At 40.9% G+C, this 72,089-nt stretch overlaps 2 protein-coding genes across 4 annotated transcripts in view; both read right to left on the bottom strand.

The window, feature by feature from the left end:
- LOC308378346 (inositol monophosphatase 1-like) overlaps nucleotides 1-7,172 on the bottom strand; it is a 9,516-nt gene extending 2,344 nt beyond the window's left edge. Inside the window, exons 1-4 of the mRNA XM_080855222.1 lie at nucleotides 7,104-7,172; nucleotides 6,021-6,089; nucleotides 5,761-5,894; nucleotides 3,489-3,593 (exon numbers count right to left, since the gene is read on the bottom strand). Coding sequence (XP_080711348.1) covers nucleotides 3,489-3,593; nucleotides 5,761-5,894; nucleotides 6,021-6,083 — 302 coding nt within the window. The 5' untranslated portion in view covers nucleotides 6,084-6,089; nucleotides 7,104-7,172. The remainder of the gene's footprint in view (nucleotides 1-3,488; nucleotides 3,594-5,760; nucleotides 5,895-6,020; nucleotides 6,090-7,103) is intronic.
- Nucleotides 7,173-11,798: 4,626 nt separating this feature from the next.
- LOC308378347 (inositol monophosphatase 1-like) lies at nucleotides 11,799-51,371 on the bottom strand. 3 transcript variants are annotated; one of them, XM_080855223.1, is made up of 9 exons: nucleotides 51,316-51,371; nucleotides 34,450-34,541; nucleotides 32,784-32,917; nucleotides 30,157-30,261; nucleotides 27,337-27,382; nucleotides 27,012-27,120; nucleotides 23,209-23,317; nucleotides 22,881-23,032; nucleotides 11,799-12,550 (listed from the first exon to the last, which is right to left on the bottom strand). In XM_080855223.1, the coding sequence occupies exons 2-9, from the start codon at nucleotides 34,510-34,512 to the stop codon at nucleotides 12,432-12,434; spliced, it is 837 nt and encodes a 278-aa protein (XP_080711349.1). In that variant the 5' UTR covers nucleotides 34,513-34,541; nucleotides 51,316-51,371; the 3' UTR covers nucleotides 11,799-12,431. The 3 variants fall into 3 exon arrangements, with proteins under 3 accessions (XP_080711349.1, XP_080711350.1, XP_080711351.1); XM_080855225.1 differs by lacking the exon at nucleotides 11,799-12,550 and adding an exon at nucleotides 21,281-21,835; XM_080855224.1 differs by lacking the exon at nucleotides 51,316-51,371 and having other exon boundaries at nucleotides 32,784-32,920; nucleotides 34,450-34,540.
- Nucleotides 51,372-72,089: the final 20,718 nt, after the last annotated feature.

Genomic DNA, 72,089 nt, shown 5'->3' with positions numbered 1-72,089 from the left:
ACTACATGTGGACACTTGACTGTACATTACTACATGACTACATGTGGACACTTGACTGTACATTACTACATGTGGACACTTGACTGTACATTACTACATGACCACATGTGGACACTTGACTGTACATTACTACATGACCACATGTGGACACTTGACTGTACATTACTACATGTGGACACTTGACTGTACATTACTACATGACCACATGTGGACACTTGACTGTACATTACTACATGTGGACACTTGACTGTACATTACTACATGACCACATGTGGACACTTGACTGTACATTACTACATTACTACGTGTGGACACTTGACTACATTACTACATTACCACATGTGGACACTTGACTGTACATTACTACATGACCACATGTGGACACTTGACTGTACATTACTACATGTGGACACTTGACTGTACATCACTACACGACCACATGTGGACACTTGACTGTACATTACTACATGTGGACACTTGACTACATTACATGACCACATTTGGACACTTGACTGTACATTACTACATGTGGACACTTGACTGTACATTACTACATGACCACATGTGGACACTTGACTGTACATTACTACATGTGGACACTTGACTGTACATTACATGACCACATGTGGACACTTGACTGAACATTACTACATGTGGACACTTGACTGAACATTACTACATGACCACATGTGGACACTTGACTGTACATTACTACATGTGGACACTTGACTGTACATTACTACATGACCACATGTGGACACTTGACTGTACATTACATGACCACATGTGGACACTTGACTGTACATTACTACATGACCACATGTGGACACTTGACTGTACATTACTACATGTGGACACTTGACTGAACATTACTACATGTGGACACTTGACTGTACATTACATGACCACATGTGGACACTTGACTGAACATTACTACATGTGGACACTTGACTGTACATTACTACATGTGGACACTTGACTGAACATTACTACATGTGGACACTTGACTGAACATTACTGCGTGACCACATGTGGACACTTGACTGTACATTACTACATGTGGACACTTGACTGAACATTACTGCGTGACCACATGTGGACACTTGACTGTACATTACTACATGTGGACACTTGACTGTACATTACTACATGACCACATGTGGACACTTGACTGTACATTACTACATGTGGACACTTGACTACATTACATGACCACATGTAGACACTTGACTGTACATTACTACACGACCACATGTGGACACTTGACTGTACATTACTACATGACCACATGTGGACACTTGACTGTACATTACTACATGTGGACACTTGACTGTACATTACATGACCACATGTGGACACTTGACTGTACATTACTACATGTGGACACTTGACTGTACATTACTACATGTGGACACTTGACTGTACATTACTACATGACCACATGTGGACACTTGACTGTACATTACTACATGTGGACACTTGACTGTACATTACTACATGACCACATGTGGACACTTGACTGTACATTACTACATGTGGACACTTGACTGTACATCACTACACGGCCACATGTGGACACTTGACTGTACATTACTACATGTGGACACTTGACTGTACATTACTACATGTGGACACTTGACTGTACATTACTACATGTGGACACTTGACTGTACATTACTACATGACCACATGTGGACACTTGACTCTACATTACTACATGTGGACACTTGACTGTACATCACTACACGACCACATGTGGACACTTGACTGTCCATTACTACATGTGGACACTTGACTACATTACATGACCACATGTGGACACTTGACTGTACATTACTACACGACCACATGTGGACACTTGACTGTACATTACTACATGTGGACACTTGACTGTACATTACTACATGACCACATGTGGACACTTGACTGTACATTACTACATGTGGACACTTGACTGTACATTACTACATGACCACATGTGGACACTTGACTGTCCATTACTAGTCACCCAGATATATCCGAAACAAATAATGTTATAATAAAAAAATAAAAAATATTTCATATATGTGTGTGCAGGTTGCAAGTTGCAGGCAGTGTATGTTGCACTGTGAAAGAGTGCTATAGCAGATCTCGGGGGGGACATGCAGCTGTCCTCACTCACCAGAACTAAAAAAGAAAACTTACGACTGATACCTCCATAAGTACACTACCAAACTAAATAACAAATGCCAGTATTACTAAACATATCTTCTCCCTTTCTCTCTCTCTCTCTCTCTCTCTCTCTCTCTCTCTCTCTCTCTCCTGCCATACCATATTGCTTATGCCCATAATAACACTGATAAAATAGCCATATTGCCTAATGTTAAATCTACTACCCAAATGTATCTCCCTATCTGTTTCTGAAATTGATGTCTACTAACATAAATGTTCTCTCTCCCTTATAGCATGTTCCAATCGCTGATGGAAGTCGAACTATTGCTCTTCACCCCCACCACTCCGCATCTATGCACATGGACAGCTGAACTCTACCCACTCACTTTCTTCCTTTTCTTTCCCTTTTCTCTCCCTACTAATCAGGACTATCTCCGCTATGGGACGCTGCTGTAGTCTCTCCACCTGGTCTACCTGGAGAAACCCTCGGCCAATCGCACCCACCGCCACTGCATTGCCGAACACCTACTCTACCCAATACCCTATGCTAGCATTTATATACAATATACATTTTTGCCACCACTGAAATGTTTCTCTGTCCCTACATCCCTTACCCCTGTAACAGTAACCCTATTGGCACAGTAATCTGGTCTTGCCTGTATCATGTATTTACCACATATGTCTGTATACTTATTATGTCCAGTGACCAAATGCTGGCTGTGTATAACCCCTGTTGCTTCCTTTCCCTTTCTGCCACACAACCCTCCCCCTCCCCCTTCCCCCCGTCCCACCTTCCTGTCTCCACCCGGCCGACCTCAAGCAGATGGGGCCCCCCTTATGCGCCGTGGTTCTGCCTAAGGTTTCTTCCTGCCTAACAGGGAGTTTTTTCTTGCCCCTGTTGCCGTTGTGCATGCACTAAGGGGGTTCAGGCTCTGGGCTCTGTTAAGCGCCTAGAGGCAATTGTATTGTTATGGCGCTATACAAATAAAATGTAATTGAATTTAATTGAATTACTATGTGACTACATGTGGAATGCTCATTTGTTCAAGCAGCTTGGTGACCTGTTACAGACTTCTGATCTGCAAGTGTGTACCTGGCTAAAGTGTTCTAACTTACACACACCAGTAGTAACATCAGTGGAGGAAACACATAAATAGCCAGTTGGCAATCCGTTGTCCCACACATATATTTAACTTTAATTCAAACTGTATCAATGCAAATTGTGCATGAAAAATGAAAATGAATCTTGAATCAATGCCCACAAAATAACACCATTGAAATCCAACACTTCTGGCTGAAAAGATTCTCCATGAATATGGAGTAACAGAATGACCTACCCATGTACAAAGTTTGTGGTTCCATCCACAGGGTCTACGATCCATGTGGGGTTGTCCGTGAGAATGCAGGGTTCTCCTGCGGCTACTGACTCCTCTCCAATGAAGCTGAGGACATACACAGGCATTATAGCATAGAGAGGTCAGTATGAAGTGAGGGTTTGGCAAAGGTTCTGTCAACAACTGTTATTAATCATATTATTATCACCTTATGCAAGAGCATATCATAATAATAGTGAGAGAGAGAGAACGTTTGTATGTTTGTGTGAGTGAGAGAGAGAGAATGTGTGTGTGTGTGTGTGTGTGTGTCTATTTTTGCAACTTACACTCTTGCTCTCTCTTTCTCTCTCAAACACACACTCATGTTTGCATGATTATGTGTATAATAACACCTATGGTGTGTGTGTTCATAACCTCTGTACAGTGCACCTACCTCTAGTCAGTTTACAATCAAGGTTTACAGCTATCATGAGTTACGCTAAAACTATTTTATTAAAGTGCAAGCACTGTTACTTTTGTGACCTCATGTAGAAACACATGAGCGTGTGTGTTTCTTTTAATCAATACCATTTATATTTCTTGCACAACTTTTAAACGATTGTCTTTATTTTTGAATGATTCTATGACTTACATCTTAAAGAGACTGTGTGCGTGACTTAAATTCCTTCCAATAGCAGTTGTAGCTCAAACCGGACTGACTTGAGACGGTGTGCTAGTACTGGCCAATCCCACAAGGGGGAGCTCCAGGGCCTGTTCTGTGACCGGTTAATGTCTCTGTCCTTGCACTAACTGCTGAGGGCCCTGGCACACAGAACATCTAAGTTGGTCTGTTGAAACATTTTCAGAACACTAAATGCTGTGACAAACCAATGTGATTGTGCAACAGATCATTAAAAACTTAGAAAAACTACTGGTGGAAATAAAATATTGACCTAACCCATTTTTCCTTTCAGGACTCAATCAACTTTTATGCATTTCAATTGATGTAATCTTTAGATGAAGTCTACTTAATGTGTAGGCTATGATGTAAGCTTGATGTAGTAGGCTAGACTAAATCAGATCACAAATCAGCATATACAACCAACTTAGGTTTCAATTGCAGCGTTTGGCCATCTGGTAGTTACTGGCAAGTGTAGGATAGCCTGTCGGCAAGCCCAAAAGCTTAAATGAAGAAATGACTTGACTAAGCTAATGCAACATAGAAACAACAATCAGTGTTGGTGAAGACACTAATGGTCGGCAAGTCATTTTTTGTTTTCATGCTATAGCCTTAGCATCCGCCATCTTGGCCAGACCTTTTTGTTAGTCCCGCCTATCTAGAGGATATTACCAATCACAAACGTCACACAGATATAATTTGCACCAGGGGGGCGCTCCAGGGGTATGACAACTTCTGGGCAGGGCCTCTGATCGCTTGCACTAAGCATTGACTAGCATCGGTCACAACGACCATCAACTTATCACTAATAATGATCATTTCAGCTGGAGGACCTCTAGAAACCTGTCTGTAACCAGATATGGACACACTGGCACTTTTCATGAAACAACTTATGTCTGTTTAGAAAGCCAATGCAATAATGAAACATATATTGCAAAGCACAGATACTACATACATCACACTGTTTAAAGTAAAATATTGTAGCTATTGCACATGAGTCAGGCTTCTTTTTGGCTCTGGCAAAAAAATATAGAAAAAAATTCAAGTACATTGATTGATAAAGGATATAATTGATAATGCCTAAACAACAGGGACCGAGCGTGTCTGTTTTTCTATGGCAAGTGCCAATGCCCCCGTTTGGTAAATGACTAGTTCCAAGAGTTCCTCCTGACATGAGTAGTTGATGGCGGCACTGACCTATGACTGGCACTGAGCTCCACCTAGTGGCACTGAGCTCCACCTAGTGGCACAGGCATTGACCGGCCAGTCCCAGAAAACAGACTCTGGAGCTCCCCCTAGTGGCACTCTAGCATTGACCATTGACGGAACAGATTCTGGAGCTCCTCCTACTTAGTGGTACTAGCCAGTAGCACATGGCCTCAAGAATGACCAGTTCGAGCTACAACCTCCTCTTTTTCCTTATGTACCCTTACAATTGCTTATCTTTCACATTCTTTCTCTCTCCCTCTCTCTCTCTCTCTCTCTCTCACTCACACACACACACACACACACACACACACACACACACACACACACACACACACACACACACACACACACACACACACAAACACACATTACATTGGTAGCACACATTGTTAAGGGTATATGTCTCACCTATGCTTTGGAAATTTTTCTTTGACAGAGTCAATTATGATCCTCTCCACTCTTTGGTCAGTTTTGGTTACCAGGTCAACAGAGGAGCTCTTTGTCATGATCTTAACCTCATTCTGAAGTGCATCTCGAATAACCTAGAGAAATTACATGGAGACACATTCAAGATGTTAAAAACAACTAGGCTAAACTAAAGTTATCAACGTTTACTTTCTTCTCTAATTCCACATGAGAATATGCACTGGTAGATGACAAACACGTACTACTCCTGCTTTCCTGGCCACAACAATTGCATGGTCCATCGATTCTTGCCAAGGATCTCCCATTTTTTTCTTCAAAAAAGGTGAATGGGGGGGGGGGGGGGGGGATTAAAACATATCGAAGGATGGTTAGTAAGTTTTAGTATAAGACATATTATGCAAAGGTTTTACATAATGACATAATAAAATAAATAAAATGTTTTTAAACAAAGGATATTAAACCCTAAAACATGAGCCTTTTAAAACTGTGTATAGTGCACGCAATCAGCCTTTCCTGTTTTGCAAGAGAACACATATTTTAAAATTGTTTTTGAGGTCAATAATGAGTCATTTTAATGTGGTTCAACAATTGGAAAAGACAGCTCAAAGAAACGGAAGCATGCGTCGCAAACAGGATTGCAGACTAACGGATTACGTAACATTTCCTCTGCCTCTGGCATCTGTTTGCCCCATGAGACTTTATTTGATTGTTGGGGGAAAAACAGCTCTGGAACAAACTTTATGATTCTTTTGAGGATTATTTCCCCTCTCTCTCCCAAGAGCAAAGCAATGTCAGATAATACTTTGCCTTTAAACATTTCCTATCTCCCAGTACACTACCATATCATTACACATTTGTCAGTCAGAAGGCATAGCCTGTAGACTTTATAAAAATTACCCAAGACATGGTATTGTCCAGTTCCAATAGATGACTAGAGAACAATACCTAAACAGATGCAATAAGATACGTATGAACCAACACCATTTCAGAAGACTGCAATTCCTTTGCCTCTAGCAAGTGCTCCCCTAAAAAAATACCTAATGGCAAAATTGCATTGCATGAAACTGCTTCAACAAGTTTATTTACGCGTCTCCGTGCATTACGCAATCCACGTGTTTTATCTAGGGCATTCAGAGCTCTATTAATGCAATGTGTCCTTTATGACAATTACTCATCTTTCAGTAAGATACATTAATCTATTCAGACAAATATTTTACTTCCAAAATTGTTAGGGTATACCATCACACTGCAGGACTTCATCGCTGAACACAATCTCCAAAGAGGGCCATCACAAGAATGTATTCCATTTATTTTCATCCACGTACCTGCGTTAACGTTAAGAGTTGTCCGGACGTCGTGCTTCAAGGACCTTCTAGATGCAATGCAACTTCACGATGAGGGCAGGAAATAAATAGCTGGCACGAAACGATGAAAAGGAAAAGTACCAGTTACCGCCCTAAATATTTCAACACCATACCCATCTAACAACATGCACTTGTGCTTGAAAAAAACTAGGATCTGAACCAACATGTTACGTGGAAAAGTACTCTTGAGGGAAGTAGTCACAATCTGTTCCATGCTAAGATCCTCGTAAACGGTTTTCTATTTTGTTAGCATTTGTTAAGATACTGATTCATGATGTGTGCCTAACTTGGTTTTCACAGTATTCAGGTGCTCATACCTCGACATTTTAAACGCCAATTTAATGATAAGCAAGTAACTCAGGGGGACACTTACTATGTAACTTTTTAAGCCTATCATCTAATGTAATTCATAATACACTAGAAAATAGGTATATTTATTAAAGTCTTTATTTTACCTTTATTAAAGTCTTTATTTCGTCTTTATTATTTTATCTATGTTACCTTTATTAATGGTGAAATAGGTCTTAATGAAGCAAAGTACATGAAAAGGCACATCACAATTAACCAACATTATAAACTAAAATGAAACGACAGGCATTACACATTTTTAGTCAATTTAGCATGGGAGTGTTTGCACAAATCAAAGACTTTCAAGACATAAGCACACTACATTTTCATGGTCCTACTTAGGCAGTCTGGCTTGCCTACCCACAATGCATTCAGGGGAAACTAAGGCTCTTAATAGTCAGACCCTTTCCCTTGAAGAAAACCTAGCAGATTGCATCTTTGAAAAGAGTATTGGACCAAGAGAAACTGTGCAACTATGAAATCTGAACAAAATGGTTTGAATAACTTCAACTTCAGTATTTGTGCGCCAGTGTCTATGGGAAGTGAGTTTGGGTAACATGGTATGCATGGGACATATGTTTCTTAAGAAGACTGACCACTTCCTTACAGTGGTTTTGTGTAATGTAACATTTAGAAATCTTTCAGCTGTTTGGTTAAACACATTACAGGATCTTCAGCCTCTTCTACAAAGGTACCACTTGACACTGGTTGCAAGCATTACATCTCTTTCATTATGCATTAGGCAGGGCAATAATCAGAATACAGTCCTTTATGAAAATATGACAGCACATACCTTAGCAACACATTGTAAAATACAGGAAGGCGTTGGTGGACAGGTTCAGGCATAGCCTAGTGTGTCACCACACCTTGTAAAACTCTGCTCTTAGCATGCTGCAACACCTAGACCAGGGGTGCTCAAACTTACGCAAGCCGGGCTTCCTGTAATAACTGTTCTTATTCTTCTTAAAAGTGTAATAGTTGGTTTTGTTATTATTATTATTATTCCTACAAAGCTAACATTTATGTTACATTTAAGTCTAAGCTCAATGTGTAACATGAGGCTGCTTTGTTCTGCAAAGTCTGTTAAATTCTCAGCTCAATTGTGGATAAACATAGCCTGGTCGTCCTCAATTTGTATATCCCAGTCTGTCTGCCTAGCCCTTTAGCAAGTAGCTGGCAGAGGTTCAATAACGTATCATACACATAAGGAGTTGGTTGCCACCACAAGTCATCCTTTGCCTCAAGGGACACAGGTAAGCTAATTGAGTGGATCAGGGGAACTTCCTACATGGACAGAAACATTGGACTCATTGATCGCCGACCTGTCTCTGCCCTTATCCTGACAGTGAATTTGCAGAACTTCCTAAGTGTAGTGTTTAGTGCATGTCTCTCCCCAAGTCATCACCCCTTGCATCCAGACTGGGACTCATGAGACTCGAGCCTTACGGAAAAATGAAACTGAGACTACAACTGAGACCCGGCAATGCCCACTCACTCACCTGCAGCCAGGAGGATGTGTTCCTAGTCAAACGAGTTATGGGAGTCAGTGAGCTTTGGTTCACCTGTCATGTGAGTGTCTGGGAGTCAGTAAGCTTTGGGCACCTGTCAGGTGAGTGTCTGGGAGTCAGTGAGCTTTGGTTCACCTGTCAGGTGAGTGTCTGGGAGTCAGTGAGCTTTGGCTTGTATTTGTGTAGCTGTTTAGCTCGCTAAATATAAATATTACAGCCTTATAGATGAAAATGCAAGGATTTCAGTTTTTTTTCAATCGTTTTAGTCAATTTACCTAAACCATGTTCACATTCCCAAAACACTTTACACATTGAGCATACCAGTAGACCATGTGAACCAAACTGTGGATACTTGCCCCTATGCTTAGATACAAATGCTGGCAATGACACCTTCTTCCAAAATTCATGGATACCTGTCCCAGTCAATGTTCATTCCCGGCAAAACGCTGTGCAACTACAGCATATTTTACCAATGTTTAGATACTCTGATACTCAGTTAAAAACCTAACTTATCAGTAATTTAGATCACTGTAGATCAGTGGTCCCCAAATGGCGGCCCGTGGGCCAGATCCGGCCCGGGTACGGCACATTTTTGGCCCGCGACGTCGTAAAAAAAAAAAAAAAAAAAAGATTTTTTTTTTTTTTTTAAGATTAACGTTCTTTTTGGCCTCGCAAACTGTGTAGTAGGCTAACGTTACGGTTTGAGTGATGGTGAGCGCGATACGGCGAAATGTTTGATAAAAAGCTTCTGAATAGAACGTTTACCTTTTAAAAGTTGTGCAAAAGAAGCGAGCTTCACTTTTGTCTGAAAATGTCAACGGGCAGCTTTTCAGCAGAGTCTGAAATGTGCACTTTATAATTTTATTTTGTACACCCCTGTTTGGCAATGTTGTTTTTCAATAAAATAAAACATTGCATAAAGCAAGCCAATCCACTTTTCCATGATAAGAGCATTAAAATAAAATAATTGCGATTAATTAATTTGCGATTAATCGTGATTAAATAGTTTAATCGTTTGACAGCAGTAATAAAAACTGTTATTGTTTTTAACCGCTGTCATTTTTTTTTTGGGGGGGGGGGGGGGTTTGTTGGCCCTCAGCCTCACTTGCTTTACATAATTTGGCCCTTGGGGAAAAATAATTGGGGACCACTGCTGTAGATGGAAAGATGCTGCATTTGGACAGACAAATTAAGTTATATGTTTGAATAAGAAAAATTATTCTTATTTTAGCAGATAGTTTATTTATTTTATGTGAATTATTATTATTTTTGTTTTCCTGTGCACCATAGTTCTTGGTGATTGGCATGGAATTCCTTTTTTATAAAATGCAGCTAGACAGGGATAATTTAGCAACTTTAGTGATTGTATGGGATATTGTGGCCTTTCACAACTCCCGCCAAGTCACAGGGTAGTTTGCAGTGCATCCTAGGATGGTGTCCCTATTCCTGCCGCCGTACTCTCATTTCCTCAACCCCATTGAGATTTTTACGCATGGAGATGGAAGGTCTATGACCAATGCCCACAGGACCAGATGTCACTTTTAGAGGCAATGGCTGCTGGGTGTATGTACATAGCCCCCGAAGACATCCAGGCCTGGATAAGGCATGCACAAAGATGTTATCCACAGTGAATGGCAAGAGAAACCATATGTTACGATGTTGACGAAAATCTGTTGTGTTTGTGATTACGTAGTTTCTTGATCAAATATTACGTAAAAAATTTCCCCCAAAAAATGTTTCTGATAAAACACTCATTTACTGTATTTGCAATTACAGTAAAGTAAATTTACAACACTTGTCAATTGTGACAGCTATTGTGAGAGGGAAACCGACATATGAACACTGTCAGCAGATTCTTGTCTTGGATTGACATATTTCAGCATTTTAGAATTATTTGTTTACTGTCATATTGCAAACTTTATTACTGTAGTCCAAAGAAGTGTTTGTCTTTGTTTTTTCAATGCAACACTTCAGGAAATCTATGCCAAACTGGAGGACACAGCAACATTTTATATATGCAATTGGCAATGCTTCAAGATGTTAGTGTTTTTTAGGTCATTGTGTTCTGAGAGGAAACATGTGTTAAGTTATGGCAGAATTGGTTGTGGTGTGGTTGTTGTAGTGCATTTTGCACCAAAGGTTAACAGCAATGCAGAGGTGTGTGTCTCTAAAGCCCACTGTGTTAAGTGATAGGGAAAAGTGACCATGGTATGGGTACATAACCTAAAACGATAGGAAAAAACTGTAATTTCCTAAATGAAAGTGACAGATACGTAAACAGTTAGCTGCCCCCCTCACTGTAGTAAAGCTCTCAAGTTTAAATGATTTTATTTGTAGTTGGAGACGGTGAGCTTGTGTTTCATCAGTAGGATTTCTATGCGGTTGGTGATACTGCCTCAAGTGACTCAAAGGACTGATTGACCTGGGTCAGTTTAGTGAGTGACTCTGGAACTGGATGTCTGCTGAAGTTCAGTTTTGAGATGTCAAATGATAACCTCCAGTTTTCACTGGCCAGGCTGAAGACAAAGATGTGTGAATTGCTGGAGCAACTGCGCATTTTGGAAGTCAGAGGCCCGTGGCCACACGCAACCACACTGGCTCTTTAACACAATTATTGTGACACATTTAGTTTTGTCTTTTTGTACAAGATAAGACCAAATGTTAACACGTATTCCATTCCCATAACAGTATGAAAAAAGAACAGAAGTAGTTTGAACCCTTTCCTTTGCACTATGGTTTAAGTTAGAAACAGCAAGAGAAGGAAACAGACATGAAATAAAGCAAGGCGCCTTCAAGGGACTTTAATGTAACTTTAGCAACCTGACACAGGGCATGGTAAACAATAATCAAATGGTCATATATAATACAATATTACATCCTCTATGCAAGATATAGTGCAATACAATTTCATTTATACAAACTAGTACATGGAGATCAACATTTGGAGTGTACATTTTTGATAATATAATGAAAAACACACAGTTTAATCGACAAACACTTCCCACTCTGTCTTTCATTGTCAATTCTTGCCAATACAGAAAAAAAGAACGATTCTTAAAGCAAACCATATCTTGACATGTATGTGAGCATTTCTAACCATCAGGTGGCGCTTGTCAACATTTTGTATCTACTCACCAACACTATAGCTAGAGTCAAAATGTATTAAATATATTTAGGGTCAGGTCTCCCACTTGTCCCAACATATTATTAATATCTTCAGAAACTGGACCTGGATTTGGTGTGACTCCTAGAAATACTCTTAAAAATGTCTAAGGGAGTTGATAAAGTGATAAAAACCGCCATATACAGTCATATTACCTACTAGTGTTTAGTTAAAGTTAAGAAAAACATGGCTTTATTAAGGATAATTAATAATTCTTTGCACCAAAAGAGATTGTGTGCGTGTGTGTGTGTGTGGTTGGAGGTGGGTGTTCTAGTTTTCCATGTCATCTCTCCCACATGGGAATGGCTGTATCTTCTGAGCAATGTGCTCTGCTATGGCCTTACTGCTGGCTGTGATCAACCTCCGTGACATCAGGTCAAATGGTCCTCCTGAAAAATTAGAAGGAATAAAATCAACCCTGAAGCCATTTCAATACATATACATACAAAAAAAAAGATATACTGTATATATAAATATATATATATATATATATATATATATATATATATATATATATATATATATATATATATACACACACTCACACACACATATACAGTATATACTGTAGGTAAAACCGGGGTTGTTACAATAGTTTAATTAAATCAGTCTCATAAAATGTAATAATCATTAATTTTAGTAATTAATATTTAATAATTAATTTACTATAATGATGAAAACTCTAGCTGTACCACTATGCTACAGTCTTAGTATAATATTACAACACTAACGTATTACAATTAAAATACAAGTCTATAACACTTCATGGGTAACTAGACAAGTGAAGGCAATCAAGAGTATCTGGTTGGCGTAAAATGTCTTTCAGTGGAATATTGGAACAATAACAGGCAAGACAATTGTTTAAGTAAAAGTAAACAATTTATTAAAAGTAACAAAAGGTAATTAATGGTCAGTAATGAATCAGGTATAATCACTTAAACACTGGAGTAAAACAATTGAGTAAGGCACAAAGTGGAATTGGGGATGAGGTAGATTGTCTCCGGAATGCAGAGGAGGAGGCGTTAGCTTCCCGTCTCTGTCTGTGTGTGTGTGTGTGTGTGTGTGTGTGTGAGTGTGAGAGAGAGAGGGTGCGTGCGTGTGTGAGCGGGTGCGTGTGTGGGTATGCGCAGTTGCGAGTTAACGCGGTCGCGCGCTCAATGGAGAGATGGGGGAAAGTGAGAGGGAGACTATGCGCATGCGCACAGGTGATAAGCAGCTAAAGAGCGTGATATGAAGGATGCGCAGACACAAATTAACTTTGGCTGCGGGACCGAAATCTGAGCTCTTTGTTTCTTACGCGCCAACTTCGTTGGGGGAAGGGGCGCAGAGTAAATAATGTTTAACAAAGGAATTTCTTGTCTTAAGGACTAAATCTAAGCTAGGCCTTAATTTAACACAAGATATTCCACAACACTGAAATCACGATGTGCGTGTGTATATGTCCAGGTGGTGATGCAAAAGGGAGTTAGGGAGAGAGAGAGAGAGAGATAGACGTGCATGCACTATCTAATTAAAAGCAATAGAACCAAGCAAGATTATAAACGGTCAAAGACCGTGTAGATTGTGAATTTAAGATTGCATTTAAATCTCAATGAAACAAAATAACAATACTTCTCACATAGATTAAAACATACATATAAAACTAAATTCTGCCCAGATATTTAGCCTTACTTCGATCGCTCTTGCGTAGCGACCAAGATGTTTTCTGCCGGGTTTCCGTTGAGCAGCGCGGAGCACAGGCTTCGGGGAATGTCACAGGGCCTTCTGCTTCTTCTCGTCAGATGAAGCCCTCGGACGGCCTTGAGGTCGTCAGTGGAGAAGGAGGATGAATGGTCGTCGACGTTGAATGGATGAGAAGGGAGCCGGTCGCCTCGCTCGTATTCAAACAAAACTGCTGGGCTGCAGTATATAGTACTATCGATATAAACTCAGGTTGCAACTAAACGATTTCAAATAGTTTGGAACTTTGATCAGAAGTTCTGAAGGCTATGATTCGTCGTGTCGTCCTTTGTCCTGAAGAAGAATTCTTTAGAGGGTTCGGTATCTCTATTTTGAATGGTAGTTACGATGAAAGACCAAACGAGAGAGAGTGAATTTGAGGCTTGCCGCTGTTTATATGGGGAAAACGCGTCATTCTTTTTATCACCTTTGCCGTGACCATACAGAGCATGAGAAGAGTAGATAAGGGAATTGAAGAGATAAGGGAACTCTGGGTAATGAAGTCTGTGGTGTAATGTAGTCTATAGTGTGACCACCTACATCCCCCTTTTTGGTCTCATGGCTGGGATTCCTTCATAGCCCATGAGAGCAACAGAAAGCTGCAGAGTCCGTTAATCCATCAGAGCACGGAAATGTGCATGGTCCATTACTCCATAGTTCATCAGAGTCTCTTATTCCTGGAGGCATAAACAGTTCGTAAACAGGCTTTTGATATCTGGGCAGCACAAAGGCTTCAACATCTGGGCAGATGGCATTTCTAACTTAGGTTGCTAAGACATTTCTAACACTACATTCAAACATTTCAAACTTAAAACACACTTGGAAAAACGCATGGAAAGGAAAGAAGGGTGTTAGCTTTGAGGGTTAACAAGCCTATTCCTTTGGAAAGTTAGTGGCGGCTTTCGGTAGGAGGGAGGTCTGAGCCCCACCGCGCTGGAAACTGGTTGGAATGTTGACTACGGAGTCAAGTTTTGCGTGTAGTGTTTGGATATGTTTGTGTAGCATGTATGCAATGCCTGCCGTGATGATCCAGCCACTGAGGAGGAGTACCAAGGCCACCAGACTAATGGGGTGTCCTAAATCAGGTGACTGTCCGACTACATGGTGAGAAAATATGGCTTTCAGTCCAGTTGGTTCTAGACTGAACTTTACCATTTTGGTCCCTTCAGCCAGAAGCTGCTGTTGAAGGGCGTCACCAATGCTGAAGTTATGACCTCGAAATGCATCAATCATTTCGATCTCAGTGTCATATCTATCGGGGTTGAGATAATGTAGGGCAATGTCGTTTATGTGTATAGTGGCTTCCTGTGGGACAGTGATGAACACAGTTTGATTGGGGATTTTCATCCTAGTGACTGTGTCATGCCGATCAAAACACATCAGGATCTCAGTGCTGGGAGTGTTAACGACCCATCGATTGCCTGCTCTTTCTATCCTAGTTTCAGTGCCCTCATCTTTGACAGACATACTACCTACACATTTTTGTTCAGGCGAGTTAGCTCTCAGCCCACAAAGGTGATCGGTTGTGTCTCTAATGAATGGGTTGCTTGGGCAGACCCAGTGAATGTCTTTGGTAGAGGTGCACATATTTAGGTCAGGGATAAGGTTGAAAGAGGGGTTGTCATCGTGGTAAGCTAACATGGGTGGTGTTTTGATGTGTATGTGTATATGTTATCCTTCCAGAAACCTACGTTCAGGACTGTTTTCAGCCTGAAAATGTTTTGATTTTCAATGATGGGTAGGTTAAGGATGAATCCTATTTCCAGCTTCTGAGGATTTACAAAAATAGGAATAGCACTGCCAAGACTATATGCCAAATGTACTTGTGAGATATACACGTTAGTAGTGGTAGTGGATTTTAGTATGTTTTCGACCATGTCAAGGGGAATGAGGTAAGGAGGGATTTTCCCACCACTCAAGCTATTCACCGAGCTGCTAACCTCTCTTAACAGGTCTTGCATTAGATCTCTAACTACACGTACGTAGGTGATATCTGATTGCACAATTGCTGACAGTTTATCTAAGGCATGCAGGGTTAATGGGGGACTTAGACGGTTCCGGTCTATCCACCCCCCTTTGGAGTGAGAATGGCTCAAAGGCTTGATCTGGTTGATATGGACCCATACTGGTGTGCTGTGTACGCTAACATCCTCTGGCTCGTTCGTTTAGCTGCCTGTAATCGATAGTCAGGCGGCATTTGCCATTTGGCTTCAACACTGGCCACAAGGGTGAGTTATACGTGGAGTTGCATTCTCTGATGCTCTGTTTCTCCAGTAAGATGTCCAGAGTTTCCTGAATGGACTCATAAGCTCCTAGGGGAATCTTATATTGACACACAAACGTGGGTGGCGTACTTGGATCTGTAGGGATACACATAGTGTGGAGTTCTGTTACACCACAGTCATTGGCGTCCCGGGACCAGATGTGTTGGAAGTCATAGAAGAGCTTGCGGAGCTGTTTTCTTTGTGCATCCAAAGTTAGAGCATCAGCCTTATTCAGCTGTTGCTGGACTTCACTTTCAAACCCAGGATATGGCTCACCTAGTGAGGGGTCTATGTCATCTTGTGATGACGCTGAACTTTCAGGATGGACAGCAAGGGCATAGACAATCATATCTCTTTCAGTATCTGGGTTGGCACTGCAGATTTGCTCATTGCACAGTGTCTCTTGTGGAGCCATGAGGATCATTTTGTCAGGGAATGTGAACAATGATTGTTCAAATCTTCCTGGTTTAACCAAGGAAGGTGGCAGTTCGCCGATCACAGGAATGGTCAATTCAAAGTCATGGAAAGATATGGCGCAGACACCATCAGCCTTGATTGTGTTCTGTGGTTGGTTGACAGAAAGAAAGCGGTGGCTTTCCTGCACAAAGGGAAGACAGGGGTGGCTTTTGATCGGAGCCTTGTTCTGAGTGAAGCTTACAATGTTGAGGTCACAGGTTCTAGTTGCAAGTTGTTTGCCTAGAGGAAGCATTGCTCGGGTGACTTCAGCAAAAGTATCTTCACTCATGAGGCTAATCTCAGACCCAGTGTCGAGTAGAGCTTGGATGTTTAAACTACCCTCAACAAGTACTAGAGTGTAAATGCGCTTGGCATTACCTTTCCGGATCAGATCACCCAAAAACTGCAAGAGAGGCGGCCTATAGGTGTTAGTCCCCACCGCCTGAGGAGGCTCAGGTCTCTGGTGGGCGTTCAACGCCTTCTCTGGGTTTTCTCCCCAGCCCACTAGGTAAACCGGTGCTGGCGGGGGAGAGGGATCACGGTCTAGTCATTTCCATGGGGAACTCTCTTCAGCCCTGTTAGCTTGGCTAGTCTCCATTGTGGCTCTGGGTAAAGACACGTCTATTTGCTTTTGCATGCTTGCCAGGGCTGCTCTTAAAGACTTGATTTCTGACTTCATATGTTCCTCTGCCAGTTTTCCTGATTCAGGTTCCATATCCCGGCGGCCATGCTGAGGTCCATGGTTGAACCTGTCATGGGATTTCTTAGGGAAACGGCCCTGTTTAGAATCACGAGGATAACGGCCCTGTTGGCGGTTACCCTTGCCTTGGAAAGGCTGTTCTTGGCGTTGATAGTGGCCATTCGATGAGTTAAAGTCATTTCTTGGTTGGCCATTAAACTTTTGGAAGTTGCTATTCTGCCAGCTCTTTTTCCCACCCTGGTGGTGGTTTTGGGGAAGGCGGTTTCGAGTGGCACCTTTTTGGTTTGGCCACTCAGATGGCACTTCACTACCCTCAAGCTCTAGAGTGTCACCCGCTGTGGGTTGAATGCTGAGCACTCTGGACTCCTTATCTGGCTTGTCTGTCGGGCGCACGACAGTCTCCCATGTCATATGTGCCTTTTTCCTGATTTCCCTCATTTTAGGCTTACCCTGTTGGAATGTTAGTGCAACATGGGTGCGCACACATGGGTGGAGGTTATGAATGAAAAGGGATCTGAAACCCTTATCGTCTTCCAGGCCTGGGGCGCTACTGCCTTGGAAGTACGCGTGTCTTAAACGTGTGTAGTATTCCCGTGGGGGTTCATTCCTTCGCTGTTTAATCTGATGCGCACTGATTGTTGCCAGTGTCTCGTCAGTATAAGAGGAGTACTCCTCACACAAAACCTTGCACAGCTTAGAATATTTGTTGCGAGTACGAGAGGTCTGTGTCTCAATAAAAGCATGAACAGTTCTGCTGGTTGTTTTCCAGATTAACTTCAGCTTCTCGCGGGATGTGGCATGGGGTAAGTCAGCTAGAGAGTGCTTAATCTCTCTAAGGTAGTCCTCTATGTTAGAGTTACTGCTGCTAGGGTCAAAGCGCTCGATATCTTTAGCGAGAGAGTCAAGCTGACGCATGCGGGGACCTGGGGACCTCTCTCTCTGTGATTTCTTTGACTTCCTTGACTTCCTGGGCCGATCACTCTCTGAGCTACTTGACGAATACTTCCCTAAGGAGAAGCTGCTCTCGTCAGAGTCATCAGAGGATGAGGATGAGGATGAGGATGAGGAGGGGGGTTTACGGCGAGAAGACTTAACTAATTTGTGACCTTTCCCTTTTCCCTTTTCCTTCTTGACAGCCTGATGCTTTAGGAGCACTTCAGGTGTCGGTGGGCGTGAGCTAGCTCCACCTGAGTGGTGAGAGGAGGCTACAGCAGTGCGCCTAGTTTTGGCTGAGAGGGCAGCTTGGTGTGAGGCCAAGTAATGCGATGTGTCAGAATCTGACTCTCTTCCTCTCCTATTTGCCGGCTCTGCTTCTACCTCTGTCTCTCTGGGGGATGCTCTCACCCCCTTTAGGGCAATGGCGCGCATTTCGCGGGTTGCCTTCAGGACCTGGTCGTTAGCAGCATCTCTGCTGGCCCGTTCCTCTTCCTTAATTCTGGCGAGGCCTTCCGCCAGTGCCTGATTGGTGAGATCTTGCTCCTCCTGCAATCTCAGGCTGTTCAGGCAGGCAAGTTTGTCACGACTAGAACTCAGAGCCTGGTCGTTAGCAGCTTCTCTGCTGACCCGTTCATCTGTCTGGATTCTGCCTTGGCATTCCTCCAGAGTCTGATTGGTGATAATAAGCTCCTCCTGCAGTGTCACGTTGACTGCATCTAGTCTGTCACGACTAAAACTCAGGGCCTGGTTCTCCTTGCGGAGAATTCCTGTTTCAAGGCAGTACATTTGGTTCTGGAGCAGGAACAGTTCGCCTATCGCGTCTTTAATGGTCAGGGCACCCCTCTCGGGGTCCTGGATGTGTTTGACTAGTTTTTCAATCTTAGCCTGACACAACTCTAGACCCATATGCGTATAAAGCGTCCTATCCCCAGGGGTGACTTTGAGGAGGTCCGCAACCACATCAAACAGTTGGTTGGGGCTCACAGACGAGGAGTTACCCTCGGCTGCTGTCGCGTGTAGGTTGTCCTGGCTCATCCTGTCTGCCTAGTCTGGGGCACGGAACTACACCTGGCAAGCTAGTGACGTGGTCACTGACGCTTAAACAAACCCTTTTAATGCAAGTTAATGCACGTAGTTACAACGCAAACTACAACAATGTTATGCTTGATAACATACAAGGAGGTGCACAGGAGAGGGCCTCTGACCTGTGACTTACACCAACGGCTAAACAACTACCGTGTTATTTTTACAGTTCTTTGAAAATTGCTAGTTTCTCTCTAGTTACAACTATTACAACTGATGTCTCCAACTGGTTGCTGGTAACACAAGTATGGACTCCCACTAATTAATTTACCGTATGGAACAGGGACTGTTAAGATAATTAGTTTGTATTAGAACAATTAGTATCACGACACTGTTATAATTCAAAACCACATTTGATTTAAGCCTTAGCAGTTTCAATGGACCTGTTAGGGTCCTGGAGTTACTCAGGGGTTGGATTCTTATCTGTTATTGCAACAATATCACTGAAGCCAACAATACCAATCCTCACACGGGCTGCACCATATTATGTAGGTAAAACCGGGGTTGTTACAATAGTTTAATTAAATCAGTCTCATAAAATGTAATAATCATTAATTTTAGTAATTAATATTTAATAATTAATTTACTATAATGATGAAAACTCTAGCTGTACCACTATGCTACAGTCTTAGTATAATATTACAACACTAACGTATTACAATTAAAATACAAGTCTATAACACTTCATGGGTAACTAGACAAGTGAAGGCAATCAAGAGTATCTGGTTTGCGTAAAATGTCTTTCAGTGGAATATTGGAACAATAACAGGCAAGACAATTGTTTAGTAAAAGTAAACAATTTATTAAAAGTAACAAAAGGTAATTAATGGTCAGTAATGAATCAGGTATAATCACTTAAACACTGGAGTAAAACAATTGAGTAAGGCACAAAGTGGAATTGGGGATGAGGTAGATTGTCTCCGGAATGCAGAGGAGGAGGCGTTAGCTTCCCGTCTCTGTCTGTGTGTGTGTGTGTGTGTGTGTGTGTGTGTGAGTGTGAGAGAGAGAGGGTGCGTGCGTGTGTGAGCGGGTGCGTGTGTGGGTATGCGCAGTTGCGAGTTAACGCGGTCGCGCGCTCAATGGAGAGATGGGGGAAAGTGAGAGGGAGACTATGCGCATGCGCACAGGTGATAAGCAGCTAAAGAGCGTGATATGAAGGATGCGCAGACACAAATTAACTTTGGCTGCGGGACCGAAATCTGAGCTCTTTGTTTCTTACGCGCCAACTTCGTTGGGGGAAGGGGCGCAGAGTAAATAATGTTTAACAAAGGAATTTCTTGTCTTAAGGACTAAATCTAAGCTAGGCCTTAATTTAACACAAGATATTCCACAACACTGAAATCACGACGTGCGTGTGTATATGTCCAGGTGGTGATGCAAAAGGGAGTTAGGGAGAGAGAGAGAGAGAGATAGACGTGCATGCACTATCTAATTAAAAGCAATAGAACCAAGCAAGATTATAAACGGTCAAAGACCGTGTAGATTGTGAATTTAAGATTGCATTTAAATCTCAATGAAACAAAATAACAATACTTCTCACATAGATTAAAACATACATATAAAACTAAATTCTGCCCAGATATTTAGCCTTACTTCGATCGCTCTTGCGTAGCGACCAAGATGTTTTCTGCCGGGTTTCCGTTGAGCAGCGCGGAGCACAGGCTTCGGGGAATGTCCCGGGGCCTTCTGCTTCTTCTCGTCAGATGAAGCCCTCGGACGGCCTTGAGGTCGTCAGTGGAGAAGGAGGATGAATGGTCGTCGACGTTGAATGGATGAGAAGGGAGCCGGTCGCCTCGCTCGTATTCAAACAAAACTGCTGGGCTGCAGTATATAGTACTATCGATATAAACTCAGGTTGCAACTAAACGATTTCAAATAGTTTGGAACTTTGATCAGAAGTTCTGAAGGCTATGATTCGTCGTGTCGTCCTTTGTCCTGAAGAAGAATTCTTTAGAGGGTTTGGTATCTCTATTTTGAATGGTAGTTACGATGAAAGACCAAACGAGAGAGAGTGAATTTGAGGCTTGCCGCTGTTTATATGGGGAAAACGCGTCATTCTTTTTATCACCTTTGCCGTGACCATACAGAGCATGAGAAGAGTAGATAAGGGAATTGAAGAGATAAGGGAACTCTGGGTAATGAAGTCTGTGGTGTAATGTAGTCTATAGTGTGACCACCTACAATACTATATACAGTGCCTTGCATAAGTATTCACCCCCTTGGATGTTTTACCCTTTTATTGCTTTTATTAATCAGTCATGGTCAATATAAATTGGCTTTTTGGACAACAAAATTCTCAAAATAGCCCTTTTTAATGTCAAAGTGGAAACAGATTTCTACACAGTTATGTAAATTACAGTTTTTCACTATTGTTAACAAGTAAAAAGCGAAAATTCGGCACAATCTGCACAACTTTCACGTCATGTATCAATCGCTCGCCCCAAGTGGGAAATACTTAAGACTCCCTTATCTGCATTAGACTCTGATGTATTTTGCAGGACTGAAAGAGAACCACACTGTGGAGGAAGAAAACACACTTTCAATAGTAAGCAATGCAAAGTAGCATTTTCCAGGAGATATATAGGGTTTTGCATTTTTTGTTAGTTGTTTTGGGATTTGTGTTTAGAGTTTTGAGAAAACGAGGCATGCTTTCAAAAAATGTGTGTAAGCAATTGAGAAAAACTGTAAGCATTTTGTATACAATAATATGTCAATGAAATTGTAAATATGGTTTGTAAGAACAACGGTATTGCTGTTTTATGTTTGACTATGAAAAATGTAGGCCTACACTGATACATTTTACAAAAGGAGAAATGGCTCAATGAGTCATTGTCATTCATATGGTGTGATTCGATGATTGTGTTTTCAATTTTGCACTTCTGTGTGCTGTAAATGCTTGGTAGTGTGCAGCAAATGCTTAGTTGTGTGTACTAAATGAATGCATGTGTGTGTGTTTGGAAAATATGGCTGTGTGTACCAAATGAAAACACAAGTTCCATTTTGTGAACAGTTAAGAGATTTGATAGCAAAGAGTCATCTTGCAAAGGGAGTGTCAGGTTTAGCATTTTGTGTGTGAGGTTTTCAGTTGTCTGTGTGCAGTTTTGAGAAAGCCGTTATTGTTTTGAAAAACGTGTTTTAGCAATAGTGAAAAACTAAATAAAAATATGTAATGAAAATAAGTGATTGCATAAGTATTCACCCCCTTTAAATAGACTGACCTAATTCAACAGAGGTCCAGCCCATTGATGCTAGAAGTCTCACAATTAGTGAAATGGGGATCAGTGTGCAGTGAATGTGTCTCAAATGATTGTAGTACAAGTAGAATTTTTTTGTCCAAAAAGCCAACCTATATTGACCATGACTGATTTATAAAAGCAATAAAAGGGTAAAACATCCAAGGGGGTGAATACTTATGCAAGGCACTGTAGCCCATTACTCATAGACTTGACCACTTACTGCTGCGTACAACCATTTCTACATAAATACGATGTCCACTGCCAAAACACATGCAGGCCACAACTTTACCAAGCGCCTCCAGAGTGCTTCTGCTCCGTGCCTCACCTGTGATATCCATGATTACTCCCCCTGCCTCTCTGACGATGGCTGCTCCTCCTGCCATGTCCCAGCAGTGGATGCCTATGTGGTAGTATGCGTCCGCCGCTCCACACGCCACTAAACACATGTTCACAGCAGCACTTCCTGGGGCCCGGATCCTACCGGGAGGTTTTACAATCAACAACATTAACTTCACCAGTAGTAACGTAGTATCTTTTTATTGACCTCTTTTTCTGGGTTCTCTTCTGCATATCAAAACACATTATTCTCAAAACATATACTGTATGTTGTTAAGGATTTGATGTACAATATTGTGCCTACTGTTTGCACTCACCCATGCACAGGGATTGTGAGGATGGACTCCATGTTGGCCATCATGGTTCTAAAGTGTTGTAGGTCTGATTTGAAGCCCATCTCTGTCAGTACCAGGGACTTGGTAATATCTAAGTATTGATAAGGGAACAAGAGAATTAGTGTAATTAGTGTGCTTGCCCAAAGGGAAGCACAGTATTGTTGTTGTCAAGTTTTCTTTATTTATTTATTCTCCCCGTTTTTCTTGCAGCTAACTACTCCTCGCCCGATTGAGATAGAGACGCCATTCAAACACTGAAACGTCCGGCCCGATCCGGTGCAACCTGCTATGACTTTTCGTGGCGGTACTCCTCGCCACTCCTTTTTTATTCCTCTTTTTCATCACCTTTTTCTCTCATTGACTAACATGGTGGAAGGTTGAGCCATTGTGACGTCACCCACTCTAGCCAACTGAAATTAGATCAGTTGAGATTGGAGAAGGCGAAGCTCTCTTAAATGCCATAAAAATCATGCTAATCGAAAACCACCATCAAGCTTTATATCTCTTAAATGCCATAAAAATCATGTAAATCGAAAACCACCATCAAGCTTTATATCATGATACAGTAGTAGTAATAGCTAGCGAGTTGTTTACGTTCACAACCCACAGACAGTTCAAAAGGCCCGACAACAGTCACCAAAGAAAACCTAGATATACAATTGATACAACCGTGAATAGAGTGATGATAGCTAGCAAGCTATTTAGCCTTCACCCAGGCTCAGGTTTATTTTGCTAGGTATCTCCGATATCGACGCAGGGACACAGTGTGAAAAAGGATGGAAAACTTAACGAGGAAAAGTGGTTCGGGAACTACGTGTGCAGTAGTTGGCTGTACCAACTCAAGAAAACACCTGAACGAGTGGTTAGATAGAGAGTGCAAAATATTAAACCGAATGTAGTGGCAATTACAGGTGTAGCTATTTAATTCCGTTTGTTAACCTTTCCGGCTGTCTGTATTTTCTAACCAGCAGCAGACGTAAAGGAAAGGGAATTAACGGTTATTAACCCCGAAGTTAAAAACATGTTATCTATTTTGCCAGCGGAGCATTTTACTCCCCTGCCATCTCGGAATGAAATAGCTACACAATACACACGCTATGCTTTAATAAAACTCACGTTCTATGAGACACCAACAGAGGCACAACAGACAAGTCTTACCATTGAAGATCTTTTTGCACACCGGTTTATCCATGTTGTTGTGGAGAACGAGAGTTGAATCAATCAGATTTCAATAAAACTTCACACTCCTTATATATCCAACAGCCTAATTAGAATCTGCATTGTCTACTAAGCAGAAATATTCCGTACAGTAGATTTCCCCTCGTTTAGTATCCACCATCAAGCTTTATATCACAGGCATATTCAACAGAAATTAAAGAATGCTCTGAGTCAACAAATGATGTTCCAAACTCTTTACTGCTTATGGTGTCCACCACGGAGGGAGCCGGAGTTCGCCTGAAGTCACTGGCTATCTTATATCTACCTACCCAATAAAAGTAATTTGTTCCAGCTAATTCTTTGAAACACGAGCTATATTATTTGTTACATATGACTCACTTTCCCGCTGCAAAGAATGTAACTTTGTAGCCTCTGATATCATTACCTCAGCTCAAGACTTCATCACATAATAAGTAATTTCGTCAATATGTCAGCACCAATAAGATCGGCAATTTTCAGCCTTGAAGAAACTATAATGATGTGTACCAACGATAACTCACATGAGTTAGAACATGGATTTTACATGTTGGATGACATAGATGTAAGTGCCTGGTAAACTAATAATTTTCAATTAATACACACTGAACAAATACATCGCTGTTCTCATCAGTGGCTGTCAACGAAAGTTGATAGGTTTAGTTATTTGTGCTAACTTTCTAGCACAGCTTACACATTTCAAGCAGTACAATGGGGTGGGCTAGCTAGCGGTGTACCTGCTTGCAATTGATGACTCAAAGATAACTTGTGAACTGTCTTTATACTGTAATCACATCCTCTGTTATCCATATACGATATTGGAATGAGTGTAGGGGCATTTGTCTAGGTGTATAGCCAACTTCGTCAGTAGCACTGGGTTATTCAGTTGGGGCGACTAGCTCAGAAAAAAATGCGACGGTCTGACAATAACTCGGATTTGTTTAATCTTTTATTGGTCAACCGATGGGTACAGAAAGATAAACTTTACATTTTTGGTCAACAACCTGACAGTCATACAGGCCTTGGCTAGATTATCAACAGGTTACGTGATATCCTACATCCGTCTTCCAGAATCACTGCGAGTGAACTAATTAGGGGTGAGGGAGGGACCTGACGTTTTTTAGCTAACGTCACGTGATCCCACGGGCACATTATATTGGATGCGTGGATGGACGAATAGATATGAATACATCTATAAGTATATAGATAGATTCATGCTCCCTGTTATTGAAGGCCTACACATTATGTGATTTACAAGACTACAGGCCCATGTTGGATGCCACACCTTTTTTTGTTTTGTTTACTAAGTGTTGTAAATTATCATTAAGAAAATCTAAGCAATTATCACTGACATCTGCCCCTAGATTTAACAATAAAGGTTGTTTCTAGTTACACCTCAGACTGTTAATACTTTTCTTCCCATATCTGATCCTTTGTGTGATGTTATGGCTATATACTTGATGTTATCACAATAAAGGTTATTTCTAGTTACACCTCAGACAGTTAATACTTTTCTTCCCATGTCTGATCCTTTGTGTGATGTTATGGCTGCAATGTCAAAGGTCATGGCCGCAACAGAGCAAGCACACTCTCGCAGTTCGTTCACCAAACGCATTCTAGTTGTATCCTGCCACCCTTACTATGGTTGTCCCATGCACCAAGCCAGCCAACAGAACTAAACATAAATAACCACAACTCCTTGCCCCTCATGTCATCTTTGCCTGGGTCAAAAAGCTGCACTTGGAGACAACACAAAGACTACAGCCAACACCCAACTAGAGATATTTATTTACAGCAGAGTTTCAGTGCACTTCATTCACAAACGTGAAACATGGAAACTGACACAGGACTTCAACATGGACATAACATTGAAAACTATGAAAATTATGAAAATGTTTACAATGAGCATAAATCTTCATCTGAGGGATATAATATGATGTTCCTACAATATTTCTCCATCACACTCATTGAATTGCCAAACTCTCTACCCGGTGGGCTCCATCACTGTCACAACATGCTCAATGGGCTGAAAAGCTAGTGCTGACGGTACGTGATAGGTGAAAATTCACCCTAGTTACCTCAGGACCTCAGCACAAGGCTGAAAGTGAAGCCATGATAAACCCTTCGCACAAGGTTTATATAGTCAGAAGTTTAGCTTTTAAGCAGGGTTAACCACATGGTTGATTTCTCACGTCCGGAGCTCCCCGTCTTGCAAGGATGGCAGTTTTGCACAAGGTCGGAAGAAGCACAGTTCCCTTCTTATCTCCTCTGGTCTAAACATGCTCTTGTTCATATGCAGACTAAGTGGCACATAATATTCTAGTTACACACACAGAGAAAAGCCATGCTCCTGCTTTCATAAGCACATGATTCATACAAGGAATATATTAATACAAGGCACTTGATTATTATATTCTTAAGTCATTAACAGTGTTTGGAAATAATCTCTATCAGTACGGGACACACTGCAAGAACTAGAGCCACAGACACTCATCAATGGCCCCACATTGGCCGACACCTGGTGTGTCACAGGCTTAAGCAGTAGGACAGCCCCCTGCGAGATTGAAATCAGTCTGTGTAGATGGACTGACCTTCTTGGATAGACACGTTGATGGGGACACCATTGCAGAAGGCTCCTTTCCCTTTGCGAGCTGTGTACATCTTTTCCTCAATACAGCTGTAGACCACCCCAAACTCTATCTGTGGAGTGAAGAAAGGCTATAAACATAAAAACACTGTCTCTTATTTAAATGTTCACATTAAATATTTTATGTTTTTTTCAAACCCTTATGTTTAATCAGAACTGATATAAATTGCATAATACATACTCTATTAAGCAATCTTTATCTCCCCATCTATCAAGAAGTGTACACTGCAAACTTAAGAAATGAATAGGTAGTAACGAAAGAAGTGTACCTCTTTGTTCACTGTAAAACCAATTGACACAGAGACGAAAGGAAACCTTGGTGGGTTTGGGGAAAAAAGACAAAAAATGTCACATGTCTGTAATGCTGGAGTAATCTAACACAGTGACTTCTTGTTGAATTACAGCTAAACGTCAGCTTTCCTTTTCTAATGAAAGCCATCTAGGTTCAGGAAAGGATTTTTTTTTTTACAAACAGGCCAAGTGCAAAATCTATGACAAATTTCTTACGAACACTAAACATCAACCATGTGTGATTTGAGTCTTTGATAAGAAACCACATTAGCAAAAACATGCCACATTTGATAAGAAGCCACATTAGCAGAAACATAAAAGGCTACTTTTAGTATGAGTGTGTCAGTGGGCAAAACAGAGCTTTGGCTATATATGCACAACATTGCCAGTAGCCAACTAGAGTTTTCAATCTTGTCATGGCTGTCAGATTTAAGACTTTTAAAGGGAATTGCTGATTTTCCCACTTGTTGTAGTTTATATCCCTTCCCACAGCTTAGTGGGTAAACAGTGTCCTCATACGTTTACTATTATAAGTACTGGTTGTAAAACAGCTTAGTGGGTATTAAGTGTCCTCATAAGTTTACTATTATAAGTACTGGTTGTAAAACAGCTTAGTGGGTATTTAGTGTCCTCATAAGTTTACTATTATAAGTACTGGTTGTAGACCAGCTTAGTGGGTATACAGTGCCCTCATAAGGTTACATTTATAAGGATAAGCAGAGTAAGCAGATTTGAAAAATGTGTCAATGATGGAATTTGTTTATATTATGGGTCAATAGGGTGGCATGTACTAGGTATGATATGTAGAGTAGAATAAATGCATAATGTTTTGGTGGGAATGGGCAGCTGTAAGCAGAGGCTTTCTGCAGGTAGATCAGGTGGAAAGACTGCACACACATTCCACAGTACAATAGCAACTTGGCTTTTAACAACCACGCCAAGTCAAAGTTGTCAGGACTTTGGGCGGCGATTGCCATAAGTTGGCACATTGGCGGCATCTGGTGGCCAAAAGACAAAAGAACCCCTGTTTTCGCACACATGTGCCTCTGTTGTGATTTTGTGTTCTCACCTGTGTCTCGTTATGTGCCCTCACCTGTTTCCCGTTGTGTGCCCTCACTTGTAGCCAATTGTCTGCCCTCACCTCTTGTCACACTGTATGTTTGCCTCCTGACTCCCAATGGACCCTTCCGCAAACTCCGCCCCCCTTAGCAACGGTTGCTATATCAGTCAAGCACTCAAGTTTCCCAGGTTCTCAGCATTGGAATGAATGGCGTGGCAACATGTTTTCAACCGTGTCAATTTCAGCTCTACCCAAAGAAATCACAAGCATTTTTTGGAAAAACGGCAAGAACTCAGATCGAAGCAGGCAAAAGGGTCTGCAATATGCTTATATAGGCTACAACCACGACATTACATGCCGTGTTTGTAGACAGACAAATGCTAAGGCTAACAGGTTCATTCCAGCTATGTTTATATGTTCTATTATCTACACAGTCGCCGCTACGCAAACATGTAAGGTGGTAAAACTGAATCGTATTTTAAGCAAGGGTTTTCTCACGTTTTCGATGCAGTGGGCAGATTTTAGCGACATAGCTTCTTGGAACAAACGTAGGTGCTTCTGTTTACGTTGCTGACATTCAGCTGATGGGGTGGTCGTCCACATTGTTTGATACACAGCAGGCATTTCTCTCTCTGGGTCTTGGGTTTCGGGAAGGGATAAAATGTTACCCCTCCCTCCAGCCTTTTTGGATATCGGCTGTCAGAATTACACACTCCATAAGCGCAACGTTTCATTTTCTCTTCTCGAGCAGACATCTCTCTCATTGACTTCCATTCATCAAAATGGCTCGCTTGACTGAGGTCCCGAGCTTAGTAACCGTTGCTATGCCATGATTGATCAGTTACCGTTTTGGGGAGTGGTCGTGGAAGGGTCAATTAGCCAGGAGTTAAATACCTGGCTAGTTTCCCTGCTCTTTCTCTGGTCGTTGGATTGTTTTTTGTCCCCATGTGTTTGTGGTCGTGCTCTCAAGCACGTAGTCTTGCTGCAGCTCTCAATCTGCTTCTTGTCTTTGTGACATTGTCTACATTTAGTATATTATTTAGTTGATGCCTTTTGCCCTTTTTGCTGTTCTTTTGTGTTTTTGGAGTTTCTCCTGTGGAGGTATCTTTTGTGTTTTTGAAAATAAAAAGAAACTAAACTCCAAACGACATCCTTCAACTGGGTCCTCTCAATAGCTCACCTGGCTAAAACGCGGGTTCAATCCCCGAGAGAAGCCTGACAAAAGTACTGTAAAACACATTAGTACTGTGTTAATTTGCTGCAAAGGTTTTACTGCAGAATTACACTTGGGATTATGTTCAATTGCTGTGATACCTATTCAGTCATTATTTGTGTTATGGTCCCAATGCAGACAGCATTGTGTTCTTAGCAGGAAATTAGCCCTTAAACCAGAGGTAGAATCTTTGAGAGAATTACTGCAATGGTGAACAATACATTTTCTCAGTCATTAGGCTACATGAGACAGGTAGTGCTTTTGAACATGGTCTTAATAACCTGAGTAGGTATCCTTTTTGTTCAGTCTTAAAACCCTGCCACAACCTCTCCCAGGTGGAGTTGGGATAGCGGTGAGTGAGCATCACTTTAACTTTACAGTAATGAGGTCTTTCCAAAAGGAAAAAACTTCCTTAAGTGTCCTTCCTTACTTAGATGACCCGTTTGGAAACTACGTTCTACAGAGGCATTCTGCAATATTTTACTAACAGAACTGAGTGACATTTTAAAATCATCCCATCCCCACCTGTGAACAAAATTGGTTGTTCCATCGATGGGGTCAATGATCCAAGTAGGACTGTCTGTTAGAACACTGGGGGCCCCTGCAGCTACAGACTCCTCTCCTATGAAGCTGAAGTAGAAATCATAGAATAGAATAGAAAATCCTTTATTATCATTGTTGCATACAAAAAGAGTGCTGCTCCTATTGGTGCAACGAGAGACATCATATAACACAACAACAACATATACACAACAATAGTACAAATACCTAAAACAATATATTAAGAGTTTAAGTGCAGTGTTATAATACAAATACTTCCCTGAGGTGCGTTGCAATTAATACAGTTACATTAACAGTAACAGTAACAAGGTGACTGAGATGGCAAGTAACAGTTACAGTTGAATAAAGTGATTTTTGTATTAATATTGCTGAATGAAATTCCACGTTTAGTGCATGTATGTATTTCATGTTCTCATAGTCGTCTGGAATAAACTGTCCTTTCGACGCGTGGTAACCAAATCATGCAAATAAGACGAAGAAAGTTAGGGTGTTTCAATGGGAAATGGAGCATTTTGTCAAATATAGTAGCGGTTCAAAGTTTGGAACCACCCAGAAATGTTTCCTTTTTTTGAAAGGAAATTATGGTTTTACTCACTATGATGACTTAAGATAATTTGAAATCATGACTCTCTTTTTGTTTCGAATCACTATTATATGCAGGGTGCGATTTGCCGGGGGGGATGGTGGGGATTTACCCCCCCTCTGTTTTTTTTTTGTTCACTGAATTAGCGAGTCCTGTCCAAAACAGTTGCGTTTCAGTTTCAAAGTTTCAGTTTCGGTTTCAGTATTTCAACGTGAATGAGAGGGAGCACAAGAACTGAGCGTCTAGCAGCGATTATCATATCATAGACATATATGATGCATGTATATGAAGAGAATTAGGCCTATGTATTGCTTGTTTTTTTTTTTCATGATAAAAAAAAAAAAAAAAACATCCCCCCTCTGGTTTTTGGACAAATCGCACACTGATTATATGAATACATTTTAAAGTCTGATCCACCATTATGTTCATAATATTAATAATACAAAATGTTAGCCTGGATACCAGCCCGAACCCCGTCAGGGAGATTCGGTCTGGCTTTGTGCAGTTGGGGAGAGAGTATCAGAAGTCAGGATTCTGTCGTACCAATGAAATTGTCAGGGCGGGCTTTATACGATGATGGACAGATGACCAACCAACGCTTGAGTTGATTAGATAGATAGATTAGAAATCGAACCAAGATGGCGGCGTCTCGGGAGCTTAGTGGGACATATTTTATGCGATTTAAGCTATCTACACGACTTCTTTATGTCTACATTGACTCGGTTAGTTGTGTATGTGCAACACGAATGTCGCCGAGGATTGTAGGTCTTAACTGAAGCGCTCTAGACCATTATTGATAGGTTATTGCTAACGCTTAGACAAAAAATACATTGAAAAACATAGCAGCTAGATAGCCTTGCTGCTAATTAGTACGTGAGCAGGCATATCTCACAGATATTGACAAAGCATTCATTTTGAAAGAGGAACAGAGAAACGCGATCAAGGCATTCGTCCTTCCTACGGGATCCGGTAAAAGTTTTAATGTATCAGATGGTCATACTATGTTGCTCTGATTGGTTGTAGGTATCCAATTGAGCGAAGTTCGTCCTGGTTCGTTGAAACACACCCCATAATCACAGCCCAATGGGTCAGTATCAGACTCATATTCTGACTAGAATTATGAGTATGACATCGTCAGGCTAACAAAATGTATTAATTAATTTGTAATTATTATTATTATTATTGTGTTCATGACAGAATCCTCTATTTGGCAAAATTGCAGCTCTTGCAGACTTTTTGCATTCTGTCATTTTCTGAAGATATTGATGGAAAATCTCAACCCACAGCCCGGGTAGCTCTAGCTCCTAGAGGTGCGACAGGTTTGTAGGGCATTTCCTCTGACCTTTCACTGAAGCTAAAGTGGGACGTGTGGTCAGGCATGAACAGGATCAAATACTTCAAAGAGAGGGGGAATCAGACAGATGGAAACCTGAACAATGACAATACACATAACTAGTTCAGCACACGACCCCTCAGGTGAACACCTCTCTGGACCCCCTGCTGTTTGCTTATCGCCCTCAGGTGATCACCTCTCTGGATCCCCTGCCTGCTGTTTGCCTATCTCCCCGACGTGAGAACCTCTCTGGACCCCCTTCTGTTTGCCTATCTCCCTGAGGTGAAGTTGAAGAGGCCATAATTAACCTATGTCAACAAGCACATTTTTACTTGGACAAAGCAGACAGCACACACTGGGAGGATCATGTTCTTTCACTTCTTCTGCCCTTTTCACACAGTCCAGCCTAAACTGCCACAAGAGATGCTCCAAGAGACTCTGACAGACTCCTTCACATAATAATAGACTGCCTGACAGACAGACAACATGTTGAATCTGCATTTGTGGAACTTCCAACACACACATTCATCACAGCTTCCACTGACGATCTTTCAGTTTCTCACAGTCCACACACAAATAGGTCTTGATCAACACAATTGTGACCCCATTTGTTTTGTGCTTATTGGGCCATCTGCCTCATTTATTTTTAAAAGGTATCACATCAAGGTTGCCTACCTGTGGGTTGGGTATTTCTTTTTAATGGAAGATATGATCAGGGTCTCCACCTTCTGGTCTGTCTCTGTGACTAGGTCGACAGGAGAACTCTTCTGCATGATGGAGATGTCCTTTTGCAATGCCTCACGGATCATCTACTTGTGTAAGAGTAAGAGACAATGGCCATTCGATTAGACATGTAGGCTTATAGGTACAGACAGCCTCTGTTGCTTCAGAAACTGACTCAGAAGAGGGTTTTAAGTTGGATACTAGAAGTGGAGACACATGGCAACACCCGACCAGGTGAGAGAGTAGGAGAAAGAAGATTAGTGCGGGAGAGAAAGGTACATTTGACTAATTGAATCAGGCTGGCTAGACAAGCATTAGCACAAACATGTTGTGAAGTTGTGTTTGCATAGAGCAGTATGCATTTTATTTAAATTTTTTAAACAGTATCATGATTCCAATGATGGTATTTGATTTTTTTTTTTGGGGGGGGGGGATATTTAAGTACCATTGCTGAATGCCCTACTGTAGCTATACTAAACCAGCATTTGGTATTTGTATTGAGATTGCTAGCAGCAAGCCAAAGTAAACAATGCATAGCTTGCAAAAATGGTTTGAATGTACCATGACTGTCACTTGATCGGATAGCACTAGGTAGGTAATTCCACCACTGTGGTACCATTACTGAAAAGAGTCTTCATTGCCATCTTGTGGTGTGGAGAGAAAGCAAGACAACAGACGTTTTTCAGAAAGAAAAAAAAAATCTCCCTAGATATCAATAAGGTGCATTGCACACAATGAAAGGAGACCATCAACTCATTTAGAACATTGACTGATTTATGTTTTAATAGCAGACAGTATGATTCATTGGTTTGGATTTGCATTTTTAAGTGGAAATGCATCTCTAGTTACCTGTGGACCTGTGTACCATGTATGGAACGTGAAATGGCCCAAAAGCATTATTTTTTTTTATATTATCTGCCTCAGTCCTCTCTGACTCTCTGTTTGAAACCTCTTACATTCACTGCGACCTCAGGCCTGTGCGTGCGTGTGTGTTTGTCCTGATATATGCACGCGTGTGTTACTGTGTGACGTTTGTGCGAATAAAAACTGACTGAAGTCAGCCTTGTTTGTTCGTTGTTGTTTGTCTTGTCAGACATACAATATCAAAATAGGCTTACATAAAAGGGTGTCTGCATTCTTATTAATAATCAGTTATTTAATTTCCTTGTTTCCTTTTCTTTGTCTTTTGCAGTGGTCATGTCACATTAACCCTTCACCTTATCGAGCCCACCTCTTAACACAATTGTCTAGGTTGTTTGTTAATTGATTTCTTGTCTTAAAACAGTCGCAGAGAAAACGAAGACTGTTTTTTGCTTTTATGAAATGTAGGTTCCATTCAAACATGCAGTTGAAGAACACATAGGCGTTAATATACATAGGCTCCAAAATCATCTGAATAAAGATAACGTTGAAATTTGGAAAGGAATATTATGAAGCCAATTTCAAGCGTCAGAGATTTTCAGGTCACAGTTGCAATAAATTACTTCTTGAACTATTTGCTTTCACACATCAAGTTGTGCTTCTCGCTTATGTTCTGTGTATGCGATTAGCCCCCAGGCACAAGTAAATCCTTCCCCCCAGCTACTGAAAACAATCCTAGAGGAGAGAGATAACTTACCTTGCCAGCCTCTATTGTCACAGCAATGCAGTGGTCCATGCATTCCATCCACGGATCATCCATGATTTTCGATTTTAGGCCTACTTTATGCCCTGAACACATATATAAAAAATATATATTAGGCACACACTACGACAACAGAACCAAAACTATAGTTAGTGCACTTTTGTTACAGTATTAGATTCCCTATTATTGGTCAGACAGTAATCAGACAGACAGATACCAGACTGAGTTTAGATATTTTCGGTCCCATTTCATTCAGATTCCATTCTATGCGCAACACAAACTAATAAATATTCAAGCTAAACTCTGCCCATGGAAACACAGAAACTCTGTTGTAACGTTGTATGTCATCACAGGACATCTAAGTTACTCAAACAGCGATTATCAACCGATTTATTTTAGTGGTGGTTAAGAGTGCCAATGTGGGCTAGCTAGGTGTAGCTACAGCCTTTAGTAAAGTTCGCTAGCAGTTCGCTAACTATTAGCGCTCTAGCTTAGTCAGGAGAGTTTAGCTCTGATAAGGCACAGCAATTGTGGCAATAAATGGCATCTGAAGGCAAAACACATGTATGTCATCACAGGACATATGCGTTACTCAAACAGCGGTTATCAACCGATTTATTTTAGTGGTGGTTAAGAGTGCCAATGTGGGCTAGCTAGGTGTAGCTAAAGTCTTTAGTAAAGTTCACTAGCAGCTTGCTAACTATTAGCACACTAGCTTAGTCAGGAGAGTTTAGCTCTGATAAGGCACAGCAATTGTTCAAGATTGTAGTAACGTGCTGCATTTCACTGAACATGTCAGTCATTCCCAGGCTCTATACACAAAATCAACATCTCCATGGATAATGGTGCAGGAAAATACAAAGTGTTGACTGTACAATCGGGAGTTAGCTGTTAGCTGCTAGTTGTCTCTTCTAATTTGCAGCCAACCATTTTTAGCTAACCTTTTATTCCGCCGATCTAAATCTTTTGCTATACAATTATATACAGCTTTGATAGATCAGCGTGGACATTTACAAAAGGTTACTGACGGTAACATCAGCATTGCTAGCTAGGAAAGTCACCATACATACCTCCAGAGTCTCTCGCCAGAGACGGAATAAATAATAAGAATAATCTTTAGAGGTTATTAGCTAGCTTGAAATATTTTATACAGATCTTACCCAGTGGTGAAATAGCATGATTAGTCTACAAGGTTGTGCTGGTTGCATTTCAATGAAGAGGTCGTAGGGTTTCTATTTTTTTTTTTTATTGAGACCTGTATGCCTTTGCTTCAATTATTGTTGTGTCCACTTCGATTGCGAACGCCAGCAGCATACATACAAAGTGTTCGTTAAAAGTTCTGTTCAATGTTGCATCAAGCATAAATACAAACTACAAAGTGTTTGTTAAAAGTTTTGTTCAAGCTGGTGTTTGCTGTCGATAGCATCAACAGCTTCAACAGCTATTTTGAGTTGGGTGTGGGGTGACCACACTGTTTAATACACAGCTGGCACTTTTGCGCCTGTGTTTTGGGCTTTGGGGAAGCGAAAACAAACAACATATCCCTCTAATCTCTCAGGGTACCTCATGTCATACCTACAAGTCCCGTAGGCACACTGTTTAACCACACTGCTCAGACCTCAAAGTTGTCGGACCTTCTTCTCTTAGTGGTGGTTGCTAAGGTATGATTGGACAACAGCCGTTCTAGGGAGGAGTTTCGCGATCGGTCAATAGGCTGTTCTGCCCTCTGCTTATTTAGGTCAGAAAATGTCTATTGTTTGTATTGTTGTAATGGAAACAAACACATGACTTTTACTTTGACATCATTCAAATGTTCGTCTCGTGGGAATGGCAACAGCTGTTAGACAGTTATCTAGAAACATAGCTAGTTATGCTACGTTATGCTAAACACGTAGGGGGAACAGTACATAGGATTTACTTATCTACAACGAAGTGCACCTGTTGGAATTACACCACAAGTAAGATTGAATAAAATGTGACAGCCTACACATAAAACTGCATTTAATTTCCATGCCTCTCATTGTTTACAACGGATTAGAACTCTGCTAGTGCCTGCACCGTGTCTGCAGGGCAGGAGAAAGTTGTGGGAGACGACAATGATTTGTCAAATGTGCGAAAATTGCGGTGATGTGTTAAAATTGCTACATGCGCTGAGTTCGCGGGTAATCGTTGAATTTGCGCGATCGCGACATCACGAAATCCTGGAGGGTCTGTACCTGTCCTGGTTTTACCGGGATTGTCCTTCTTTTTTGTAGCGTGTCCCGGAAAAATGTCTAAATTCTCCCGGGTCACGGAATTAGTGATGGCAGCCTGACACTGAAGCTCCGGAACGTGCTTCAAACCATTAACTACACCAACCATTGAACCACTGCTTCGAAGGTTGCTTTGGTACAAAAAAATCACGTGACATATTACGTATGAAACAGCAATCGCTTCTTTCTCCGAATGAACCACCTGAGTGGTTCACAGCGCCACACTCGCACCAGCCAGTTGCCTTGTCTCGAGACTGAATTGTAGCGCTGTCAGAGCATAAAAACTTCAGCGGCCAACATTGTATTTGGTTCTTCTTTTACTGTGACAGTAATTACGTTCGTATTGATTTATCATCATTATTGAAGAATCTAGGAAGAGGGGTCTGTTCTGACATGTGGGAACACTTTATTCTGATCGCTCATGATAAGGTGTGCTGGCTGTTAACTAACTAGGCTATATGAAAAGTAGACTGAATCAACAGGCTCACTCAAACGTGTAGAAAAAAAATATGTTTTTAAATCAAAATCTTCGACTGTTCCCTATCCAACATAACTGGGTACACAAGCACACCGAACTCAGGGCTTGCCAGTGCGACTGATCTGGTCGCACATGCGACCGGAATTTTGTCCGTGCGACTTGATTTGAAATCACGGTCGCCCGCGTGCGCCTATAGAAAAAGGGCAAAAATGTAAGGCTTGCGCCTAGATAATGGGCTGCAGAACCAAGTCATAGGCTGGCATGAGCGCTAAAAATAAACAAGATCCACGCCCCGCTGGCGAAAACTAGTCCCCTGCAATGTCCCCTCTAAGCTGCGCGCGCGGCCGTGCAGGCCAGTCGAAGTGGTAGCGCAATACATTTTTCAGACGGCACAAACTTTTTTTTTAGGGGTTAAAAATCTGAGTATCAGAGGGGATGTAGGCTAATAAACATTTAAAATACTGACATGTCTGACAACCAAGCTGGATGTGCATTAGAATGTTTACAAAGAAAGTATCCGTTAGCTTTCTTGGCGGGCTCTGCTCCAGCAGTTATAGGCTATCATGGCGAAAAGAAAGGCAGAGCAGATGCTCCAGAAAAAAATCTGCCTAATGTTTAAACATGAGTGTCTAGATGAAATAGTCCAAACTGACACAGGTAGGATAAAACTTTCAGACATATTTACATATGAAGAAAGGAGTGGCGTGATCTGCAGATTCCGCTCGGAGGCAAACGCGAAAAGAGAGTACTCTCGTGGGAAAACATGCAGTGAACACAAGTGACATTTTTCTGTTAATCCGTAAAGTTTGTGAGCACTTGAATGCCCGTTTTCCTGAAAATCTAGGGTTAGGGTTAGGGTCGGACACGTTGGATCGTGAAGTTAGTGAATTTGATCATGGGCTGAATGACGTGACCAATCTGGCGAAAAGGTTTGAAGCGCTTCTGGATGAAGCATTATATGCGGTCCTGAGACGCATTTGTCAACAACAAATTCAAGTTCATGGTTAATGAAAAAAGGAAAAGCTGACTCCTTAAGTAATTATCTGAGATTGTAACCTAGTCGCTGAAAAGTGAGCATTTTCCAGATCTGGTACAACTTCTTGACATTTATGGAACATTCCAAGCATCTAGCGCCGACTGTGAACGCGGTTTCAGTCTAATGAATGAAGACAAAATCGTGAGGCGAGAGAAGATTTGAGGTAGAAATGTCCAATATTTTCAATTAGACCTATTAGGCCAAAGGCAAAGTGATCTTGATTACTGCAACAACATTTTGACATATGTTTAGTCAGAAAGATGTGTCTTCCAAAGGCCTGCATACAAGATGAGCCACACAGCCAAATAGGCCTATCTCCCTCAATGAAATTCAAATGACATGTTTTGTAGCCTAGTTTGTTGCAAACCACTCCAGTTATTAAATTATTTATAAAGGCTACCTTTTTTTACACCAAAATTACTATATTTATTGTAAAGCACTGCATTAGAATTTTTCTATCAATGAAGTTCCACTTAAATGTTGTTCCTTCTGAGCAATGACTAAACACCTTTTATTTTGTAGGCTATATATATATCGTTAGGAACAGTGGAGGTTCTTCCATTGAGGAAATGGAGGAAGAACCTCCCCAAACTTTTTGAGAAATGTATTTTTGTAATTGAGCTGACTAAACTCCTTTAAAAATGCAGTTTGATATCAGTATTTAATACTATGCATATTATAATTTGTTTCCCTGAGTTAAAATAACATTAGCATCCCCTATCGTAACAAGAAATTACTGCACGGAGGACGTCCTCCCTTTGGCTCCCATTGAGATCAATGTAATCTGTCTCTGATACTGGCGGTTCTTGGGGCTCATTCACTTACATTGCCCTGGGGAGGAAAGACCTCCCTAGCGTCTGAGTCTGCGCCAACATCGCTTAACCAATAAACAACGGATTTTGCGTTGGAGGGAGGGGATTAGACATTAATACCGAAAGAAGTTTCCGTCTTCAACCATTCTGCAGAATGATATCGATAACTCGTCACCTTTAAAGAGTGTTGTAGAAAGACTGCAAATAAAGAGGATGTGCAATGGAGAACGAAGATATTGTTCATGTTTTATTGAACAAACAGTTTCATTCATTGAGCTACAGAGAGAAGGTTAGTATCATAACAACAGGGAAACCTGTTCCAAAAATCCAAGTCACTAAACCCAATGGTAAAACCGCTGCCGTATAATGCTAACTGGTATGCGAAATACTTATAGCTCACTGGTACCTTAAAAAAACAATCGGCTGTAATGTTTTGTTTTTAAATCGTTCATACGCCTATTGTTAGTCTGTCTGGCTGTTCACGTTCAGCTGACATTCTGAATGGAAATTGTTAATGAATGTTTCAGAGCGCGATGTGTTTCGTATCTATTCTCATTAGCCTACACATTGACCAACATTCTGAAACATCCATTAACATCCACATTTGCCACAAACAATGTTAGGCTAACAGCCCATGTTAATAGTTCTGAAAAAATGTTCTCTTACTTGTTGCCTTTGTAACTTGTTGTTTAATATTGTGGAAAGGATGTTAGTGAATGATTCAGAGCATTTTAAATGGCATCACTTTTGGTCTTGTGTCAAAACAATTGCAGCTGAAAATAAAATTAGTCTGTTGACATAAGTATGTATGATTGACTGTGATGTATTCTGTACTGTATAATATCTGTTCCACACCACAAGGGGGTGTTATCAGTTTGATTAGAGATGTGATATCATATGATTGTGATGTCATGCCCCCTATAAATATGAATGTTCTGGACTTGATCATTCTCTTGGCCCGCTCCCAACATGAAGGCTGGAAGAGCAGTTTAGTTATCCACTATAAAATAAATACGCCTTGAGGCTGAAGAGTAAAACTCGTCTCGTCTACTTTTCTGTTGTTGCACTGTTGGACTCCTGCTGTGTGTAAGTAGTGCTCCTGCTAACATAGTCAAATAATAACCAATAGCTTAAGTAATGGTAGGCCCAAAATTTAGAATGTAGTTTTTTAAATCAAGTGTAGGCCTGATTTGACTAATTGGCTTTGCATCCTTTCCTTCTGGCCTTGTCTGCCCACCAGCTTTTTAAGGACAATGGTGCCACACTGGTGGCTTTGTATCAATTGTATCCCTGCCTGCTATTTTGTAGTACTGTAGTCCACAAAAACACCCTGAAACAACATGTATCTCACATACTTATTCCAACGGAATAAGCAGGCCAATGGCAACCAGGCGCACAGTCCTTCCTCTCTCACTTTAAAAACCACCAGCCGCCACTGGTAAGGAAGTGGTTCAGCGCTGGCCGTAGAGCCAGGAGACCGGAGTTCAGCATCTCTTCTCTGTCTAATTAACTGATTGAACGTTGAAGTTTTTTCTTAATATAAAAGAATTTAGTTAAAACAAATAGTGTGATTTGTCCTGCTTCCCCTACCATCTAAACCACCTAAAATGCCATCCAATTCTTTTCCACCTATCAATGTAGGCCTTTAACTAAGCAAAGACATGCCTTTCCTTTTATAATCTGTTCAAACATGTTATTCCAGGTTGTTCACATTGATCAATAGTAGTATTACTTGGTTTGGCCAACTTTTTATAGTGGTGCGCCTAGATATTTGCTGGTGCTCCCAATTTTTCTGGGTTAGGAGCACAGTGCTCCTAAGCCAAAAAGTTAGTGTTAAGCCCTGGAACTTGTGCCATATTTTCCGAGCACATCCGAATCCCTACGTACAACTACATAATTTCCCCAAGCACTCTCTCCCCGATAACACAATATACAAAGAATTCATCTTTATTTGCAAAAAAATAAATAATATCACAATCTTTGTATACGGGCGCATGTGTGGTGTGTGCGAGTGTGTGTGTGGGGGGGATTTGGTGCGTGCACACTAGATTGTCATTGTTTTTAAGCCTCTTGTCTAGCTGGTCTAATTTAGTTATCACCAGGAGAGGTCACTGTTACTGAAGATTCAAGTAATGAACCAATTTTTGAAACAATGTGCCTAAATGGTTGTCTGGGAATTCCCTGCCCCTTCACTGCATTGCATTTGCTCAGTTAGTCTGGCCAACTATCATCAGCGATCCACTTCACTCACGTAATTGGACACGCCTTTAACCAATCAGACCAACGATACTACACAACGATACAACGATCGGTAATAAAGCAAACCCATATTTTTTCTGTATGAATTGTTCCAGGGCAAGTTTCTGTTCTGTTTTCAAAGAAAACTTGCCTTATCGAAGTTTTGCGGTGCTTCGGCGGCCACCATGTCCAATGTTTAAAAATGAATAGAAACGTTGACATGGGAGGGGAGACTGAGGACGAGGATGGCACTACTGGAACTGAGAGGCCAGTTAAAAAGAAAACACTTGTTTTAATAATGATTGGATGAAAAACGGAAATTACTTCAAATGGCTAATAACCACACCAGGCGATCCACTTTCTGTTACATGTTACCTATGCTCAGTTAAGATTCTCGTTAAGCATGAAGTGCAATCTGCTTTGGATGAACAGGCTTAAACAAAAAACCATCAGAATCGTGTTCAAGTTACCAGACAAACCAAGGCAATTTCATTCATGATTACAAAATGTTCAGCAGACAAAGTTACTGTTGCCGAATTAACAGCTACTTGTCATGGTGTGCGACATGGTTACAGCTACCTGTCAAGTGTCACTGATAACTGCAGCAAAGGGAAACACACAGTAAAAATGGAAGACCAGGTAAGAAAATTATTACATCAAGAAGGCCTATATGACAGATGCATTTAGCGTAAGAGGCTATGTGATGCCAAAGTATGTTAAAGGCAACTCTAATGTCATCCCTCATGTGTTTAGCTGAGAGGTAGAGAAGGCAAGCACAAGCAATGCACACACCAGTATCTAAGGAACTAGGTAAGCTGTTTCCACTCATGATATTGCTTTATGTTTAAAATATTCAGTGCATACAATCTGCACAAAAGACAATTCTGTCGCGTCGATTGGATGTCTAAGGGACAATTTTGTTCATGCAGGTGGGCCCAGGGATGGATTACCGAACAGGCATTGGGCCCAGGCCCCCATGAGCTCAGGGGGCCCCTAAGCCAGAGCCTCTGCATGAAGTTGCTGTTATTAACTATTAAGTGTACCTGCGCTGTGTTAGCAAATGTATATGTGTGCTGTATATACTGTTCTGTGAATTAAGTCATTGTGCTGTTGAACAAAATAAATTTCAATGTCAATTCAATGTAAGGTTTTGCGAGCGCACAATAATTTTTTTTCGGGCACGAAGAGTGGGGAGCCTTTTACACGGCCAGGCCCAGCAAATAATGTTAACAGACTAGCTAGTAGGCTAGCTAGCGTTTGCTAACATAGAAATGTAGCAGCCAAATGGGGGTTTATGGCTAGCTTAAGCCTCATCAATTAGAGCGCTAAGATCAAAAATAAAAGATGGCGGACCAAACTCCATAGCTGGTATTGTTTGTACCTATAAATTGTTAGTTTGACATATTTTTGCTTAGATTTAAAAAAATAAATAAAGAGAAAAAGACACTGTACAAGGTCAAAAAACGGTAATTGTAACTGAAAATAAGTCTGTTCTACAATTTGCGAGGTGTATGAGCCCCCTAGCTAATGTTAGCATGCTACTACCTACAATCTTAACAACTTGCTAGCGGCGTGATTGGTTTGTTGACCTGTCAATCTCACTATAACATCTATGTTGTCAACACAACTCCATGCGCCAGACTCCTCCTCCGTCATCCGTTGGATCGTGTCAGTCAGGAGTTATTGAAAAGGATTCACTGTCCCTTTTTTATGTATGATGAAATAAAAACATATATTTGTGAATTATTTGAATAAGTTGTTATTAATTGTTAGCTCAGAGTTGTTTGCAAGATGTATGTTTATAAATGGCAGTGGCACGGCCACCCTGTACCTTTCATGTTGTTAAATGTTAAATTGAATTCAATGGTAAAAAATGTTAAGTTAAATTTGTTGTTCAAAAATGTTAGGTTAAATTCAATGTTATTTTTTTTTTTAAATTAATATATTAACCTTCGTATTATTTGAATAGCTTAGTATTGAATACACAATAACAGGGTAGCTATGTTTATTTGGCACTAGGCCCAGTATATTATAAACAAAATGTTTATATAACCCTGCTCATCTCGCCATCAGTTTGGGGGTCCCTGGCCTGAAAAACATTGAAGACCCCTGCTCTAGAATATTTTGGTAGCAGCATTGTTACACATCATCACCTTAAAAGATATTTATTTGTAGGCTTACTTTTACGTTTTAAGGCATTATTTTGCAATGGTTGTCATTTTAATGTTAATGTTTGCAACTGTTTATTATTTGTTAACATTGTTACTAATATATATATATATTTGTGTGTGTGTGTACAGTATATACTGTATGCACCATAGGGCACCATTATGGTAGGCATGCATTGGCTGATATACTTTAAATAAACCTTTATTATTTAAAGCCCATACATGATGATGTCTGGCACACTTATTTATTTATTTGTTAAAGAAAAGAAAAAAAAACGTGTGTGTGAAAAAAATTGTTGCTGCATACCCCCCTGACATTGGGCAGTTGCACCCCTGACCCTAGGTAGCAGATGTATAGCAACAGAATATATAATAGACAAGCCTTTTGTCATTGTATAGCGAAACGCGGAGCGCTGCTCCTGTTGGTGCGACGGGGGACAAAATATAACACAACAAAATACAACAAAAGTACAAATAGCTAAAAAAAAATAAAAAGTATGTTAAGAGTTCAACAGAGTGGGGTGGCATAGATTGCACGTAGGATACTTCCCTGCGGTACTTTACAATAAATACAGTAACATTTGTTATACACAAGTGAGGTGACCGAGATGGCATTTACAGTGCCACTTGAAAGTATGTGAACCCCTTAAGCACTAAGAGTTTTCTGTTGTTTTAGCATGATTTTTCATTTTTTTTCATCACCAATTTTTCATAGATGAAATGTCAGGTTTATGTTTATCATTTGCATGTACTTGTTTGGAGGGAATTGTTTGAGTAGCCAAAAAACTACATGAAACACGGAATTAGTCTATTTCAAAAGTAAGTGAACCCCCAGCTGAACTGGTAAAGAGAGGAAACGAGATATCCGAGAACATCAGGAAGAAGGCACTGACAGCCCATCAGTCTTGGGAAAGCTATAAGACCATCTCCAAAAGATTCCAGCTTCATCCATCCTTCCAAGACAAAGAATTTAGAAATGGAGGGCATTGAACATGACCGCATCTCTGCCTAGAAGTGGACGCCCATCAAGACCATCACCAAGAAGCACCAGAAGAAGAATAAATCAGGTAAAAGTCAACCCACACATCACCTCTAAAGAGTTTCGGACCTCTCCGGCAGCATCTGGGGTAAATGTACATGGGTCTACAATCAGACGAAAATTGTTGGTTTTGATCGTGACCAAATAATTCTATCTCGGACTCATCTGTCCAAAGAAGGGACTTCCAGAAGGCCTTTGGTTTATCCAAGTGCTCTCAGGCAAAGTTGAAACGGGCAGTTTTGTTCTTTCTTGAGAGCAGAGGCTTCCTTCTAGCAACCCGATCATGAATGTCATGTCCATTCAATTTCCGTCTGATTGTAGACCCATGTACATTTACCCCAGATGCCGCCAGAGATGTCCGAAACTCTTTAGAGGTGATGTGTGGGTTGACTTTTACCTGATTTATTCTTCTTCTGGTGCTTCTTGGTGATGGTCTTGATGGGCGTCCACTTCTAGGCAGAGATGCGGTCATGTTCAATGCCCTCCATTTCTAAATTCTTTGTCTTGGAAGGATGGATGAAGCTGGAATCTTTTGGAGATGGTCTTATAGCTTTCCCAAGACTGATGGGCTGTCAGTGCCTTCTTCCTGATGTTCTCGGATATCTCGTTTCCTCTCGGCATGGTGGATCTGTGTGGGTACACCTTGGCACTACAGTAGTTTGGTTGGTTTCCTCTCTCTTTTAATCTGTGTTGCCCAAACCTTTCCCTAAGGATGTCTCAGTTGATCGGTTTGCTTAATTGACTAATTAAGCACCCAAATAAGTTTCACCGAATCTGTTACCTGCTTGACTTTACCAATTCAGCTGGGGGTTCACTTACTTTTGAAATGGACTAATTCCATGTTTCATGTAGTTTTTTGGCTACTCAAACAATTCCCTCCAAACAAGTACATGCAAATGATAAACATAAACCTGACATTTCATCTATGGAAAATTGGTGATGAAAAAAAATGAAAAATCATGGTAAAACAACAGAAAACTCTTAGGGCCTGATTTACTAATATGCGAGCGCTTCTTAATCTGCGTTCGCAAATTAACGCACGGTGTTTTTGCGCATTTTACTTGGTATTTATCAAGCCAGATCTGCGCTGGGCAAACTGTGCTTACTCCGCCCTTTAAAGAGCCTGATTTACTAAGATTGATTTGCGAACGCATCTTTGCCAGGCGCACATTAACGCACGGTGATTCCCCGCATTTTCCGTGATATTTATCAAGCCAGATACGCGCTGGGCAATCATTATTTAGCGCACCGTTAAAAGACTGGAGAACTTGCCAGCAAGTTACTGCCACCATGGAGATTCGAGGAAGAAAAAACTAAGGTTCAGCGAATAGATAGCGAATAGATAGCGAGATGGATATATTGGTTCACGTTCGCTCAATCACTGAACCTGATTCAATGGGTTATATTGTTGTTTTGCCCGCCATCATCTACAGCGAGATGTTTAAAAGAACACGATTATAAATAATATGCTATTGGTGGCATTAATGCATAAACTGTCTATTATAACAATATATATGTGTACATGGCGAGATTAATACGTTCTACAAGGGACATGGGTTCACTACAATATATCCCCACTGAAACAAATACATTTACCAAGTAGACAGGCCTCTCCAAAATCACCGTTGCTCAATCATGGATAAATGGCACTATTCCGAAAGATAAAACTGTCATGGACAGACCACTTCCACGTAAGTAATGGTCATGTTGGCATCACATATGACCTGGACATTCATTGAATATGTGTGCTTTCTGTTTCGGTAAACGTGTTCGCGGATTGAAGGTGGGACTGTTTGCATGTGGGTGCGATCAATTTCTCCAATTACGTTCGGAAAGTTTAATTTCATATATATGAATATATGAATTATACGAGTTGAAACAAATATTTCTGTTCGCTGTCTCTGTCTCTGTCTTTGCCTTGCTGCTGCCATATCAACGTTTTCAGACTCAGTGGAAATGCGCTTGGTTAAGACGTGCTTTTATGAGGCGGAGAATTAGCCTGCAAATCAGAGATGTGCGCTCGCCGGGCAGTTTAGTAAATACCACGCAGTTCATCATTAGGCGCACTCCTCCCATTAAATAGCGCTACACGCCTACGTTACCACCCACGTTTCCGAACCATCCCACCTGTTTGCAGGTACACACCCTCAAAGCGTTAATATGCGCTGCGCCAGCTTAGTAAATACCGTTTTTCGTTACGACCGCTATTTTACGCCAGAAAATGGGCGCAATCCTGTTAGTAAATCAGGCCCTTAGTGCTCAAGGGGTTCACATACTTTCAAGTGGCACTGTAAGTGACTGACAGTCGAACAAAGTGATGTGTTTTAATATTGCACTATGAAATTCTACGTTTAGAACATGACTGTGTTTAATGTTCTGGGGCCGGTATTTCAAAAATATCCCACAGGATTAATCCACCTGGATTGGATTAAATCCTGATCAGATCCTAAAAACGGGTATTTCAAATCAAATCTGATCCTGAAGATACAAATTCAGATTTTGGAATCCAATCCTGCCTTTGATCTGGATTAAACACTGCTGTTGAGTATTTAAAAATTTAAGTGGGAAATCTGGATCAGTTTGATCCTTAACATCAGGATCACCCTGATCCCACCTCAGAGGTGGATTTGAGGGAGATTACATGTAATAGTTTGAACAGTTTACGTGTATCTGCTCCCAAAGTTCTTTGTTTGATACAGTAATTCACTGATGTTTGATCAATGTTTATTTTCATTGCACTTTCCTTTCTTTTTCAGAAAACATAGCGAAAGTTTGAATATGAATGCCTTATTTAAGTAACAGTATTTTGTTAGGTTATACCCACTGATAAAAGCCTCCACTGAAAATCAGTCAAATGTATTTATTAACATGCATTCAGCACACACAATTCATTTTCATAGCCAAAGCTCAAAAGGTTATGCCATTTAGAGCAGGTCTGTGTTAACTGCCTGTCTTCTCTTTCCACAAACATCCGTAAAGAAAAACAAATATTAAGGTTTTAGGGCTGTCCCTGTTGACAACTGTTTCCTAAAAAGACATGTAGGCCTACCACACATTTTAAAATCTACACACAATGCCTTGCGAGTAAATGCATTCAAATGTGCACTGTGGACCGCGACATAGAGACGCTAGCCTATTTACCAACTTGTTAGCTCCTTAACACAGAGGACCTGTACCGTCTTCCCGAGGGCAGGAGAGTTAACAGGTGGGTGAGATGAGTCTTTTATGATGTTGTTGGCCCTGCCGAGGTAGCGGGAGCTGGCAATGATTTTCAGAGAGGGTGGTGAGCAGGCAGTCATTTTTTTGGGCTGACATGTTTTAGAGATATAATGTTTCTACGGTAGATACAGACGACATTTACGTGTCCATTAACCTAATCGAAAGTGGGTTCTCTCAAGCAGTTATCTTATCGATTTACCAAAACTCCATTAATTCTTTCATAGGGATTTTTTTTTGCAAAAATGCATACAAAATGACGACGGTCACTCCCACATTCTTCAATGCAGTTTTAACACGGAAATGTACCAATGAACCTGCTCGTGTGGATTTGACAACATCTTAATTTACATGTAACAAGCAAGCCTTGGTAACAAGAATGAAAGATGACATCTTATACTGTTGGAATATGGTTGTGTATGAATGTATGTATGATTATATTTGTCCAGGAGGAGGCGCTATTGCGCCTCATACGACATTAGTCACGTGTTAGAGGCGCTCACATGCTTGTCCGATCGTGCTCTCCGATCTCACGAGGCACGCCCTTAAACGCCCTCCTTGAAGTGGGACCACACCTTTGAGCACCTCGGAGAGCCATCCGAGGGTGTCGGATGGCCTCTGGAGCACCGCTTGAATTTTCTCACTATCCGATCCGAGCTGTCCGACACCCCTGGCTAAAATGACGTTTCCTGTTTCGTTCCCTATATGACAGCACCTCCGTTTTTAAAAAAATCGCTGAGAGATCGCTGGGAACCTGGGGCTGGAGGTCCAGGAGTGCATTAGGAGTTGGAGGAAGATCAGGGACAAGTTTGTAAAAATGAAAAAAACTATGAAGGGCACCAGCGGCGATGCAGGAGGAAAACCGACATCTCCCTTCTTCCTGGTTCCATCGTGGCTCTCGCCGCATATAAAGCATAGGGAGACGTCGTCTAATTACAGCAATAATAAAAACATTTCTTGGTTTTCGAACAGCCTCTTTGTGTTTGAGTTAGCAGAGCATGCAGTGTAAATGATTAAATTGTAAAGAACCTGAATTGTAGACGTAAAAAAGCAGAACTGTTTGTGTGGTAGGCTATAATAATAGAAAATATTCGACAATAACCGCGAGCTTGGTCATTGTAGTTAGTAATTCATTTCACAACAACAGCCTCTGATCATTAACTAAAAATACACGGGATAAAAACAAACGATTTCTTATTTTATAGTTGGTTGTTGATGATGTAATGGCCTTGTAACATCATAATAAAGCGTTGGTAATAGGGCTGGGCGATATGACGATATATATCGTGAGGACGATAGAAACGTGTCTATCGTGACCTTTCTCCTCTATCGTTTCTATCGTGATAAACTTATTTTTTCACTATTACAGCTAATATACATTTTAATATAATTTCACATCCTAATATAACATTTTGCTTTTCTTATTATGCAAACTCTAAGTTTATACAACTGTAAAAAAAAGAATATTAAGATACATTTTAGAGAACGTGGTTTTGCGACACGACACCGCTTTACATTACGCTGCTTTGCATCATACGCTTGCGACATGATTGACGGTGAGAGCCCACGAAATTTAATTCTGGTTTTAAAAAAAAATGAATAATGGACGCGCTGCAGGAAGGTGTAACTGTTACCACAGCCGCTGTTATACAATTGGGCATCGACACCCATTGCTAATGACAGCGTCATTACTTTATTGCAGCAGTGAAAATCAAGACATTACAGACGTGCAAATGCTGGGGTGGCCCATTCAAATCAACGGAACTTTTTTGAACATTTTGGAGAGCCGTATAATACGAGTTTAATACAAGTGCAGCCATTTATTAGCAGATTCTGTTCCATTTTTCTCAATGATGGTCAAATAGTTGTAGTTTAAGATGCACTATTTCGTTAGTTTAGATTTCTTTTCAGTATTTCAAAAGTGAAGGAGCTGTGGGAGCACAAGAACAGTGAGCATCTAGCAGCGATTATCATAGACATAGCATATGTGTATATGTCTTTGGCGTTTATAGCTTAACTATCTAGATTCTAAGTAGCATGGAGGTTTTTTTTGGTACTCCACCTAGATCATAAACCCTTGAAGATAAAAAATGAAATTGGTTGGGAAATGTAAACGCTAATATGCTTTTTATCCAGATAAAACGCAGCTCCATCGTTTACTTGCGTTTGTTTACAGGACCATCTTCACTGTTGCACCAACGGGCTGAAGCGGTCAATGGGGCGTATGTGTAATGGCCAACTTCTTAATTTTCTTATTTTTATACGTGGCCATATAAGAAAATGTTTTTCTCATCATTATTGCTATAGCATATGAACAAACATTGAAAAGAAAGTTTTTTAATTAAATTAAACTTGATTTATCTTCTGAAAGTAGGCCTACATTAAAGAACCACTAAAAGTCACAAGCACTGGACTAAATGTCATGCACTTTGTTTTAATCTTACTATTTAAAGATTCAATGGAAACGTTCAGTACAATCTGCGTAATTGTGGTACAGGTCGTGATGGATCACACTTTTAAGTACACCCCTATCCAGTAAAGCAAGAGGGCATATCGTGATATATATCGCTATCGTGATATAAAATAATCCATATCGTGATATATGTTTTTTTCCATATCGCCCAGCCCTAGTTGGTAATCTCCACAGCCCCTCGTAGAACCATGCAGGTAGAGGTGAGTCGTACAATCATCAGATTAGAAAGGGCGTGTCTCTCGTGAAGTCGTACGAGGTGAGTTGGATAACCATGCAAATGCCTTTACAGTACTTGTCTATAAAGGGGGATGTTCACCCTTCTCTCTGTCTGTTCTTCCCTAACTCTCACGGAGAGCAGCAAGTGTGAGTTCCTTAATAAAATATGCCACGATGTTGATGGCTGAATATACATTATGTTAGGCTATATCATTATTCCGCTGTGCAGGTAGGCAGAAGATATAAGCCTATCTGTCAACATACGCAAGAAGTTTTACTTCTGAACGTGACAAAACACCCACACAATCAATACGGCTTGATTATCCTATCACACGTAGAAGCAAGCTAAAGACTGCTTCCTTCATAACAGTGCCGTGTGGATCTGTGACATCTGCATACACGAGTACTTGCCAACAGTAACAATTGTTAGCGAGTACTTAAGTTGTTTACGACATGCCATTTGGGGAATAAGCCATAAATAGCCATTAAAGTTTTGAATTCTGGTGACGGAGATGCCTAGCTTTTCACATTCGTCTCATCCTGACTCATGAAGGCGTAGCGCAGGCTTCCAGACCAGCTGCTTTAGTCACTCTCTTAATATCAAGTAAGCTCACAATGTAGTGTATTGTGAAAGCACGTAAGACAAGTATCCAGCTAGCTGGTAGACGCTTCCGTCATATTACTTGGCCCAATAAATCTACCAAGACACCCTGCAGCAGGCTTGAACCAGAGTTGGCTATCGCTAGCTAACGTTGACTATGCAATGAATGCTGGCTATTTAGGTTAACCTCATAGATAAGGTTTGCTAACTTAAGGTAACGTTAGTTAACGCTAGGATAAGTTATTGCGTTACAAATCTCCAGCAAGTACAGGAGTCAGGACCTGACATATGCCGTTACTATTGGTGTAATCGTATAACGTTGGCATCTTACCTGAGAAATATCTACGAGGATAGGTTTGCTAGTTAGCTGTTGTGTTAGCTTAGCATAGTAACTCTCACACATGCGCACACTGCATTCCATAATATCCATATTATGGATGATGGAGCTGTATAAAGTCATGATGGTGTGGGTTACAGAAATGGGTCTCATCCGTACGCTTGACAGCTACAAGTAGTAATGCTGTATAGATAACATCTGGTGTGGGCGTCCTACTTATTACTGAGGAAACTTAGTATGCTACATCAAATGTACTGTGGCGAAGTAAAGAATGCTCTGAATCACAGATGAGGTTCCAAACTCTTTACTGTCTCGAACTTCGAACTTTAAACAAAGATTACAATAACTTCAGGGATTCATAACGACATTACATCTATTACACAAACACGGTGGCACTTCACATACATCACAAATCACAACAGGAACCATTACAATCGGGTATTTACATAGATACACATATAACAACAACATATAACCAAGACCTAGCATTGCGGCTAGGCTAACAGCTGCGATGTTTGACTCCCATCATACACCGCGGCATAACAATAACACTTGGCCGTGTAGCGGCATCCCAGCTACGCTACAGTACTATACTGTCATAGCTATTTTAGACAACAAACTGAACTCAATACTTAATATGTAATGTTTTTGTTTTGTGCCACTGTATTTATTGGAAAGTCAGGATATACTTTTTGGGCCCAAATGCAGCATACCACAGAGATATTTTACTAGTAAATAACACAAAAGTATGAACCATTGTGGTATCCTAATTACATAACGCCGTTCCAAGTATTCCGTTACTCCAGCAACTTGAACTTACTGGATTTGGTCCAGTTACTGACAGGGACTGTTAATTACATAAGAATATATTAATCAAGTGCCTTGAATTAATAATTACCTTGTATTAATCACATGTTTATGTAAGCAGGAACATGGCTTTTCTGTGTTTCAGTAGGAAGGTAGAGAGCATTCAGACCCATACCAGCAGGTTCAGTCAGTAGGTAAGAAGAGAGCATTTCTGACCAGCCGGTTCAGGCAGTAGGTAGGTAGAGTGCATTTAGACCTTACCAGCAGGTTCAGGCAGTAGGTAAGTAGATATGGAGTTAGATTTGTCTCAAAAATAACTGCAAATGCACAGAGGGTGATCTACAAATATGCCTTGAGTTGCACACGTGTTTTGCAATCCACAAATACAAATTTCCGATTTGTAACTTGTGTAGGCCTATTGGTTTTTACAAATATATGTGTATTTGTAAATATATCATTTTACATTTGTAAAACAAAAAGCCATTTGTGAAACTGAAAATTCAGTTTGTGAAAAAAAAAGCCATTTGTGTAACTGAAAATTCTGTTTGTGAATCGTGACTCAGCATTTGTGAATCAACAATCACACGTTCGTATTTTTGAGACATTCGTTCCGCAAATCCACACACATCCACAAACTCGTGAGCTCTTGATTCACAAGCACCATCCAGCAGATGGCGCTGTTGTTCACTGATGTATCTTTACCTCGACTTTTAGGCCATAAGGTGAACCCTGTTTCGTTTCAACCCGCTCCAATGTCTGGCATCTACACAATCTTTAGCTAATAAAAAAGAACGAGTCGTGCTAACATACCAAAAAAAAGTTCATCGCTGAATTTTCAGTCAATACTACCATCTGCTTTATTTTATTCAGAACTAGTTTCTTCAGAGCGTAATAGGATCTTGGTCGCGAATGGTGGCACGGTTCGACAAGTGATCGTTCTAATCTACACTGCGCCCGTGGTTAGATTCAACATTACTGATAGAGAGGAAAACAACCGAACATCCTCAAAAGTGGACTAAATTGATTCTAAATAGTGCTGTAAACATTGCCGCGTCCAAGAAGAACAATGCGGCAAAATATACGATAATGTCATGTTTATGTTAAGTCATTTAGATCAAGTTTGACAAACCTGGGAATACACCTTACTGACGATCTAACATGGACTGTGAAAACTGAACACCCAGCACACACTGAATAAATCAAGGCAAAGACTGTACTTCGTACGTCAACTGAGGAAGCTGTGAATAGTGTCCTGACAGCATCATCACTTGGTATGGGAACTGTAAAGGCTGTAACTGCAGTACCGCACCATCAGAGCATCTCTCCCTATTCTGCAGGAGACCTACAAGAGAAGACTATGTACCAGGGCCCAAAGTATTGTAAAGGACTCCTAACATCCTGACCAGGGACTTTTCAAAATACTGAGGTCAGGCAAAAGTCTCTGTTGCTACAAGATCAGAACAGAGAATGAGGACGAGCTACTTTCCTCAAGCATTCTGTATCCTGAACACAAATTACTTCATAAACTGCAATTACACTTTCTTTCACACTTGCACATGGACTGTACACACTTCACTTTATATTCCCTCTTACTATTTATGAAAAATATTTATTGATCTTTCTTTCTTCACACTCGCACAGAAAAAGCTTAACACCAAACGAAATTTCACTACATGCTTTATGTTAGTATTTCTATTTATGTGACAAATAGACCTCCTTCTTTGTATCAATAAAAGGCAGTTATTGCACTTACACCAATGACCATTTGTTTGCTCGTTCGTTCATTCATTCATTCTTCCACAAATGAAAACAACACTGATGAACCATAAAAACAATCTTTATGAAAAATATGAAATATGATACATAAAAGTGTACAAAACAGAAAAAAGGAATAACCGATTAAGGCCACTCAGCCCTTACACTGTCTGCTTACAGCCCTTGGAATCAAGGTACACAATGTCTTGACAAACAGAAAACTTTCAAATGCAAGTCATCAGCAATGTTGACATAATGATCCAGTGTCGGCTCCTCATTGGCGCCTATATTTCAGCTAACTAGATTGTTTAGTGCAAGGGGAACAACAGTTTGCCACTAAGATGTCTTTTTAAGAACAACACTGCTGTATATAGTGTCCTTGCATTCTCTTGTGTTGTTTGGCACTTAGTTGTCCCTTTTTCAGTCTCGCTGTCTGTCTGGCTCAACTCCCTTGACTGTATGGTTTCCTGATGGATAACGTAGCATGTCCACGAGTGTATCTGTAGACAGTCTCTGCAAAGTCAGCCTCTTCTTCAACATATCCTGTCTGCAACACAACAAAACATTGACAATTAAGAGTCACAGGAGTATCATGAAAAGCAGAGTGGTGGAGGTGGTACAAGATATTACAGGCTAGAACATATCTGCCATACAGCACATTTAACAGCAAAGATGCCCAAGAAGGGCACACAAGATCACAAACCACACTACACCACACACACACACACACACACACACACACACACATCAGCTGTTCTCTTGGTTGCCAACTGGTACATGTCTGTGCAACCAGCAGACTTAAAAACAGTTTCTTTGTTATAATGAATGACAGGAAGCCCTCCCAAATGACAGCTGTACTCTTGAAAACTTTTATCTTGGCTTATATATATATATAATATTGTATCTGGCAAGGTAACTCATTAGCTAACATTAACTTAAAAAAATGACATCTACCACCTTGCTATCAGTATTTCAATGTTAGATAAAAGGATAACTTTAATGGTACATGAGTCTTATCCTCCAAAACAAACCACTACTCATTTACCATGGCTCACTGACAACTGAATAAAAAAACGTTAATGAACATTACATTACTTCTCTGCTTAATGACTCAACTAAGGGAGATGGTTACCTAACGTTCACCAGCAACGCTATGTTAGCTAGGATATCTAGCAAGCTAGGAAAGTTAAAGCATTCCCACCAAATGATCAAAGCATATCAACCAAATACCATCTAACGTGAGCTAACAGGTTTCCGCTACGTTCATGAAATATTAACAGTAAGTACGCGTCCATGAAAACCATGAAAATAGATTTAGCTAGTGAAGCTGAAGTGGGCTAATTTAAACGGTTAGTTACTCTGTCACTCCTATGTGTTACACCCAAGCGTTAGCGATTCAAATGTTGGTCTCGAAGCACAACATAATAGTAGACTTAACGTTATCTAGACACCACCTCTACTGAAATATGTAAGATTGATTGATTAATAATGATACTAGATGTATCTTAATACAAGACAAGGAAAATTCGTTGGAAAATTCTTAGTACTCACACAGGAAGGTGGCTGCTCTTCTTGTCCGGCCATGATTTCGAAGGTTTTTCCGCAGAAATGAAGAAATGAAGGCCCACTTAGGTAGAGCTAAAGATATATCAGTGAACAACAGCGCCATCTGCTGGATGGTGCTCGTGAATCACGAGCTCACGAGTTTGTGTATTTGTGGAAAGAATGTCTCAAAATTGCGGAACGAATGTCTCAAAAATACGAACGTGTGATTGTTGATGCACAAATGCTGAGACACGATTCACAAACAGAATTTTCAGTTTCACAAATGGCTTTTTTTTTCACAAACTGAATTTTCAGTTTCACAAATGGCTTTTTGTTTTACAAATGTAAAATGATATATTTACAAATACACATATATTTGTAAAAACCAATACACGAGTTACAAATCGGAAATTTGTATTTGTGGATTGCAAAACACGTGTGCAACTCAAGGCATATTTGTAGATCACCCTCTGTGCATTTGCAGTTATTTTTGAGACAAATCTAACTCCATAAGTAGAGAGCATTTGGACCAGAGGGTTCAGGCAGTAGGTAGGTAGAAAGCGTTCAGACCCATACCAGCAGGTCCAGAGACCGTTTTTACCTGAAAGTCATCAGGTTACTGAACTGCTGTCACTCACACTTCCCCACACACCATACACTACAGTAACAGATGACGTACACATCATTGGAACCCCACACCCCTCTTTTGCTGTGTACTGTACAGTTGACTGTGTTTTTTACTATGCTTTCATTTGGTTTTACACTGGTCTATATCATGTAGTCACTTCTCTTTATATCTTCTTTGCACTAAAGACTTAAACATAACTAGAAAATGCATTTCCTGAAGGAAATACCAGTGCATGAAATGCAAAGGTTAAGAAAGGAAGAAGAAAAGAAAGAAGAGTGAAAGAGTGGAAGAAGGAAAGACAAAAGGAAAGAAGAGTGAAGAAAGGAGAGAAGAGTGGAAGAAGGAAAGAAGAAAGGAAAGAAGAGTGAAAGAAGGAAGAAGAAAAGAAAGAAGAGTGAAGAAAGGAAAGAAGAGTGGAAGAAGGAAATAAGAAAAGAAAGAAGAGTGAAATAATGAAAGAAGAAAGGAAAGAAGAGTGAATGAAGGAAAGAAGAGTGGAAGAAGGAAATAAGAAAAGAAAGAATAGTGAAAGAAGGAAAGAATAAAGGAAAGAAGAGTGTAAGAAGGAAAGAAGAGTGAAGAAAGGAAAGAAAAGTGGAAGAAGGAAAGAAGAGTGGATGAAGGAAAAAAGAAAGGCAAGAAGAGTGGAAGAAGGAAAGAAAAATGGAAGAAGAAAATAAGAAAGGAAAGAAGAGTGAACAAGAGTGGCTCTGGATGAAGAGATAAAGAGAGAGTGAAAATATTGAAAAAAGGAGATAAAAATGGAGTGAAGAAGAGAGATTGAGTGTGAGAGAAAGTTGACTGAGAGAGAAAGATGGAGAGATGGAGAGAAAAAAATAGAGAACGGATGGTGTCTTAATGTTCCTAGTTACAGTTAAATTGAGAGGGACAGAGAGAGAAGAGGTTCCTTTGATTTAGCACAGGTGTCAGTAAAGCACAGGTGCAAGCCAGTTTAAAGACCCTATTATGATTAGGGTTGGGTACCGAGAACCGGTACCAATACGGCACCGGTTCCATACAACCGATACCTACCCGGACCGAAATGCAACGCAGATTTCGGTGCTTCCTTTCGGTGCCTGAGCAGATAATTTATTTATTTATTTTTATTTTTTTATTAAAATTTTTATAATTTAACAAAACTAGCGATAGCAAACGAGAAGTAACGTTAGTGGCGTAGATCTTTCTGAGTACGATCTGTATACTTTTTTGTGTTGATAACAGATTTCGTGGGGCACATATAAAACTGCTCCATCTCCCAATATAGACTCTCGCCTGTGTCGCTCACGCTGCATTCCGTATGGGACTAGTGGAAACGGGATTTGTGTTGAGGAGTTGCCATGGTAATGGGTTGACTTGCGTGTGGTTTCGGTTTCAAGATAAGTGTGGTTGTTCTAAGCAGAAGTTGGAAACGCTTTATTAAACGGAGAGCTACCGTCTCATCCAAAGATATTCCTTCTCAATGTGAGTTCTTAAGAGAGCACTAACTTGGACGCTACAATAACATTGCAACAGTCTGACAGCGAAGAGCAGGCAGCCTTGCACAGAGCAAGCACAAACAGAGCTAGCCATCAATATAACGGAGAAAATGTCGAAAGGTAAACGATCAAAAGTGTGGCTGTATTTCGCACAAAAAGATTCAAACAACGCGACGTGCAGCATATGCAACAACAAAATTCCGTGTAAACTTTTAAAGGGGCAGTACACATTCACGAAACCAGTGGGTTTAAATAAATGCAAACTAATTAATATTTGTTTTACTCTGAAGGCAAACATGCTCATATTTCTGCAAAAGTATTACTGAAGTGTGAAGTGTGTGTACAGATCTGTACACACATTTGTTATGTATTTATTTATATTTATTTAAGTATACTGTAAACAGTTGTTATAAGTTAATATATTGTTCATAGTTTGAAGTTAAAAGGTTTGAAGCCAAGTGTTTTGTATTTATTTTTATTTATAGTATACCTCAAACCGTTAATATATTGTTAAATTTAAAGAAAACTATTTGCCTTGGCAATAAATAAGCCTAATGTCTTTAATTAAAAAAAAAAAAAAAGTATCGGTTCTGGCACCGTTTAGGCACCGGTATCGTTTTAAAAGTATCGGTTATGTACCGGTATCGGAAAAAACCCAAACGATACCCATCCCTAATTATGATGTCATAATGGCCCAATGTAAGTCAATGGGAGAAATTTATATTCGTTTTTCTTTAATATCTTAAAAAGTATAAAGTTTAGAAAAGTGAAAAATACATAGCATAAGTGTCGTTTACAAGACGTACGCGACAAAGTTTGAATGAAGTTTCTACGTTAAGGGGTTCGGGCTGAATTAATCGCAGAAAAAGGTAACAAGAAGAAGAAGAAGAAGAAGAAGAAGAAGAAGAAGCCTAGGAATAACAATACAGGGCATTTCATGCACTTTACAGTGCATGAAATGCCCTGTATTGTTATTCCTAGGCTTCTTCTTCTTCTTCTTCTTCTTGTTACCTTTTTCTGCGATTAATTCAGCCCGAACCGCTTAACGTAGAAACTTCATTCACACTTTGTCGCGTAGGTCTTGTAAAGGACACTTATGCTATGTATTTTTCACTTTTCTAAACTTTATACTTTTTAAGATATTAAATAAAAACTAATCTAAATTTTCCCATTGACTTACATTGGGCCATTATGACATCATAATAGGGTCTTTAAACACGGGCATGCACCTGTGCTTCACTGACAGCTGCACCAAATCAAAGGAACCTCTTCTCTGTCCCTCTCAATTTAACTGTAACTAGGAACATTAAGACACCTTCCATTCTCTACTTTTTTTTCTCTCCATCTCTCCATCTTTCTCTCTATCCCTCTCAGTCTACTTTCTCTCACACTCAATTTCTCTTCTTCACTCCATTTTTATCTCCTTTTTTCAATATTTTCACTCTCTTTTTCTCTTCCACTCTTCTTTCCTTCTTCCACTCTTCTTTCCTTCTTTCACTTATCTTTCCTTTCTTCACTCTCCTTTCTTCTTTCACTCTTCTTTCCTTTCTTCTTTCCTTCTTCAACTATTATTTCCTTCTTTCACTCTTCTTTCCTTTCTTCACTCTTGTTTCTTTTCTTCTTCCACTCTTCTTTCCTTTCTTCACTCTTCTTTCACTCTTCTTTCCTTCATCCTCTCTTCTCTCCTTTCTTCACTCTTCTTTCCTTTCTTCTTTCCTTCTCCCACTCTTCTTTCCTTTCTTATTTCCTTCTTTCACTCTTCTTTCTTTTCTTCTTCCTTTCCTAACTTTTGCATTTCATGCACTGGTATTTCCTTCAGGAAATGCATTTTCTAGTTAAATCTAGTCTATGCTTTAAATGTTATACACGTGCCAAGCAGTTAGTTTCCGTTCACGTGGGATGCTGAAAACAGATGGGTGTGTAAGCGAGAGACAGGCAAGTGCACTGGCTCGATGTGTGGAGGTGTGGTCGCTGCGTGAGGGCCCTCGGATCACTCCCTGAGGACTCATTCATCAGCGGCAAGGAGGAAACCGTTGCACAATCCTGGGAAGCAATTCGGGATGGCCGTTCTGTGAAGTTCAGCAGCAGCCATTGTTCCCGTAGAGCCTGAATTGGCACCAGAATTTCCTCTAGTGCCGAAGCATGTAGGCGACCGATGGGGTCAGAAAGCCAGAACATCTCCTCCACCACTACCACCACACACAGACAACCTCCCACCCCGTCCACCCTCTGTCCTGTCCACACGTCCAGTGCGTACAGAGTAGTGCTGCCACTACTACTACTAACCCTAGCCTAGCAGCAGGAAACAATAGTCACCCCTATCAAAACACTGTCATATCTGCACATAACATACATAGATCACAATGCAAGTTTGGACCTGACCGCGTCATTGTGCGGACATTTAAAACAGCCCTGGCGGCTCCTCTGTGTCTTTGCCGGATGAGGCCACGACTGCGACGTCCGAAAGGGTTACATTTGGACTTTGACAAAAGTTATCATACTGGGATCCTCCCAAAGGTCGTTATATGACTGTAAAACAGTCCAGCGCGCACACACACACAGATTTTTTTAAAAGCTTTTCACATCCAGTGACAAGCACGTCAGAGTAAGAGGAACATTTTATTAAATCCCTGAAAAGCATTCCCCTGCTCACAACTGCCTGACAAAGTGGTTTTAAGATCAGAGCTGTCTTCCTGATGTTGAGTGGTTGTATATCTGTGGGGTTTGTTGTGATAATATGATCTGGCAGGCCAGTGCCTATTTGCCCCCAGCTAAGCTCAATAAAGAAACAGCCAAGGGAGCTGACGAATCCAATTACAGAGAGAGATAGAAATAAAAAAGAAAGACAGAAAGAAGGAAAAAAAAGAATGACTTGTAAATGAATGAATTAAGGAATGAGTGAGTATATAGAATAGAAGCCCACCCTGAATCTGGATCAAAGAGAGGTACGATCCCACCCTTTCTTTTTCAATTCAATTTTTCAAGTTTTATTCAATCCATACGCACTCTCTCTGACTGTTATTATTCACTCGCTGAAGCCTCTCACTCTACACCTTTGCATTCTCCCCCTCCCCCTTCCTTTCAGCTAATGCTTCTAATCTCCCTTGAGAGTAGATAATGAAGATCATTTAATAATGTGTGTAAAACACAACCTCGCTGTGGGAGGCTCTGGTTGGTTCTCGGCTGGCCGTAGGCTCGCACAGGAGCCGGGGCCGGGGCTGCTGCGCTCCAAGAGCTGGGGACAGGTTAGTAATCAGCCCCAGAGTAAAGCAAAAAAAAAAACATCAAAACAATACAAACAAGGGCCTGAAAGTGGACCAGGGGTTAACCTCAGTTCAGTCAGCATGACTCAATTTGCAGTCCAGCAGGGCTATACATTAACACACACATACACTCTCTCTCTCTCTCTCTTTCTTTCTTTCTGTCTGTCTGTCATAAATATGCACGCAACTCACTCACTGCCAAACATGCATGAGCGGGAACATACACACTTCACCTCCCTTTCTCAGAAACCCCCCCAACACACACACACACACACACACACACTTTGGGCCTCCTCAGGTGCAGGCTATATGAGGCATAACTACACGAGAGCTTTTTGGCAGACCTCACAAAAAACACAAACTAGACCAGAAAACGACTACGTTCCTCTACCTGCCACTGTCCAATCGGGACGGTTTTCTTTCTAAACAATGCTGCTCCATGTGTTGGGCTGAGCTGGATTGGAGGCCAGTAACTGAAAAAAGGGAGCATTCTGCAGAGCAGGACAATGCCAATGGTGTTTTTTCACAAACCCCCCCCCCCCCACGCGTGCTGGAAACTTAGCAAATCTACTGGGGGGAAAGGAGCACCGCCACATCAAGAAGCGAAATGAAAAACCATGCAGACCGGTACTGATGGAAACTTGCAAATTCCTCCCCCCTCAAAAAAAGAAAAAAAAGGGTTAGCTTCGGATATGCAATACTCACAAACGCTCTCCTCTGACAGTGGCCCAAAGGCTCCTGGTAATTCTCCGTCTCCCTTTCTGTGTCTCACTTACCGATGAGGCCTGATGCTAGACTTTCTCCTAAGTCAGCAACCACTGTTATCTCTCGGTCTCCATCTCCACTCCCCTCCCCTCTCCTCTCCTCTCCTCTCTAACAAGCCCTGGTGCAGTAGATTGGTTAAACATCAGATGGAGAATGCGATTTCCACACAAAAGCAAAAACACCATGCTCCCTGAAACTATGTGATTCAAGGGAGAGCTAGGTGAGGTTGTCTGGGCTGGGAAGCCCATTGAGACCCCTAGCTACTGTGCAGGCAACCTTTGCTAGCCCACACACTTTTTCCTGGCCAAGGCCAATGTGGAGTCCATGGCTGCCAAAGGGACTGACGTAAATGGGCCAACAGGCCTCTCTCTCTCGAGAATCCTCTCCAAGTTGAGCAGCCTTCTCACCCAACATTCTCAAATCTTAAGTGGAACTTAAAGATGCAATGTATAGTTTTTCCATGTCAAAGACAAAACACTGTGTAGATCAACCATAATAGTGTCTGTAATAGTGAAGTAAAAACAGCAAGAATACTGGACATGGTTATGGATTTTATAACATTTTGCAGGGCCAAACCACTACAAACATTAACAAACATTAAGAAAAGCGATATGGAGGAGCTGACTTAATCCAATCAAAGGTATAGGGTGCATCACCACCCTCTGACGTTTTCAATGCATCTGGTATTAGTGTACAGAACCTGCGTGACCAGAGATCAGGACTCTACAAATCTACTCATGTTGGGTGAAGCCAATTTTGCCTGGTCTCATGTTCAAGTCAAAAAAAAAAAAAAAAGGTGGAAAGACAAAAAAAATAATGATCAAAGAGCAGCTGACTGCTTGGCAAATGGATGTTGTGATGCAGAACTGAAAAAGTTTAAGCTTAATCTAATTGGCTCTGTTTAACAAGTGCGTCACCACAGGCCCGCCGAGCTAATGAACTAGCCCAATGTGCTAGTGTTTAGCTTCAGCTCTAGTAAAACAAGCTAATGAGGCCGATCCTGGAAGACTTACATTTTCCGTTAGAATACAAGGCAAAGGAAGTACACTCATAAGGTCCTGATGTAAAACAAACAGGTTCCTTGAGCTTTGTTTACAAAACACATTAGCCTACCAAAACCTGCGATTAAAGCTCTTGCTCTCGCTCTGCACTCTGTGGCCACATGCACACAAACGAGCCAATGCAAATGTTGGCTGAAACAGGACAACAACTCCTAACCAACTCTTAAATGTAATCTGAAGCTAAATCTGCAATGCTTTCAACTCAAAAGAGTCTGTATTAACCACTGTAGAGGAACTACTTGTAGTGGGTTGTCCTGTCCACTGTATCAATTCGACCACAAAGCCACATCTATGAGACAAGAATGGCTTGTTTTTGTTGGACATGGGCACCCACAAATGGGTGCAGAGTAGCCCCTTGAGTACACCTCAGATAAAGGCTATGCAGCAGCAACAGTTTACAGACGTTTAGTTCACAGATATCTGTGATGTATTTCCTATACAAAATATAGAAACTAGGGCTGTAACGATACACCTACCTCACGATTCGATTCGTATCACGATTCTTGACCCACGGTTCGATACACCCCACGATATTATTACAGTGCATGAAATGCCCTGTATTGTTATTCCTAGGCTTCAGCTTCTTCTTCTTCTTCTTATTCTTGTTACCTTTTTCTGCGATTAATTCAGCCCGAACCGCTTAACGTAGAAACTTCATTCAAACTTTGCCGTGTAGGTCTTGTAAACGACACTTATGCTATGTATTTTTCACTTTTCTAAACTTTATACTTTTTAAGATATTAAAGGGGCCATATTATGAAAATTCCACCTTTTTAGTGCTTCTACACGTTGATTTGGGTATCTGGCATGTCTACTGACCCAAAAAGTCTGGGAAAAAACTAATCCCGCGATCTGTTATTGTTCTTGGACGTCAGAAACGACATGCTTGTGTGACTGCCAATGAACTTCCTTATCAAAGTGTCGTCAGTTTGATTTGGGCCCGTCCCCCCATCTCATCCCCCCGCCCCCCCTACACTCATTATTATATGATATGAACTTGGACTAGCTTGCTAGCAGCATGAAGCAAATGAATTACTCAAGATGTGCTGTGGTAGGGTGTACAGATCTCTACATCACCTCCCAGCCTCAGAAGACACGAGAGAAATGGATTGAATTCATATTTGAAGGCAATGTCTTGGAATGAACTGCAGACGAGGGAAATGTAAGTATTTTTAAAAAATATTCTGTTACTTGCCCATTCAGTGTGGTGGTTTGCGACGTTAGCATGTTGTAGCCTCAACGCCATTTGCTGCAGCAGTGCACTAGCTAACAATGCTGTCAGTGTGTTGATTTTCTCTGTTGGCTGTATAACTTATTTTTTCAACTGCCAGTTTACATGCAACCCTTTGGGGAAAGAAAAAGGCAGATGCCTTTTTAAAAACGGCTAAGATGGCGGAGTAATTCAAACAGCAATTATCCACCGTGTTTTTTTAGTGGTGGTTAATTGATACATACGTGAATAAGTGCGGTGTCTTATCAAAACAAATCTTTTGAGCAAGCGAGAGTGTCAATATGGGTTTAATAGTTGTAGCTAAAGCCCTACGCTTTTGCTAAACAGTTCGCTAGCTATTAGCACTCTAGCTTGCCCAGGGGAGTTTTGCAGAGAGAAGACACAGCAATTATTCACGATTGTATCAATTGTACATCTAGGTTTCTTTGGTGTCTGTTGTCGCAACCAACAGCACAACATATCCTGGGCATTTTGAACTTTCTGTGGGTTTGACCATAAGCAGCTCGCTAGCTATTTGAACTGTAGCTGGCTCAGGAGACTAAAATAGCTTCCTGCACCCACAGAAGGCGCCTTTTCTTCTCACCCTCCTCCTCCTCAAACGCTTATTCAAGTAGATGCATTTCATTCGCCATAGTATCGATAGCTTGCTAATGATAGTAGTCAACCCGGTCTCCTAGTGGAATTGTAACCCCTCTACAAAATATCACGTCCGAGAATGTAAGCATCTTACATTATTTCAGCCAATCAGGGCAAGCAATGGAAAATGTAAGCCTTTTGCATTATTTTAGCCAATCAGGGCGATGTAAAATATCGTTTCTCACGAGATTTTCTTCTGAAGGCGCGGAAAGAGCATTGCGGCTGTCAAATTACCATTGATTTTTAAGTAAGTATTTAGTTTACATGGGAGTTATTATTATTTTTGTTGAAAATATCATCCACCTATGCTATAGTAACTGTAAATGCCTGCTGTACAGCCCGAAAGTTTACAGTTGTTAAACTGCCACCTCATAATCTATAATTTGTTAGAAAAGATAGCATGCTATAACGAAGCTAGCTAAGCTAGTGATTGTACAAGTTTAAAGATATGTATCATTAGCATGTATTTATCAGTCAGTAATTGATTCTCTAGTGAACAAGATTAACCATTATCTATGGTTTAATTGGTAATATTTCTAGCATGAGTGAATCAGCCCAGTTATGTTAGGAAGATTGTCATAGAAGTTGCAATTATTCCACTTGCACAGGTACAACTGACCGGTGAGAGACTGTTCCTAGTAGTTATGGCAGGTAAGATAAGAATGTCTGGAAATCATTCACAACATTTCTTTTATTACCTTGTCATAGAATGTGTAATCGAAATTAGTGGTCATGCATTGCTTGTTAAAATGTCAGCACATTAAATTCTGAGTCAATGCTATAATACACTTGACAGTAATGCAGGGTTGGTTAATCTGAATAGGTTGGTTTTGATAGCCTGCTTGAGGGACGATATTGATGGGGTGAGGGCAGGGAAGTCAGTGTCAACCCAGGTCCAGCTTGTTCCTAGATGTCACACAGGAGTTTGCGAGACGTCACCAGCCCGGGCACTATGAAAGCAGCTGCCCAACTGTTGTTACCCAGAACGCGCCTTCTCCAACTTTACTCCTGTATCGTTGAACTTTGATGTGTCTCTACATTAAACTCTTGTATACTTATCCAATTTGATCTCTGACTCCTAACTCCGATACCTCCAGCTGACTGAATACGAAAATTCCTTACATCCCTCACACCAGGGTCAACCTATCCTGGGGGTCCCTCATACGGCTCACACATTGGGTAAACTTCCGATGACCATCGGCAAGCCATCTCACATCTGACACCATTTGTAGCAAAGGGACAGAGCAGTGACACCCTTTGTGACACCACCCGTTGGTATGGCAGTCATAGCGCATACTCAACTGTAGTGACGGTACTCCGTCACAAGGACTGTTATCCTCAGTAGCTATGATCCCCAGCAGCTATGATCCCCCCACCCACATCAACCATCAGATTGCTCACATGACTATATTCCCTAAATCATAGAAAATCAGGGACTCGATCCCCCCACACACACACACACATATTTGTATTTACTACTGTCTTGAGGTTGCACCACATTACTTTTTCTTAGCATTCTGTCTAAGTTGTCTATGGCTGAGGCTTGACCAACTACAGTATTGTGCTAAGAGAACAAAGGACAACTTCATCATGTATAAAGGAAATTAAGTACATAATAATACACACTCACAGACCACTTTATAAATATGTTATATAAATATGAGTTTGTGTGATGGCTTTTACTGATAGCAATTAGTCATAATCACATGAATATTCTCTGCTGACATATCTGCAGAACTTGAGTTATGCAAACATGTCTACATTATGAACAACATAAACAACAGCTAGATTACAGTCTGTAGCTTGAATGTTATTCTCCCGGTATGTCGCTTTGGATAAAAGCATCTGCTAAATTGCTAAATGTAAAGTACAGTGTTCATTTAAACATTGCCACAAACCTCACAGTGGCAGAAAAGATTCTGCTGTCCAGACAGATCTTATGCGAGCTGAAGTTCACGGGCCTATGGTGTTAGGTTGTAGCCTGTGTACACCCACTTGAACAAAACAAAGCTCTGATGGTGTGTGTCCCTGAGGATCTGTTGACCTCTCTACCTGAGATCTGTGCGTTCCTCCTTCAGCGTTCGGTTGTTGATGTCCATGGAAGGGAAGTCAAGTCTATAACCCTGATGATGTAACAGTGTCCTGAATGTTAGTAAATGGATAAAAAGTCAAAGACACTGCATTCATAACTCTGAAAAAGTAGAAGAACATAAAGTTATATCTTACTTCAGTCAAAGGATTTGACGCTGGCTTGCTCACCTTACATACCAAGCCATTTATCATAATTCGTTATGACCCCACCCAGTCCTCTTTTGCACTTTTTTGCTTGTACACATATAACCCTGCACAACCAAAGTTGACAACCCCTTTCCTCCAAAGTATTGCTCTGAAAATGTTATTATTTGTCTTTTCATGTCTTGGTGCTCTCAACAGAGTTATTTGGACAGTATTCCATAGTACTGGATTGAATTGTGACCTTTTGACCTCCTACACTATTGTCGTAGAAACCACTGACACTTTCAGCTTTTGAATTTGAATATAGAAAATCTTCTTGCAGAAATGTCCGACTTCCAGAAGGCTCTTCAAGCTAGCAAGCATCTAATTTCTAAATTTGATGCAACCGCTGTGAGTATAGATTTGTTTAAACATGTGGCTAAGTGTATATTTGTAAATAAAACAATTAATGGAAACTCCCTTACTTTAGAAAAAATGTCATGCTATGCCAGTTCAATGGCAGCCACGGGACAGCAATGGCGAAATTCTATTTAAAAGACCTGGTCAAGCACCACGTGATCAAATTCCTGCCAAAAAAGGTATGAGTTATTATTAGAATGTGTGCAATAGTGGTAGTTCACTTTGCCATAGCACTTGATGATAGTCAATACATTACAGGGGCAGTCCCTACCAGACCTTTGCAATCACTTCCCATGCTCTTTACTTTTCACACATCTGTGAGTGATTTTTTTATGTAGGTGACATATGCATGTGTGCTGTGTCATGGTTGTGTAAGCTACTACATTCTTAAAAGATCCCTTGGGATAAATAAAGCATCTATCTATATGTCTGTCTATCTATCTAAGAACAAATGAAAGCATCATATTTCCTATTACAGCAACAAGCAGCATTCCTGGACCGGTTTCATTTGACGTCCTAGGTATGCCTTTGCTTTGGTTGTGGTTGTGCAGTTTCTGTTATCGCTCTTTTACCTTGTAATCAGGCTCTCATAATGATTATTATATTCTCTGTGATAAGATACAAATTTCCAGGCCTACTCCGTCGACCCGAACCCTGGAACATCCCAGCAAAATGTCAGCTGGGGTGAGAGACAGGCTCTAAGCTCGGAGAGATGGAGCTCAATTAGGGAATCCTTAGTTCAGGCATTGATGTCCTCCGAGGTCTTAGAGCCTGCCTGCAAAATTTGTAATAACAGGGCAGTAATTCACTGCAAGGAATGCATGCCCAAGGAGTTCCTTTGTAGTGAGTGTGATGTGAAGGTTCATGCACTTCATGTACTGCATGACAGGAGTGCCATTTTTGAGGGGTTTCATCACCCCTTGTCACCCACTACAATTGTCCAGCCTGAGGGTGACGGATACAATCTGATGGAAACAGGTGTGTTCATCATTACACAAATGATGTAACGTTATTGTGACAAATTAGCCTATTTAGCTATATGTTAAATATATATTATATATATTTTCTTTAGTGCGATTTCTACCGGTCAGCCTGCCAAAACTATGTGGTTGCTGTCCAAGTGCTCTGTCAATGACAGCAGCCAGAGGAGTCATCCTGGTTGGGATGAATGGTAAGATGGATATGTTTTATGGATGTCATATCCCTATTCTTGCTTGAGTTAACACTGTACAAACAATTATTTCAGGGCGTTACAACCTGTCCATCCCCTCTGTAACTTGTGGCCTGTGCCAAGAGAGTTGGACAGCTGGGTTGGAGGACCTGGTCAAGTGTGGTTACTGGCCTGCCACGCTGAATCACCACACCTTGTACCAGGTCACAATGCTGAAATCTTTTCAAGAGTTGAAGTTGCTTGCCCCGGGCCTCTCACGTCAGGCATTCCTCGGAATGTTGGAGGAGAGGAGTAAAGCCTGTGGGAGGGTAAATATCTTTCCTTTCTCTTTTTCTTAATAATTCTCATCACATAATATATAATAATATCTTTCCATATTTATCATTACTATTTAGGCCAGCAACATCTGTGGAGATGCCTTCCAGAGGGCATTCATTGAATGGTCCCACGCAGAGCATGAGTTGGAGAGGGCCATGGGGATGGACCCATTCCTCTGCTCTGCGTGTACTCCACAGATGCACGCCATTGCCGTGGATGGTAATCGAAAGCATTACCGCTTTCAAAATGCCACAGGGTATTACATTTTCCTTTATAAACTGTTCTATGAAGAAATGTATAATGTATGAGCTGTAATTCATAGACTTTGTTTCTGTACATCATTTCTAAAGGTCTCATGTAGGTGTATTTGATGGAACATTCTTTGCAAAGGATGAAGAGGTGGCCAGCTTTGTGGAATGTATTCATAGCAACACAAAGCATGTAAGTTAGTTATCAAAGTTCTATTTGAGCAGAGTGCAATGTTGTTGTCATGAACTTGCTTCATTCTGAATGATTCTGCGTTTTATCAGACATCAGGCAGTGGCAGGTGTGGGACAAGCCAGTGGCAGGCAGCGAAAGAGACCAGTCGACCCTCCTCCTCAAAAATTGATGAGGAGGGTTTGGAAATAGCCGTCTGCAGGCACGGCGTTCTCCTGAAGGCCTTAAACATGTTTCGAGGGGAAATATTTGCATATCCCCTCTATTTACACAGGGAACTAATGCCGCTTAGGCCGACATTCCTGTGTATGGATGTGGCCTGCAAATATTTCCCCTACCTGAATAGGGTGGCCTCAGTGTTTCAGGAGTTGAAGGTAAGAAAGACTTTTTTTGATACATTATCACTGAACTGCCTTGAACACCCACCCTCTTGTCAATTGTATATTGTATCTTGCTTTTGCCTGTTGAGGTGCCCACAGCCATGGCAACCTGACATGACAATCCCCCCCAACACACACAAACATGCTGTGCATCATTCACCCCCTGCAGCTCTTACGCCTACCCCCCCCCCCCCCCCCCCACACAATAGGTGAGGGAACTGACAATTTCACTGCATTCTTTACATTAGTACATCATATGCATGTGACTTATAAACACATCCTTGAGTGTTACAGTTTGAGAGCAAATTGACGGAGTCAAACTCCTTGTTTCTTTACGCAAACCTGGCCAGTAAAGCTGATTCTGAATCTGAATCTGTATTATGAGTGTAATGCATCTTTGTGTCACAGGCACTCCAGGCAGTCCGACCCCTCCTTTCGGTCATGCACGCCAAAGCCCACTCATGGACATGCGAGGTTAGAGTCAAATTTCGTGCAGTAAATTCTTTAACCATTTGTGCATGTCTTGAAACTCTTGTTTGTGAATTGCAGCTGAAATGGGGAGGCCGCAACCAAGAAGGCGCAGGGAACACCATTGGAGAGGAGGTGGAGCAGGTGTGCTAAATGTGTTCAATTTTGTTAAAAAATGTTCTTTCATTGTGTTGTCTCCTGTGATAGTATAGTATTGACATTACATACTGATTGTTTACTACTTAGGTGAACAGTTTTTTGTCCAGGGCTGCCATGTCAACCAAGTACATGTCGAAAGGAGGTACAACAACAACAACACATATAAAATAATACAGTAATAACAATGATGATAAGAAAAATGAAACAGTGTGTTTGCTTTGGGGTATTTATTTCTGCCATGATTCGACAGCCATTACTTTTACTATATTACTACAGCAAGAAGAGACATGATTACCATGTTGGCAATTTTGTGGAACCATCGGAAGATGGCAAACCTCCACAAATATTTGGCCCAGAGGTATTCAAAGGTATGTCTTAAAAAACACTCTAAAATACCTGAAAAGCCATAAACTATTGTACTTTAATATACAGTATAAGGCGCATGGACAGTTACGAGTGCTGTTTCTGGATCTATTTTTTTTAAAGGCGCAGAGAAGGCTGGATGAGGAGGTTAAGAAGCTGCATGCCCTCTGTGCAGAGCTGAGTGTGGATGACACTCAGCTCCAAGGATGGATCTCCGAAGTCCAAGGCTGGCCATGTGGTAATATTTAACCTTCATAAACATGCATGTCTTCAAATTCAACTGCATGTCTTTTGGCATTTTATGGCATTCTATGGCATTCTTTGACCACAAATAATGACAATTTCATCACAGCCTCCACAGTCGTGGATGAGCATTCTCTGGAGCGCCAAATTGAGCACCTCTACCTCAGCATTCGCCAGCGGAAGCACATGCTGTACAGAGAGACTGGTGTGACTTGATTTCATAGATGCTTGAACATTTATTTTCAGTCAAGTCAAAATATCACTGCATATAGCAATATGCATGTTTTTCAGTCAGTTTACTCATGTCTTTAGACTCCAATAAAAGACGACACGCCATCCGTCGGAAGGTTGCAGAGGACAAAAATAAATTGGAGTCTGCAATCAACCGTCTGGGCGAGGCCTTCAAGTCAAAGCTACCATCGCTTGACCACATGCTGATCCAGGACAATTTCGTCTGGCCTTGGAGTCTGTCTTCGAGTATGTACGCAACATTTGGATTTAACCATAAGTAGAAATGTACAATGTAGATGAGTACATATTGTAATTATTTCGGAATGTTTAACGTTTATTTTGGTTCATATACTCTGTTGGAAGGTTGTTAATACATCAAGTTAACAACAACTGTCTTTGCGTTACAGGCAATGGGAATCTCTCTCTCAAAAAAAAAATGTTTGACATCGCCATGCTGGTGAGCAGATTTCATGAAGAATTAAATATTGTTGTGAGAGAGATGCACCAGCATATTGACTCCCTTGAGTTACAGCTCCAAAGGTCACAATCCCTGCTCCAGGATAACTGTAAGTAAATGTTCACAACCAGTAATTACCATGGTACAAATATAATTAAGTTGATAATACTGTTGCCTGACTGGCAGCCTTTTACAGTAGCTCTGTTAGTCGCACCAAGAGGAAATTAGAGAGAGTTGTCGCCAAAGCCACCAACATCACTGGTCGTGACCCTCCATCAGTCCACTCTTCCAACTTCTGCCCTCTGGAAGACGCTGTAGATCTTTGAAGACTGGAACGACGCACTTCAACAACAGCTTCTACCCTTCATCAATTAGGCTCCTGAACTCCTGAAGATTTGCAACTCTACTTATTTATTTTATTGTATCTCCTCCTGCTATTAACACCCTCCCCCCCCCCCCCCCCCCCCCCCCCCCCCCCCGACTGAGCTAAAAAAAAATACCACCAACATTGTTGTGTGGCTATTATAGTTTCTAAAGTTTCTATTCTTTAATGTGTTAAAGGTGTTCTACTTATGATGCGTCTTTGATAGTGAAATGTTTTCTTTTCAGGTAAACCAGAACTTCAAAATAGAGTAAGAAGAAAGATCTTCGAGCTGGAGGCCAATATTACTGAAGCTCTTCTGGTTTACAGTCCTGCTTTCGTGGGTGGCAGTGTGGCAGTGGAAGTACCTCTGCAGGAC

The sequence above is a fragment of the Sprattus sprattus genome, assembly GCF_963457725.1.
Source record: "Sprattus sprattus genome assembly, chromosome: 17".
NCBI lineage: Eukaryota > Metazoa > Chordata > Actinopteri > Clupeiformes > Clupeidae > Sprattus > Sprattus sprattus.
Note: the sequence above shows the minus strand (reverse complement) of the source record. Positions and strands in the feature narration are given on the sequence as shown.

Excerpts from the sequence above, each read along its gene's own strand:
- LOC308378347 (XM_080855223.1), bottom strand. The coding sequence starts at position 34,512 with ATGGATGATCCGTGGATGGAATGCATGGACCACTGCATTGCTGTGACA. Across the intron at positions 30,262-32,783 it reads AAGAAATACCCAACCCACAG|CTTCATAGGAGAGGAGTCTG; the intron begins GTAGGCAACCTT and ends TTTCTACTTCAG. Across the intron at positions 23,318-27,011 it reads CAACGTGTCTATCCAAGAAG|ATATTACCAAGTCCCTGGTA; the intron begins GTCAGTCCATCT and ends ATCAATACTTAG.